Source organism: Apus apus, chromosome 5 (genome assembly GCF_020740795.1).
Source record: "Apus apus isolate bApuApu2 chromosome 5, bApuApu2.pri.cur, whole genome shotgun sequence".
NCBI classification, from domain to species: Eukaryota; Metazoa; Chordata; class Aves; order Apodiformes; family Apodidae; genus Apus; species Apus apus.
The window spans coordinates 2,985,174-3,056,022 of record NC_067286.1 but is presented as its reverse complement, the minus strand read 5'-3'; the positions used below and the strand labels follow the sequence as shown (position 1 = coordinate 3,056,022).

The 70,849-nt window shown below is 44.2% G+C and overlaps 3 protein-coding genes across 4 annotated transcripts; 1 reads left to right on the top strand and 2 right to left on the bottom strand.

Moving 5' to 3' along the window:
* The first annotated feature begins 13,246 nt into the window (after nt 1-13,246).
* On the top strand, nt 13,247-35,754 carry CCND1 (cyclin D1). Of its 2 annotated transcripts, none has more exons than XM_051622589.1 (5): nt 13,247-13,729; nt 15,633-15,848; nt 16,471-16,630; nt 22,230-22,378; nt 35,690-35,754. In XM_051622589.1, the coding sequence occupies exons 1-5, from the start codon at nt 13,532-13,534 to the stop codon at nt 35,708-35,710; spliced, it is 744 nt and encodes a 247-aa protein (XP_051478549.1). In that variant the 5' UTR covers nt 13,247-13,531; the 3' UTR covers nt 35,711-35,754. The 2 variants fall into 2 exon arrangements, with proteins under 2 accessions (XP_051478549.1, XP_051478548.1); XM_051622588.1 differs by lacking the exon at nt 35,690-35,754 and adding an exon at nt 27,809-29,922.
* Nucleotides 35,755-41,467: 5,713 nt separating this feature from the next.
* On the bottom strand, nt 41,468-48,866 carry LTO1 (LTO1 maturation factor of ABCE1). The gene is made up of 5 exons (XM_051622590.1): nt 48,777-48,866; nt 48,080-48,185; nt 45,427-45,497; nt 44,312-44,429; nt 41,468-43,955 (listed from the first exon to the last, which is right to left on the bottom strand). The coding sequence occupies exons 1-5, from the start codon at nt 48,857-48,859 to the stop codon at nt 43,887-43,889; spliced, it is 447 nt and encodes a 148-aa protein (XP_051478550.1). The 5' UTR covers nt 48,860-48,866; the 3' UTR covers nt 41,468-43,886.
* Nucleotides 48,867-54,699: 5,833 nt separating this feature from the next.
* Nucleotides 54,700-58,959, bottom strand: FGF19 (fibroblast growth factor 19). The gene is made up of 3 exons (XM_051620969.1): nt 58,572-58,959; nt 58,356-58,459; nt 54,700-55,032 (listed from the first exon to the last, which is right to left on the bottom strand). The coding sequence occupies exons 1-3, from the start codon at nt 58,957-58,959 to the stop codon at nt 54,700-54,702; spliced, it is 825 nt and encodes a 274-aa protein (XP_051476929.1).
* Between the last annotated feature and the right edge of the window lie 11,890 nt (nt 58,960-70,849).

Here is a 70,849-nt window from a genome sequence, read left to right as displayed (position 1 = left end):
CCATCTGATAGTACTGTCGTTTGGAATGGGCTCTGTGGGAGCCTGTAGTTCCTATCAGCCTGAGCTGATGGTTCATTCCACATTTCTCATGCAGATTACCTGGTCCCCCAGATATAACCCGTAGGCTAGAAAAGACTCAGAGGATGGAGTGAAAATGAGTGAAGTAACTTCTCCCTCTTGAATACGTAACACTGCATTGTACTGCTTGTCAGGTTCATTTGGAGACAATGGTTTATTTTTCTCACCTATAGTGTAAGATACTATCATCGTTATCATTATCATTACCATTATTACATGATATCATTTAAACTAGTCCAAAATTGCATACCTGTGTGCAATTCCACCTCATTCTCAATCAGCTGAGCCAGAGGGATGAGATAACTATGCCATGAGTGAAGCCAGGGCCTGGAGCTGGTTGGGCTCCCTCAGCCTGGAAGTGAAGGCAACAGAAAGGGCTTCTAAAGAAGAGGCAGGTTTGTGAATAAGTGCTCAATAACTGTGTTAACTTCCCTGGTCAGAAGAGCAGGAAAGAGGATCCAACCTGAGTTAAGGGTGTGTCTGTCCTAGCAAGAAGCTGCATGGGAGCAAAAGTGAAGTGTGTCTGACCAGCCTTCCCAGCCAGCTCCACTGGAGTGAGGACTGGAAGTGACAGCAGTGTCTGAAACAGCCCAGCAGTGGTCACTGCCAGCAACAGAAGGACCTCAACAGCTCGGTGTAACAGATCTGTGGCCTCACCCTCTCCCAACCCCTGCCTGCACCTTCTAGTAAGTAAATCTTAAAGAGTGACTTTTCCGGACCATGACTTGTGAAAGGATGGATGGCTGATGGGCTGCCTGCTAGGCATGCAACAAAAGCCAGCATCTGGCTTGGCAAGTCTCCTCCTTATCTTCAGACTGATACTATCTAAGGTCTCAGCCTACTCTGGTTTGGGGCTGATTCCTGCTAGACAGTGAATAACTTGTGAACATGGCTAAAGCTTGGATTTTTAGGTGAGTTTAGACACTGACACACTCACTGCTGTAGGATCGAAGTGACTAAGGACCAGAGTCAAGGTAGGGCTCAGATGTTTGAACTGGTGCCTCAATATCTAGCCCTGTGGTGTGTGGTCCCTTAAGTGGGCTGATAACCTGGAGCAAACTGGCTAAACTGCAAGGGGGCAGTCCAGTAAAGGTGATGGCACCTAGAGTGGCCAGCCACTCTCCTGAAGGAATGTGGTCCCTACCAAATCCTCCTCAGAGCAAAAGGAGCTGAGGTTTCCTGCAGATCTGCAAGACAGCCCTCCCAAAGCAACGCGCTCTGCCCTTCCCCTTGGCTGTTGATATTTCAAATAAGACTTTGTTGCTGCTACATTTCTGCTGCAAGGATAACAACCCCTAGTCCAACAATATTTTCACAGCACCGAGGGTGGGCTCCCCCGGTGGAACAAGGGAAGCTCCACTTGCAAATTCCACACGTCGCACTTGAATTTTCACCTCTCGGTGCAGGAAGTGTGCACGCACAGAGGCCTGCTGGGGTTTCTGCCAAGGCTGTTTCTCCTTGTGCTGATGGTGCCCTGGGAATGGGGGAGATCTCCAGGGACTACTCTACTACACCACAATTAGCAAAAGGGCTGCTTAGCACAAAGGCCCCCGGGGATGATCCAGTGAAAAGCATTTTTAAAAAATGCAATAAAGTAAAATAGAAGCAAAGTAGTTAAAATGGCTCAACGTGAGCAAGAGATCCAAGACCTCAGTGAGCCCATCATCAAAAGCCCCTCAGCCTGCCAGGCATCATCAGCACCCTTTATTCCTCCTGGGAAACCATGCTGAAATTGGGAATGTTTTCTTCTCCCAGATAGTATGTTCAAACTAAAGTTCTCCTTTTTCATTCTGGCCCTTGCTCATCCCAAGACACTTCTCAGCAGAGACGGAATTGGCTCCTGTGGCTTTGGATGAAACTCTCCTGATCCATGTACTCTGTGCTGAACAGCTGCCACGCTCTGCCCCAGCCCTCGCTGCACGTCAGTGGTGCTGCATTTGATTAGTCTGTGCAGTGCAGTGGGATCCTGTGTGAGGAAGGTTACCAGAAACTGCTGGTAACAGCTGCCTGTGCTGTAGATCCGTGGTTAGCATCAGCAGTTTTCGGTGGAAGAAAATCCCAGGGATGTCTGTGTGGGTTCCTGAGAGCTCCAGGGAAAGCTGAGAAATGAATCCAAGGTAGAAGAAGATGGTAACTCTGTGATATAAGTGAAACCAACACATATTTTCACTGATGTTTCTGCTTTCCACTGAAATGGTTCCAAGTGTGGAAGCATCAGCAAGGAAGAATATGACCTTAACTCCCCTCTGAGTGGTGGGAACATTTGTAGTAATGGGAAATTTATGCAAGACCTTTTATAATAAAATCATACCAGCAGAGCCATGGTCAGGAGATAACGAAGAAAAAACACACCAAAGTCCCTGTTCTTGGCACTTACAAGCTTATTTAAAGGTAATGTAATCACGGCAGTGATTAATCATAAACTTTTTATCAATGGAGAATGATAGATTTTCCTGCCAAAGACTCCAGCTCCCATTTTGCTATCACTCTGACTTCATCAAGTACCCGCACTCAGTCTTTCCCCACTAGCCCAACATGAGTCCACAACAGCCTCATGGGAGCCCATGGAATTATACCAGGGTGAAATCAGCCTGAGGAGATAATCACAAGGCAATAGGATCCTTCTTTAAGCCCTCATACCCACACAGAGTCAAATAAATGGATCTGAATCCCTATTCCTACTGGTCGATGAGAAATTTTTATGGCACAAGTAGTGCACTGCCTTGTAGATAAACTCCATGTTCCTTAAAGGAATTAAATTTATCATCCCCAAAGCAAAGGGGTGATTCATCCTTGCTCCCAACAGGGTGGCATGAAAGACATCAGTGAGGCAAAGCCATACCTCATCCTGCTGGATAATGCTGTTCCTGTAAAAGGGGGAAACAGAGGGGTGACAGTTTGCCACAGCCAGCAAGGATATCATGGCCAAGAGTTCACACACACAGATTCCCCTGAAAGGAAAATAATATCCTTGATCCCTTCCTATGGGATTCCTTGCATTACTGCAACAATCCCACTGCAATGCTAAGCCAGGCTATATACAAACATAAACTAAGGCAGAGCAGCAAATCAAGCCAGGAGGAGGGAAATACCTCTTGACTTAAAGTATTTGATGATGCAAGAGTGTACAACGTCTCAGGGTCCCTTTGTAACTCCCACGCTGTAGCCTTAAACCTTAATGGTCTGTGAAAGTTATTATGCCATGTTTTTAGCACTCAGTTTCATTCTGACAGGACTTCATGATGTGTATTACAGAAGAATACTGTTAAGCTAATCATATTAATACCAAATCTTTGTAATATAATAGCTTCAAACATTTCAAGCAAGGCACAACTTGACTTCTCATAAATACAGAAAGACAAAATGTTAATGATATTATTTTCCTACTGCTTCCCCAAGTCCATCTGCTAGAGTTGCTAAAGATCAAGGATCATCATTTCTTTTTTCTGCAGACTGAATGGTGGAAAAGATACTTGGCTTCCCAGGGCCTAATTCTGCACTTTTCTATTCCCATGGACAGTCTCTTCAGGCATCATCAATTTGTCTTTTCCTTTTTAAGACATGCCTGGTATAAGTCCTGTCTGAAATATAATTCCTTATTTCTGCTACTGAAGACAGCTTGAATGATTAAAAGGAATTTTAAAGTTTTTAGGTTTCTCATTTCACATTATTAATATTTTCCTTTCTTAATTTCATTCAGTTTTGGTAGCACAAGCAGCCTTATTGGAGTCACTTTTTCCTCCTATTTATTAAAACTTACACTACTGTTTATATTTGCTGAGCAGTTAAATCCAAATAGAATCAAATTTAAAAATAGTGGCAGTAAATCCTTTGAAACACTCACCTACACAGAACTGCATATACTTAAACTGAATTTGCATCCTCAAACTGTCGAGAAGGGCCCTTTAAGCTTGAAACAGGGGCAGATTCTTTTCAGCTTTCCCAGAGAATAGCAGTGACCTTGCAGATCAGATAACCCATGGTCTACAAGAGTTCAAATATGTCATCGAGACTTTATTTTACTGCTTGATGTTCCTTGGCCTAGTTGCTCCAACCAGGCTAATTGCATCCCCCCAAAACCAAAAAAAAAACAACAACCAAGAGTCCACACCAGGACTGTACAACCAGGACCAACGTCAGCAAAGCAGAGCTGGGTGCATGGTAGGAACAAGGATAAATGAGGCTTTGTGTCGAAGTCTGGATTTTTGCTAAGTGACTGTAATCTGGTGGGTACAATATATTAAAAACATTTGATTAAAAATATGCTAGATCTTTGCACAGAGTCTTATCACAAAGCTGTCACAGGCAGGCAGCCAAGTGCTTAGCTGCAGCACTAATGACCATGATAGAAATCCACAGGTTTTCAGTCTTCCTTCTTCCATGGAAAGCTTGCTAGAAGGATACCTGGGACAGGTCCTCAGACTTCTGCTGCATTTAAATCTTTGCACTGAGATCTGCTCTGACCATCCTTAAAAACACTGAAAACTCTGCAAGCATCATCACCCCAAACTCATGACTTCCTGGTGTATGTCCAGGAAACCTTCACCTTCCCACGGGATCACCTGCCTTTGGGTCTACTCCTCTTGACAGCCTTCAATCTCTGCTTTTATTCCAGAAAAATACCAATCAGTTTGCCAGGAGACAGCATGGTCCTCCTGCTTGGTAGCAAAACCTTCACAGAGGGTCAAGCAGAAGTGATGAAGCCCTCATCTCCCTGTGGCTGGTTTCAGCAAGGCTGAGAGGCCAACAGTGATGATGGTGTGCCTGGAATATCTTCTGCATCCCACTGTGAAGGGTGAGCATCTCAAAACACCTTGTCTCCTCTCACTGGCTTTGCAGACAGGTTGGTTTTGGTGATATATTTGTTTTTTCTTACCTTTAGATATTGTGAGGAGGATGTAGGAGCCCACAAGAAAAAGAAACAAATGCATCTCAGTCCGTGTGAGAACTGCTCCCTTTGATTCCTTTTCTAACAGGCTGTAGGTTGTGGAATCAAATGGGGATTACATGGTAGTAGACAAACTGGCTCCAGTACATCCCTGCTGATTTTTACTCACTGGCATTATGATGACAAATGAATATTTTTCAAAGTTGTTGAGGGAGCAGCAGTTATTGTCAATAAATGGCATTTGGTTTACTCCAGCGTGGCCTATTTCAGGGAGGTAAACCAGGAGGAACCTAATCATCTTCAGCAACAGCTACAGTCTAGATGAGTGTAGTTTTCACTTCAAACTGTACCCTTAGGCTCCAGTTCAGCAATGTATTTAAGCATATATTTAATTTTTAAGCATATGAGTAATTTCAGTGTACTTACTTATTTAAATTTAAGCACGTGTTTCAGGGTTTCCTGAATCAGCTTCTAAATAATTCACAATCTGGCCTCATTTCCATCAAAGCAAATCATTGTGCTATATCATTTGATTAATCCAGAAGCAGGAAAAACTGTTTTTGGTATTTTTTCCAAAAGTTTTCCTGTTTTCATACTAACATTTTGCTGAGATTTGGCTTCTTTAACCAGTTCCAGCCCCAGTGTGAATTCAAACCTAAAGCTGGGATGTGATTAAATAGTTTGGTTGTGGACAAAACATGCTCAAACCTTACAGATTTTAAAGATAAGAGATAAGGTGGGGGCATAGCTTTATCATGCACTTCAAGAAAATATGCAGCCATTCCCCTTTTCTAGATCCTCCCTTTCCCAGCACAATATTCTGGGAAATTACCTGTGTGTTTCAAGACAAGCTGCAATTAGTGCTCATGCCATGATACGGATGCATGTGACACAAGCTTGTGCTTGGCAGAGACCTCTGGATGTATTTGGGGTTGGAAATGTATATTAAGGTTTACCTTGGGATTTTTTCTTCAGGTGTTTGAAGTCTTGGATCTGTGTGCAGCAGACTCAGCACTTGGATAAAGCCACTGAAGTCCCACGGTGGGAATCCAGAAAACGTAAAGGATGAAGGGAAGTTGGAATTGAATGACATCACATTTTTAATGTTGATTGTTCTTTTCTTTGAAAGTGGACACTGACACTGCTACAAACTCTAGGCTCTTCCTAGACCAAGGTAACCATAGAAGCATGGAATGGTTTGGGTTGGAAGGGATGTTAAAGACCATCTAGTTCCAACCCCCCTGCACGGGCAGGGACACCTCCCACCTGCTCAGGTTGCTCCCAGTCCCATCCAACCTGCCCTTCAAGACTACCAGGGATGGGGCAGCGACAGTTTCTCTGGGCAACCTGTTCCAGTGTCCCACCACCCTCATGGTGAATAACTTCTTCCTAATGTCTTACCCAGATCTACCCTCTCCCAGTTTAAAGCCATTACTCCTTGTCCTATTGCTACGTGCAACAAAAAGTCCACAGAAAATTCCATACTTTGGAAACAAAGCATCTCTGCTGTAGCCATTAATCAAAACTGACATTCACATTTTTACTTTTTGTCTTTAATCCCTCTGAAAAGCAACACATAGTCAGAAAGATTATTCCTCCTTTCCCTGCCCCCCTCCAAGAAGCAGCATCCACAGTTTAAGGTGGTAAATCTGAGCAGTTTAGAAAACAATGTAAACACAAATGAAAATTAGCCAACAAAAGATATTCAATTGGGTTAAATGAGAGGCTATTATCATACCTTGCATTCTCTTCTGTCACTAGCTGTAGCTCTGTGGAGAGCCAGTCAGGTAAGAACCAACCAGAGGGGACAAAACAGCAACTACCGACCTTGTTCACTATTCCAAACACAGCAAAAAGAAACAATAAATATGAAATAGTATACAAAGATGCAACCCTGGGATTATGTGTTTCCACAGAGATATGCTATTCCATATTAATTTTTAATCAAATTGAACTGTACCACCAGTAAGTAAAAAAACCAGAAGTTGCCACAAACAGTCCAAGTTAGTGCATATATTTCTGACTTCACTAAGACCATAATCTCATCTTTATAGATTTGCAGTTCTTCACTTCCTTTACTAACTTACAGAAACAAGTAGAACATCGTGCATCGTTATTTATATTTCTACCAAGCTGCTATAACTGCCCCAGACTCAAGATGGTAGCAGCTGGGATCCACTCATTTGGCACACACATGAAAGTGCACACACATACTTCCACACACACAAGGCAAAAGGTGGTAGAAAGCCCAGGCAATATAAATGTATTAGATTGTAGTCATTAGTGCTATACATTACACGTCCAATCCTGCTCCCTTTGATGTTGAGGGTAATACTCCCATTGAATTCATGTGTTCTGAAAAATGCCTGAGTTTTGCAAATTTATCATTTTGTCATCTATGCTTCAGGTCAAAATTATGATCCAGTGTTTTCGACTTGGTTTTGAGCCAGATGATTTTTACTAAAAGTTCAAAGAATGCATACTTGTCCTGCAGAGAAGTGCCAATCCACTTCACAACCAAGGAGTAAAATGGCTGAGGATTTCAAAATGGTCTGAGGGATGCACACATCTTGCAGGTGACTACAGCACTCCCAGCTTCCAGGGTCTCACTGCAGCAAATGTCCTCTTTTTTGGGAACATGACAGTGCCCATCTGCTTAGAAAGAGTTGGGAAGGTCATTTGAAGAACAGAAGCAAAGGAGACCTTCTCAGATTGTCTGTGTTATTGAACTGCAGTGCTTTCAGTGAAATATCCTAAGCCCTAATAGTTTACATTCTCCACATTCTCCAGTCCATCCCTCCTAAGAGAAGCAAGTTTCTTTCTCACCTCATCCTCACTTCCTTTCAGCCCCTGGTGGAGAACATTGCATGGTGAGAAATGTTAGGTATTAAGAGGTAAGTTCCTCTGGTCATAGCAGTCGTCCAACCAAACGTGTTAAAAACAGCAGTATTAAAAGGGTTCTGAAACAAGGCAGATGAGCTTCCCAAACATGGGACTTCAAGTGAACAGAAAAAATGAGAACATGAAAACAATTAAGTGGGTGTCAGATGTTGACAGGACTTGGATTTTGAAAGCCTCTCCCTCTGTCCCACGTTAATGTACTAAGAACTTTACCAGAGGACTTGTGAACTGCCATGGGCAGTAATTAAAGAGGGTGAGGAGATTACAGGGGAGCCAAGTGTCTGATGTACAGAAGAACTGACCTGTAAACTAAGGCTGGCTTAAAAGGGAGTTAACAGCACCCCAGAAAATCTGTTAACACTTTCAGGTAGGTGGAGAAAGAGGGGACAGGGCAGCAGACTGAAGTGAAAGGTGCAGCATGTGGCTGGATGGGCTCAGCTCTGGGCTCTGGGCGAGCTGAAGAACTGGTGGTGGAGATGGTGACAAAAAAGTGCCACCTGTCATAGGAATTTATGAAAAGCTTCTATCATCACATCTTTTTTTCCTGCACAGAAAAGTGCACAGGGACGTGTGGTGATCTCTGCAGCTACCTCTCTCCAGAGCCAACTTATGCAGCCAGGAAGCAAATCTCCTTGGTTCCATGGAGCTACCCTACCAGCCCAGCCTACCTGACAGTCTGGATCAGGAGTACTGATACATCTTTTATGGCAGAAGCAGACAAACAAAATGTAAGAAGATGACACCTCAGGCATTCCTGAAATAGCTTTCCTGCAGTGTATGCGATACATACAGATTTACTGGCACTTATCAGGAATTATGCAAGGCACCCTGCACAATTTGGTTAGAGCTTTGCCACTAATCAATAACACAGCTTAGGGACCATTCCCGTAAACTCTCTGTCCCCCCACCCCATGCAAGTAATCACATCAGCAGTCTGCCCGATTACAGCAACTCTACAACTCCCGACTTCAGTGGGAACAGAAATGAACCTGTAATTGACTCAAAACACCTTCCTGTGCTTTTTCTTTTGTGATACTGTTGTCCTGAAACTGACCCCAATATGGGTGAAAAGAGAGATGAAAACAACAACACTGTGCTTCCACAAGCTACTACCAACAACCAACTCAACAACAAACTTTTAGTGGTATCAATAACGTGCCTTTCACTTGCCTTGCAACACCCCACGGAGGAAGCGTCAGTTTGGGGAATGAAGACCTAATTTATTTGCTTTACGTGGCTAAGATGTTTTTTTTTTCACAGCTCACCAACCCGTATCACACACCAGCATTTACGTCGGTCACTTGAATGTACTAACAAAACTTACTGCCTGCTGAGGGCTCTGGGTTAACAGTGCCCTGCAAAACAGAAACTGTAACTGCTGGGTTTAAAATCATAACGTTTTCCACTGAAACGTTTTCACTTCGAGGATGTTGGTGCATAAAGACATTTTCTATTCACCTTGCTGCTGTGTGCCAGGCTTCCTCTGGTGCCTCTCCTTCCACCATCTCATTTCTGGCATGGCCAAACATCAGGCTTCCCTTGCTGAAGAAACAAAACCAGCCCTTGCTTCCTTCCTTTTTCTTCCCCTCTCCACATTATGCCCATTCTCCACTTTCTCACCTCCACGGCTCAGGCTGAACCTGGGCTAATGTCCCTCAACTCTGGAAGGTGGCTATGGTCCATCCCTGCCTGGCTGCTCCCACCACTGATGTCTCCTCACCTCAGGACAGCCTGACCAGCCACCCCTCTGTTCTGTGCTGGGCTCATTATCCCTCCCAATCCATGCTCATGCCTCTCCCCAGCTTGGTGGTGGATCTCCCACAGAAATCCTCTGTGAGCTTTACTCCTTCAAACCCCTCTTTCTTCAGGCCCCAGAGAGCAGCCCTACGTTCTGACCGCGGACTCCATCAGATGGGAAAAAACCAACGCTCATCACCTCCTTCTTCAGCCACAGAGCATCTTCTCCAGAAACACTAGGGAGAGATGGTTTGGGGAACCTCCTGGATCCATCCAGAAGACGTGCAGCTCTGCCCCAGGTCCTGAGCGGGGGGTGTCTCAGGGGGAAAACACGGCAGGATGCTGTGCCCCCCGGGTCTCTCCCCTCCCCACAGCCCTACCAGAACCCCCGGCAGGCCGAAGAATCCATCACCTCTCCCTTACCGAGGTCCTGGGCACCTCCTGCCTCATTAGCGGGACATAATTAGAACAATTAGAGGCAGCGGGGGCACCGAACGCCCCAAAGAACGGGACCCCGTGTGTGTGTGTGGTTGGGAGGGGGGGGGTATCACGGAGGGGGGTATCGGGGGGGGGGGGGGGGGGGGGGGGGGGGGTGTCTCCTCCCCACCGGTGCCCCCACCCCCCCCATCCCGCAACTTCCCCGCGCGCCTCTTCGGGAAACTACGGCGCGCGGCGGCACGCCAGGAATGCGCGCTCCCGCGGCGGGGCCGCGCAGGCGCGAGCGCCCGGCGGGGCGGGCCCGGCGGCCCTTTTGTCAGCGGGGGGGGGGGGGGGGGGGGGGGGGGGGCGGCGGTGCGGGGCGGGGCGGCGGCGGTGCGGGGCGGGGTGACATCATGAGAAAGTGCCGGCCGGGGAGCGGCGTCCCCGGCAGCGGGCGCCGCGGGGCGAGGAGGGGAAGGAGGGAGGGAGGGAAGGAAGGAGGGAGGGGAGGAAGGAAGCGCCGTCGGAAGTCCCCGGGGCGATGAGCGGCGGCGGCGGCAGGAGCAGCAGCGCGGGGCAGGAGGTGGCACGCCCGTTCCGGCGGGCACCCCGGGGCGGGCGCCGTCCCGAGGAGCCGCCGGCTCGGTGGCCCTTTGGGAGAGGCGGTCGCGCAGGCTGGAAAGCGGCTGCGTGGGGAGCCCGGCGCTGCCGCAGCCCCGTCCCGCTGCCAGGCAAAGCGGGCAGGTAGCGGCGGGGGCGGGACCCGGGCGGTACCGCCTCCCGGCCCGGGCAGGTGCGGAGCCGCTCGGTGCGGGAGGCGGAGCCCGGAGCTACCACCGGGGCGAGTTGTCGGGGGCCGGGCTGGTGTGACCGCGGCTTATGGTACTTTCGACCAGTCCCCCTTTGTCTCGGCGGGACCGGGCGAGCCCCGCTCCCAGATCTGCCCGATCCGCCTGGTAACAGCCCGGCTCCCCCATTGGCTCCCGCTAATGGCCGCTTCCTGCGGCCGCCCCGCACCGCCCCGCACCGCCCGCCGGGGCTCCCCCGGGCCCGCGGCCAATCCCGCTCCCTGCCGCCGGCACCGCCCGCCCCGCCGAGCCGAGTTTGTGAATGAAACGCCCGGCCTCGTGCTGAACGGGGGTGGTTTGGAGGGGGAGGGGGAAAAAAAACACCCACCCCTCAGCGAACCCACCCCTACCGGGAGGCACCGGCAGGGCGAGGATGCCGGAGGCGTGGGCGCTGCGCCGGGCTGGGAAAGAATCCGTGCTCCTGGGCAGGGCCGGGCCGCTCCGGCGACGTGGCCGGGAGCAAATGTTCGGAGGCGAAGTGCTGGCACCGTGCTGGGGAGGAGAAGGGGCAGGGACCGGCTCCCCCGAGTGCCTTCCCTGCACCCCCAAAGCAGCTGCTCCCTTATAAAGGTGTTGGGGGGTGCGGGGAAAAAAAAAAATAATAAAAAAATCTCTTCCATCGGACCCCCCCGGTGTTGCGAGCAGGCGGGATTCCAGCCTGGGAGCGCGGGGTCGTGGCGTGTTTCTTCATTTAAAAAAAATTAAAAGCCTTCCTGGCCAACCCAAGCTGTGAAAACAGAAGCGTGCGGTCCCGTGCGTGAAGCGCGACAGGACGGTTTAGGGGGGACAGCTTCTTCCTCGCCCAGAATAACCCTCCCAAGGTTGGCCCCACGGGCTGCGGCGCGCGAGGGGAACCGAGATCCTGGGCCTCCGACGTCCGCCTTGAGCAGGCGAAGGCAACGTGGAGATAAATGGTCGGACAAACCGGTGAACTAGGCAAGGCGGGCAGCTGTTTCCACGCAGGGCGATTACGTAAACACGCAACCGTGCAACAACATGCCCTGTGATCTTTTGGCACCGCTTTCCCCGCAGGTCGTGCAAGGAGGGGATGCTGGATGGCTCCACGGCCGGGAGACCCTGGCAGCCCTGCTGGCGATGCCGCCGGGCGCGCGGTGCCGCCGGGAGGTGTTCCTACTCTTGGTGCCTCACCCAGGTGATGCTGAAGCGCCCAGGGCGTGAGGTTCACCCCAGGTTTTGAGGCCCCCCACCCCCAGTTGATGGCCTTCCTGCTTTTTCCCATCCTGGTGCAGGACCAGTCGTTCCTCCCGCCGCGGCGCGTCGGCTTCACCGCCGGTATTCTCCGGCAGGCCCCAAGCTCCCCTGTTCGTCCCTCAAAACAGCTGAGAAAGATAGGCTGATTTTATTTTATTTTTATGGGAAAACACAGCAAAGTGTTCTCAGGTACAGGGCAGCTCGGCCAGGGAACGGGGAGTTATTTACGGTGGGGCCCCGTCGTTGCACGTCACGCGTGGACAGGCCGTCCTGGCAGCGCGGGCCCCGTCGGATGAGGCCCCAGCAGGCCTCCGGCACCACCTCCCTTCCCACCCCCTTTCCACCCCCCCCCCCTTTCTGTCCCGATTCATCTCCCTTTAGGTGCTAGAGGAAGCTCTGGCCACCATTTTGCTGCTCTGCTGGGATATTTTTTTTCTGGGTGGCAGTGAGAAGAGGGGGTGGGGTGCAGGAGTGTGGCCTGCCCCCAGCTGCGGCTCGGGTTGAGCCATCACCCTCTTCCCCTGCCACCTCTGTGCCCCCTTTCTTATTATTTTTTTGGGGGGGGTAAAACCTTTGAAGTGAAAGGAAAAAATGTAAAAAAAAAAAAAAAGCAATAGGAAAAGCACCATGTTGGCAGAGGAAGGGGAGACCCCAATTCCTTTCAAAAGGTTTCTGGCATGTAGCAAAACCGCCTCGTCTGGGAAAAAGAAAATGGGACTGAGGAAACGGGGGAAAAAAGCTTTTCCCTTGGGATCAGCTACAAAGAGCAGGAGTTCAAGTTGGGAGCGCACCTTTTGAAATGACAGATATTGCAGGTACGCATCGGCGACAGCGATAATAATAGCAGTAATAATAATAATTGATCACGAACAGCGACACTCTGGTGCTGCCCTGCTCCCCCTCCCCGGAGCCCCCAGTAAAATAATACCAAGGAAGGCTCCTTGTATTTATATCCCTGCGTGTCTGTGTGTGGCCTAGCCCCATTCATCATTTGGCTCCCACTGCAGAACTCGCTCCATTTTTAAAATTATGCATGATACACTGAAGAGACAATTTGGGTTTCCCCCACCTCTCCCTTGCCCTTGAAGAAAGCAAGCCCTTGTCTCATTTGCATTTGCATTAAAACCCTGCTCTCTATAAGCTAAGCAAAGGGGAAGGACTCGAAGCCTATGGGATGGCTTTAGGGCTCTGCCCCTTGCTTTTGGCTCTCTCTCTCTCTCTTTCTCATTCTCTCTCGTGCTTTGATCTCTGCTTAACAACAGTAACGTCACAGGGACTATACAGGAGAGTTTTGTTGGAAGTTAGAAAGTTTTGCAGCCTCCAGAGGGCTGTAGCGGCAGTAGCAGAAGCAGCATCCAAGGGACTCCTGGAAGGGGAAGAGAGAGAGCGAGCGAGCGACTGACTCAGTCCTGCTGCAGAAAACTGACTCGAGACGACGGAGGCAGACATGGAACATCAGCTGCTGTGCTGCGAGGTGGAGACCATTCGACGAGGCTACCTGGATGCCAACCTCCTCAATGACAGGGTGCTGCAGACAATGCTGAAGGCGGAGGAGACCTGCTCGCCCTCCGTCTCCTACTTCAAGTGCGTGCAGAAAGAAATCTTGCCATATATGAGGAAAATAGTTGCCACTTGGATGTTGGAGGTTTGTATCTTTCGGGGGATTTTCTTTGCAAAGCTGCGGCGCCGAAATGAATTAAGCCGGAGAGCTGCTCCCCCATCTCCTCTGCTCCCCCCCCACCCCAACCCCCAACTCCTACACCCCCCCCCCCACCTCCCCACACCGAAATAAGCTCCCCCGGCGCGGAACACGTTGCTCTGGCTTCGGAGACGCCCGCGTGTAACGAGGGGACGCGGCCCCGGGGCTGGCATCGCCGCCGCCGGGCTTCCCCCTCCTTTATCCCCGCTGCAGCAGTCGGGTCCCTCGGCGGAGGGGCGGCGGAGGAACCCCCCCCCACACACCCCTAACACCCCTACACCACCCCCCCCCCTTCGCCACCCCCTCAATTCCCCGCCTCGGGGAGCGGGGGGTACCCCGGCACCTTTTCCGGCCGTCGGGGCAAGGCGGTAGCGGCGGAACGGAGCCCGGCTGCTTGTTCCCCCCCCCGTCCACCTCCTGGTCTGCCGAGCCCTCGGGCTGTAAGTTGCGGGGCCGCCGGCAAACCCTGCCAGTTCCATATATATTTTTTTTTAAATTATTTTTTTAATTATTTTTTTTTTTCCTCTCTGAGGATTTAATTTTAAAATTAATATCCTTGTACACGTATGCAAGTGGCTGCCCGTGCCAGTATTACGCGCCATCTTTGTTCGTTTTATTTGCAAAGAAAGAAAGAAAGAGGGGGGGAAAAAAAAAAAAAAAGTGTTTATTAATCGAGAGAAAAAATTAAGAAAGTCCCGGGGAGCAAGCCAAGGGTGTGTGTTGCGGGGGGGAGCGGGGGGAAGAGGCCCCGGGGAAGAAGGTCGGAGGCCGGGGGACCCCGCTGGGGCTGCGGGCAGGGGGGACCGGCCGGAGGGGCTCCGGCATTTCTTGGGGGAGTTGCAGGGTGAAAGTTTCTTTGTTCAGCGCGAAGAGAGGCTCGAGCTGTGGTCACCCCTCAAAGGCATGCTTGTGCTGCGGCCGCGATCTGCAAGGTCGCCTGGGAAAAGAGAGTTGGAAAAGGCCTCGTCTCCTGGCGGGACACGTCTAGGGGGGCTCCCAGCGGGAACCCCAAGAGCTGGGCTACATTTTCATGCCTTTTCGGAAGCTCTGGGAGCCCGCGATCTATTTTTAATTAATTTTTGAAAGCGCAGCGCCCTGCCTTGCGCTGGGAAATGTCGCGCCCGGCTGTGCTGCAGGGCGAGAGAGGGAGGTGGTGAATTTCACTTCGGGGGGCCTTTCCGGAGCCCCCCAGCAGGACCATCGACCCGGGGCTCGGTAAAGGACCCCCGCCGCTTCATTTTCAACCTTTTTCCAGAGCTCGAATAATTTTTTAAATATTTTTAAATATTTTTTGAAAAGATGACGTCTGGGGAAATGAGGCTGGACGCCACCTTTGTGTCTCGACCAGAGAAGGGAATCGGCAGCAACAAACGGCGAATTAGATGAAAAAATAAAAGCGAAATAAAGAAATCCGTGGGCAAACCCAGCTCTGCACCCCCTTCCCAGACACGGGAGCTTGCATTTTTCTCCGCTTCCATTTTTCTGTTAATTTTAAAAAATTTGTTCTAGGGGCTGGAAAGATGGGGACAGACCTCTTCGATTTTCCTCCCCCCACACACACACAACCCCCCCCCCTCCACTTTTAACCATGAATCGCCTGCGGATTTCTAATGCCACATTTCTCCCCTACTTTGTCACTCGTGACTTTCTCTTTCATTTTCTTTGATTGCTCTGTTTTCCCCTTATTTATCCGTTTCCTTCAGCTGCGTTTCCCCCCCTCGTCTCCTTCAACCTTGCCCTGCAAAGCCTGGGGGTGAGGAAGGGGGGGAGGGAAGACGAGGGCGGCGGGACAAGCCCGTTTTTTGCTTTATATTAAATTATTCGTCAACGATTTCTCTCCTTCTTTCAGGTTTGCGAGGAGCAGAAGTGCGAAGAGGAAGTTTTCCCCTTGGCTATGAATTATTTGGACAGATTTTTGTCGTTTGAACCTCTCAAGAAAAGCCGATTGCAATTGCTGGGAGCTACCTGCATGTTTGTGGCTTCAAAAATGAAGGAAACTATTCCTCTGACCGCAGAAAAACTGTGCATTTATACAGATAACTCCATTAGACCCGACGAATTACTGGTAATTTCACGTTTAATCACCTCAGGAAAAAAATATAATGATAATAAAAACCGAACCAAAACCCAACCCCGCTGATGATCAAACCCTCCGACACCGGGGTAGGCGGGGAGGGGGCTGCCGGCAGCAGGCGGGAGGCTGCAGGAGCTGTAGCCACAACGGCAGCGGAGACCCAGGAGGGGAAAGGAGGGGAGCGGAGCCGTGTCGGTGGGCTCTGTCCGTCTCTCTACCCGTGTCCGTGTCCGTCCCGGGCCGCCCCCCGCTCCCCCTGCCGCGGCCCTCGGGCTGCCCCGGCCGGACCCGCCGGCACCGCGGGGCTGAGCGCGGCGCGGGCTCCCCCTGGCGGCCCCGCGGGGTAGTGCGGAGGGTGCCTGCTTGGGGGGGGGGGGGCGGGGTGCTGCCCGGTGCCCCCCGGTGCCCCCCACTACCTCCCTGGCTCCACCGCCGGAGGAAACACCCTCCCCCGGCGCCCCTTCCCCGCTCGGCTGGGGGCTGGCACGGCCAGCTGCGGATAGTGCTCGTCCGGAGCCGTGTGCGAGCGGAGCTAACCACATTTTCCCTCTTCTCCTTCCTCTTCTCTTCTTCCCCTTTCACCCCCCCCCCCCCCCCCTTCTTGTCTTTGCAGCAAATGGAGCTGCTTCTGGTGAATAAGCTGAAATGGAATCTGGCTGCAATGACCCCCCACGATTTCATTGAACATTTCCTTACTAAAATGCCTCTGGCAGAGGACACCAAGCAGATCATCCGTAAACATGCTCAGACTTTTGTGGCTCTGTGCGCTACAGGTATGAGCCCTGCACGTTAAGCAAAGCGTCTCGCTCCCCTACACGCACCTACCCCCGGCTTGTAAAGCTTCCCATAGCTGTGCTCTAAAGCGACCTCACAGAGCTGTGGGGAGGTAGTTTAAGCCCCGATTATTGCCCCTTGTTGTTTGCAGAAGGTGGATTACTTTGCAGAGGTAAGGCTTTTTTTTTTTTTTTTTTGCCTTTTTTTTTTTCTTCTTCCCCCCCCCGCCAGGGGATATTTTGCTGCTGAGTTGAGTATGTGTTCTTCTCAGGGAGAGGGAGGTACCTCCCTGCTTTGTAGCTTAGCTATGGAGTGGCAGCTCAGCGTGGCAGGATTTCTTCACCTCCATGTGCCAGGTTTTATGTGGGGGCTGCAAAAGGCTCCCAGCCCGGCTGGGGAATCCCTCCCTCCTTCCCTCCCCGTGTGGGTTCATTCTTGAGACCGTTTCTGAAAAGCAGAGGGAGATATCTATCTATCTATTTATTTATTTATTTATTTATTTATTTATTGAGCTTATGAATAGCTCTGCGCGGGGGGTTTTAAAACTTCCCTCTTCAAGTTGCCTCTTTCCCCCCCTTCTCCCTCCCTCCCCTCCTCGGTGGCTGGTGGATTGGAGGAGGGCCACGCGGCGCGGAGGCTTTCCTGGCACAGGACCCAGCCGCTGCCATCTGCACCCTTCGGACCACGTGCTGCTGGGAAGCCATGTGCAGGGCAGCCTCCAGAGAGACTGCTGGCTGGGCCAGGTTTGCAGAGGCCTGATCTTTGGTTTCAAGGGCACCCTGCGTGCGCTGGCTCTTTGAAGTTCCCATGTTTGCGTGTGGACCGTGTGTGTATGCCTTGGTACATGTGCCGGCTTTACCCGCTGAACCCTAGCAAGTGGGAAGGAGAAAAAACTTTAGAAGAGTCTTTCTTCTTCTCCAGATCTCGCTGTTCCCACAGGACAGAGTGGAGGAGCAGGGACAAAAGAAGTTCTAGAGGGAAGATACACTGTCTTAACAAAACGTGCTCGGCACGTTTTCTCTTAGCGTGGCGAGACCAACCCAGGGATGGCAAAAGAATAAGGAAGAAAAAGCAGCCAAAGCAAATGTTCTTTTTGCAGTAGCACGTAAAGAGGAATGCCAGGCACTCATGTTGACACTGATAAAAACTTAGTGTAAAGGAGATACAGTGCGTTAGTAAATGCTAATATCCAGTAGCAGTTGTGCTAAAAAAAAAAGAAAAAAGAGACCAAGCCTGCATTTGGACTCGTGAAGAAGTGTCCACATTTGAAAACCTCGGTGGGATGTGTGTGGTCAGTGGCACAAATTAATGGTGTGTAGTTTATTTTCCAGAGATGGATTTGGTAAAAAGATTGAAGAAAGATTGCAGGCACTCGGAAGAAAAAAATTATGTCACAGAATTGGCCCTGCTGCAAAGGCCTGAAGGTAGAAGGACCGAGCCATAAAAGAGAAATTCATAAACCCTGGCATTGCTCTTCTCCTTGGGCCTAACATCAGCATAAGGGGCAGTTTGTAAATTAAGATTGCCTGGAATGATGCTCAGTGTTCGGAGTGCTCCAACCTTCCAACTGCCTTCAGACTACCTGCAGCAACATTTTGGGAAAATCAGATATAACTCTCCATGCCAGATGCTACCAGATAAGGCTGCTGCGACTCTGAATACATGGTTTGCTAAGTTTGAAGCTTCCTCTGCTGTTGGCTAAAAAGAACAGCTACCCGGCCTCCCCTTTGGATGTGGGGATGTTTAACCTAGGCTGTTGTGTTGGCAATGACAGGGATGAAAACAAGAGTAGTTCAAAGGTTGGAGACTTGCTAAGAGTCCAGTACTTTGATCTACTGTCGGTGTTGTTATGTTTCTTTTAGGAAGCACATCCAGAGCTTTTATTTAACACTGCTACACACCACAGCTGGAGAATGGATCAGAAAATGAGAACCATGTTCTGGGAGTTTTACTTAGCTTTTAAAAAAACAGTACTGAGCTCACCAGAATTGGGGCCCTCTTCAGCTCCCTACTGAAGTTGGGAATATTGCCTGGGGAAAGAGCACTCAGGAAGGCTGCCACTAGGCTCTCTCTTTTTATTGTTATTTTTGGATGTCAGGATTTTCTCTACCTCTTGCTTTCCCCATGACTTCTTTGTTGGCTAGTGAAGATCACATGTGGCTTAAGTAGCATCTGGACTTTGCTTTGCTGTTGCTGGGTTGTGTTGTATTTCCCCTTGCCAAAATGAACCTAGATGGACTGCGAATGCGTTGTGCTGCCTGGATGCTGCGGGGCCCAATCCAAAGTCCACTGGAAACACTGACACCCATTTAAGTGGCCTCAAGGGCAAGTGCAGGATATTCTTTGCTTGGAAGTACAGCCTGTGGCTTCTACTGTAAAAAGAGGGTCTCCTAAGAAGAGGCAGCAAAATAATGCTTGCTTAGAAAATAAAATCTCCGCCAGTTGGCTTAACAAGGTGAAGGCCGTGGAAGTGTTTGTAGATGAGCGTGTGGTGTGTTTGCTCCAGAAAGAGAAGGTTACACTGCAAGGTGAAGCTCAGGGGAATTCCTTCTAAGCTCCCTCTTCAGTTGTCTGGCGAGTAGAAGTGGAGTTGTTTGATTTGGTTTAGTTTTGAAAAATCTATTTTCACCAAAGGATGTCTTTGTGCTGTGGTAGGTTTGGGAGAAAAAAAAAAAAATAAAAAAAAATTACCAGGGGTTGTTTGAAGTTAACACATAATTGAGCTTAATGAATGGGGCTTTGGCATGGCCGAGCAAGGCAGGGAGAGCTCAAAAGGGAGCAGGCCTCTTTTGGCCCAAGTTAAGACCAGTGTTGAGGGAGAACTGCAGCTCTATACACGTGTAACAATGAATAGCAACAAATATTGGAGCTTCAGCATTTCATTGTGTTCCTCTGGTTATCAAAACATACCAGGCCCCTTTTATATTATTACTATTCCTATTATGATTGTTGTCCCTCTCCTCCTCTGGGGTGGAGAAAGAACGATCCCCCTTTGAAACAAGCACGTTACAATTCTCCTATTCTCCGGCCTTTATAAAATCGGGAGTCTCAAGGTATGTGACCAGTTGGAACCTGTTGCATCTTGCAGCAAGTGATTTATGTTCGCAGTTTTGATTTGCCTCAATGAAAAGATTTTCATTCATAGCCCCCAGCTCTCCAGACGGATGGAATTGCTGCTCCATTTAAAAAGGAAAAGGGGTGACTCGCCTTGTTAGGAATTTTTTTTAAAGCGCTGCAGCGCCTATATGCCTGCTTTGTCCTCCCTTCAGGGTGGCTGGCATTCTTCTCTCTCCTCCCCCTCCTCTCTCTCTCTCTCTCTCTCTTTTTAACAACGCTGAAGTTGTTTATTCTTTTTGGATGAAGTCTCAGATAGGCTACTGGGGATGTGTGCTTCAATTGATGGGGCCCCCTACCCCATTGTGGCTGTGTCAGGTCTAATTCATCTCACCGAAGCCCCCTTGTTCCTGAGCGCTCAATAGCGCAAGATGAGGCGATGGAGGCTGACAATGATGCCACACTCTTCACTTGGGGGCATCCAATTACAGGCGAGAGGGGCCCCCTGATTAATATGCTGAAATTAGTGGCCTCTGCCACAAATAATTCCTTGTTGAGTTGCAACAAAAAGGCAGTCCATGCTGCTTGTCTGGAGTGGTTATAGGGACAGACACAAACTGGTCATTTAAACTTCATTATCACTTTTCCACCTTGGAAAGAATGAGGGTGTGACTATGAATTCATGTTCTTGTTTACTGCTTCATTTAAAAGAAGAACGCAAATATGAAAGGCAAACGTGATCCTGTCAGGATGGACTCATGAAACGGACACATTTTGGTCATGTTCTGTTTGGGGAGCTCAGTAAACAGTGGCACAAACGTGTTGCCACCATACCCCTCTGAGCAACCTAATCCTGGTGGAATTCATGCTTGCCTAGCAAAATCCCTCATTTCTGAAGTCTGTGTAGCCATGTTCTAGTTAGGGACTGGCTTTGGAATGTGTGCAGTGTCAGTAATCTGGACTACTTTTGATTTTTGGGAAGGACAGAAGCTTGCTAGAAGGTTGGTGGTGTATTCATACCTACTTGGAAATGGACAGGTTAGGAGAAGGGGATAAACAAAATTTATTTTAAGAATGGTGCCATAAATAAGATGACTTTAGATCAAGCTTGCCTTTTCATTGGCAGTGCATCACAAACATTTGACCACAGCTGATTGTATCAGTTGAATTTTGAAGGTTCATAAAATGCTGGGCAGAATGCCCCTTTGAAGGTGGGTATTGGTCAGGGCTTCAATGGAGTGTCAGAGGTACATGAATAGGTTCAGAGAGAGGAATTTGATGGAGTCCTGAAGGCTTTGGTTTCACTGGTAAAACATTTACACCAAAGTTATTTTATCATCATAAAGGAGAGGCATGATTTAATCCTTAAACTGTTCCACTGAGCCCTCTAAGCTGTCCGTTCCTTTGATTTCATTCAAGGGCTTGACAGATGGTTTGTATTTTTTCAACCCAGAGGAAGTTGTCTTCTGATAAAAGCTGAAGGAATGTATCTCAGGTTCTGGTGTATAATGTGGCATTTCCCTTTCTTCCTCCCAAAATCAGCCGTTTTACTTGTGCCACTTCCTTTGTGCCTGATTCTCCTGCAAGGTGTACACTGCCAGGGATCAAACGCATTCCTGTTCAGCAGAAGGAGTCTCAGCATTAAAATGCGGATTATTCTTATGAAGAAAACCCGAACAACAACAAACAAAACAACAAACCAAACCAAAACCCAAACCAAACCCAGGCTAAATGGCAGAGATAGCCCCTTAAGGAATCAAGGGAGTGGCTTTGTGGAGAGACCTACAGCAATGCATTCTGGAAGGGGGCCCAGCCTCTTGTCAGCATGGTGTCACATCAGAATGTAACTGATTGTCCGCCAATTCTTGGGACCCCCGTCACTTAGTTATGCCACATTTACATTAAATCCCTGTTGCCAGGATGGATGGCAGCCACTGACAAGAGACTAGGTTGAGACAAAGCATTTTGAAGATGAAACCTTAATTTAAATATGGATTATCTGCCTCCTGACAGGGTTAAGCAGTCTTTTGCTTGCTTTTTTTTGTTGATGTTTTTCATGAAAGCGATATTCCTTGGAATGTCAGTGCAAAGGTTTGTGCTTTCAAGGGCCCGAGGACTCCTTCCTAGAGTGCACCTAAGGATCTGATCATGTGAAACACTTCAGAATGCCAGCAGGTTTTCTCAGATGTATACTGCTGTTGACCTCAGTGGTGTTATTCAAGTAAGCAAAGTATCTTTGGGTTTGAAGGATGGGGGCCCTGCTTATGATAAAAATACCTGGAGGTGATGAATGGCCTCCCAGGCGTAGTGCTAGGAAGGGCTACTCACTGAAGTTCAGTTGCTCGTGTGGATAAGTGTTCACAGGTTTGGACCTGTAACAGTTTAGAGCAGGAGGCACCTTTCTGCTCACAAATTTTCCCTGCCTTTTCGGATGCAACAGTTGGCAGCTGAAGCCATGCTGGTAGAAGAGTGTATGTGTATGGGCAGGCTTCTAAAGCAATCATTTCAGTCTTCTTTTTTTTTTTTTCTTCTTTCTTCATACAGATATTAAATTTATTTCAAACCCACCTTCCATGATTGCAGCTGGCAGTGTGGTAGCAGCTGTGCAAGGCCTGCATCTGGGGAACACTAACACTTTCCTCTCCTATCAATGCCTCACACATTTCCTATCACAAGTTATCAAATGTGATCCGGTAAGTGACTCTTTTGGTTGATCTCCTGCCTTAGAGTTTAAGAATGAACGCCTGCTCGCTGCAGAGGGGCTAATCTGACAGTGAATCTTGACAAAAGTCAAACCTCAGAGTGCGGTTTTTGAACGTGTTCTCTTGTGTCCATCCTAGTTACTCAGCTGTGTTATATCCACGAATAATGAATGGGTGGCTACTCCTCTGCTGTAGTTCCCTGATAGGAACGCCCCATCCAGCTCTAATGTTTGTCAGAGGCACATCTGACAGAGCAAAGGAAACCCTGCATGTGTCAGAGGCTGTGTTTGGTTGTAGGTCATTAAACCAGGAGCCTGTGTAAAACAAAACTTTGAAAATAAGATGAGGAAATAGCTACTGAGACCTCGTGGTATCTCTGACCTTATCTTTGACCATTCTTGAGGCCTTTTATTGTGCCAAGTGGTGTGAAAAAGGCCTTCTTAAAAGAGTTCTAATGATCTAATTTGGTTTATTACGTGCTAGACCTGCACAGTAGCTGGTATTGAATTCCTTTTTGGAACAAATGCTTGTCCCACAACTTTCTGACAAGGTAGATGGTCCTCACAGGACTCTCATTTTGCCCTGCAGCTTCCAGGAGATGCACATCAGTAACTAGTGAGCAATAAACCTTTCATGAGTGAATGGGCCAGGAAGGGAGCCTACAAGGAAGACCTAAAGTCAATGATCCATGTCATAATGGTGTGTGAAGTTGGGACAGAGTTGAGCTTTGTTTTGTAACAATGTGGAAGACCAATAAATAGATGCTTTAAAAAGGTTCTTGTGAGGTCTCCAAGCGCTGGACAATGAGTCAAATAAAGACAACTCTGTGGATAGGGGCAGAATCTTTGAGATGCCATTAAATTATTTTACATGTTAATCATAAAAACACGTTGAGAACTGTACCAGTCCAGACACTGCAAAACTAGGTTTGCAGAATTGGACTTTGTTGACAGGATTGAGTGATTTCTGGAAAGATGAATGCATTGTCATAATTCACAAAAGAGTATTTTACTTTTGATAGACTCTGTGAAACAACTGCTGACAAGTACTTCAGCTTATTATTTTGCTCACCTTACCAATACCTCAGTTTTGAGCACATTATCTTTGCCATGTATATTACTGCAGCTAAAGTAATATGGATCCAGTGCTGAAATCTTAAATACTGTAAGAACTTCAAATGCTGAAATAAAATGCTGCTCAGTTTGGTATGTACATGTAATGCTTTTAGTCAGTTTGTGAACAATGCAGATATTTCATTGTATGGTTGGCCACCATCCAGTGTGAGATATTTGAAGCAGGTACTGAGGAAAAGTACTAGGCTTGCTATCTGTTCTGGCAGTGTCTGATTCAAACAAAAACGTGATTTAATCATTCCTGATACAAAGCTCTGAAGTTGATTCACATCTTGGATAACAGCAGTATGTGAGTTGACTTAGTTGACGCCAGAGCTCTTTTAAAAGAATAGAAAGTAGCAAGAAGGAGGATCCTTGCTTATTTTGTTTTTATTGTCCAGAGTCATTGCAAGTCCACAATCTGTATGACCTGAACTTAAGAGCTTTAAAAGGAGTAACTCCCCTCCTGCTTTCATTGCTAAACATATTCACGTGTTAGAACAGCAGGAGTTAGAAGTAAGGTTTTTGTAGAGGTTGCTACAGAAAATAAGAATCATACAATGATACCCATGTATGTGTATACTCTTGTGTTTGTAATGGAATGATAGGATGAGGGAACAGCATTTTTCACTGCCGTTGCTTTGAGTAGAGAGAAGTGCTTGGTTTCATACATAGCAGGATCCCCCTGCATGGAGAATTTCCCGTAAGACCTGCCTGTGTAATCCAGGGTATCAGATGCTATTCCTGTTATCTTATTTCACTAGCATGTAGATGAAGCTTGTTAATCCCCAGTGATGGTTCCCCCTGTTAGGTGGAACAAATGAATATGCTTTATATGGGATTGTCTTGAAATATTACGAGTACTCATTATAACATGGCTAACCTTCTCCCTGATTATCTATTAGCTAGAGCAGCTGGACTGTTGGATTTCAGGTTATATCATTATACTTTTTTACCTTTAGTCTCAAAGAAAGCTGAATCTAAAGTAAAATGAATATCACCTGATTGGAATTCCTCTATGGTTCATGTTTACGTTGGTTGGTAGGAGTCCAATTTCCCATTTTGCCTTTGATCAGGGGTAATTAGAAGTCAGATAATCATAATTAGAAGTCTTGGGCTGTCTTCCATCATTCTATTCTTGACCCCATCATCCAAACGGATTGAATTTTACCTGACATTCATTTCCAGGCCAGAAATTTGCTAAACTAGATTAGATTGGGTTTCCATGCTGTCTGTTAGTACACTGGAATTTGTCTCCCACCTGCCCCTACTCAGAGGCACCTTCAAACATGTGCTTGTTACCCAGAACGGGTCAGGCAGTAACAAAGGATTTCCAAGCAGTTTCTTTTTTGTTGTTGTTTGTTTCCTTTAGTATCTGACCCTGAAGTCTGATCATGTCTACTGTGTGTGTTAAAGGTATTTGACCACATCAGTTAAGCTAGCAAGTCTTTTTTTTTTTTTTTTTTTTTTTTCCACTGAGGAGCTTAATTAATCCAGGAAGGGTTTATGACCTTGAACAAACTGTGGGCATTGAAAATTTGGGTAGTGAAGCAGAAAAGTTGTTGGGAGAAGTTATCAGAGTAATGCACAAGTTTTGTATTTGCTTTTCAGTGTTGAGAAGTACTGAAAATGCAACAAGCTTTGTTGAGGTTGTTCACAGTGAATGTTACATTTTTGCAGTCACTTTTGCTAGCTCTAGTACTCTCCTGCAGACAAACTCTTCTAGCAGTCATCTGAATAAGAGGTGATTTGAACATTAAAAACATAAAAAAAAATTATTCATTCCACCATAGCTTAAGACATAAGTCTGTTCATAATCAATTATAAAGATTATGTTTTTAAAAAATACAGTGTGCTGTACTCTGAGAATCTCATGGGGAAAAAAATTTCTGTGGTCAAAAATTACCTTTAAATTACATAGTCCTATGTAATTATTCATGACTGGACTCCAGAGGGAGAAGAATAGGTATTTATAGAAATTCTTTTGAATGGTTTTAGTTTTCAGTGCTCAAACATGCTTTATGCAAATGACAGGATTAAAAAAAAACAACCACCACAAAAACCCCACCAAACAATCCTTCCCCACCCCCAAAAAAGAAAGCAAAAAGGGTTCGTTTTGCTGTGAAAATGAACTGGCTTTCAGTTTGGAACACTGAACATGCTACCTTGTTAAAAGGGAATTATCCTCCAGAGTGCCTGGACCAAAAATACCTACAGCTGTATTCATGTACTGCTCTTTGATACACCTCATTCCAAGTGGGACTGAGGTACATGGTTCAGGACATGCAAGCAGGAGCCTTCCAGTCAGGATTGATCCGTCCTATCTTGGGAAGAGTTGAAAGGACTTCATAGAGATCTTATTGTGAAGGCCAGAGGTATGTAGGAGCCAAAGGCATGATGACTTTAGGATATGAGGCGTTTCTTTTTGTCATTTAAAACGCTGTGTGTCTCTGTCAAGAGGAAATATTACACTAGGGTTTAAACCAGAAAAGGTCATAGGTTATGTGTTTTCAGTGAGCTGTAACTGATGGTCTGATCTGCTTAGAGGTAGGATTAACCTCCCTCTCTCTCAGAAAGGACTTGCAGAGAATTGTTTGCTTGGGTTTCTAATCTTATTTTACCCCAAATGCCATGTGCCCTTATTGGTGGCAGAGGAGATTCTTGTGGTAGTGGAATCACTGAAAAGCTGGTAGATCACACAAGAAGCCTCTGAATGAAGGCAGAATTGAAACTGGGAAATAAAGAAAACAGCAGGCAGGTCACCCTCTCAGGAAAACAACATTCATTCTCAGTCATGCACATCCTAACACTTTTGACGGCAATTTATCATGGAAGACTGGGTTCACCGCAAGGGCTAACACATGTCATAGGTTAAATCAGAAAAGGCAATGCTGAAAGGAGACTTCAAAGTCCTTAATGCACAGAGTTAAATATGCTGGGGAAAAGCTTAGGATGTTTGTTATAAAGATATCAGTAAACAGCATGCTGGAGGAATTTTGGCAGAACGCAGCGTGGTTGTTCTGTCCGTGTAAGGCACCGGTTGTGTCGCTGCGGTGGCTCAAGAGCACAGCTGGAACTTGCAGGAAGTTGAACAGGTTGAGCTAATGGGCCTTCTCCAACTTTTAACTGCTGTGGATTGCTAAGTAGAATGGGATATATCTACTCATGGTATAGTTTAATGCCTGAGGGAAGCTACCTTTCCCCACAGGAGACATGATTGATCCTGCCTGATGCTTTAAATTCACACCAAAGTCTGTGCCAGCGGCGAGACCCTCCCCACCCTCCTGAACACTCATCTGTGAACACTGTGTATTCAGCTCTGAGGAAATGCTTTTGAAGCAAGGGAAAGAGATCTCACCCTGACTGAGGTTTCAGGGTGAATGTGGTAGCAGACTGAAAGCTTGATTACAAAGATGCTTAGTGGTGCTTCTGAAAGATCTCTCCATTTTGGGGTCATACAGTCTGGTACATTTTGATGTTCAGATGCTTTCTGAGTTAGAAATCAGTCAGCTAACTTGACCTGCCCACTGCTGGATGTAGCAGCAGTTGGCAGGCAACTTTGGGCATGTATATCTAAATATATACGTGGTACTTTTACCTAAGAACTTTGTATTACTGGAACTCAGCCTAGGAAGATCACTGCTTATGACCATCACTTCTACTGGACTATTGCTGAAGTGTTTCTGTGGTAAAAGCAGAAACCATTACAGCATCAGCAATCCTTGGACCAACTCTGACTCCAGCCCAGTTTCATGTCTTTGGAACACATTGAATTTTGATTGATTTACTTTGCTGTCCAGTCAGACTGTTCTGTTTTTCAAAAGGTATAGAAAGGACAGCAGTGAGGTAAAAGATGGTAGGAATGGACTTTTACAGAACTGCTGAAGTGCAGAAAATAGTACAAGCTGCAACATCTCTGCTGCGTCCAGGTCCTGCCGGGTTAGTTACTACATGTGTCAACTGTAGTGGAGTGTCCACCACATTCAGCTGTAGACCTGTGGGCTGAGACTAACAATAAGACCTCGGTCATGGTTTGTCCAGAGGACCATGGATGGAGATGCTAAATAGCAGATGGTGAGAGCCAAAGTCTGGATCCAGGCTAGCATCCTGCAGAAAATGAGGTAGCTCATCCAATCCATTCACTGTCCAGGGATTCTCTTGCTCTTCCCACACTCCTTTCAATCTGCTGCCCTCTCAGATAACTTGATTACATATTTCTCTTGCTTTTTCAAGACATTGTATTTGCTCTGTGATCTTCCTGTTTTTCTAAAGGACCCTGGGTCTTTTTCTCCTTCCGTTTAATCTCTAGGATTGTTTACGAGCCTGCCAAGAACAGATTGAATCCCTCCTTGAATCCAGTCTACGCCAGGCACAGCAGCACAACGTATCTTCAGAAACAAAGACTGTAGAGGATGAAGCAGACCTTTCCTGCACACCTACTGATGTGCGAGATGTGAACATTTAAGAGGACTTCTTCTAATGGGTTTGCTTGGCGAGAAAAGCAAAGAAAGGGCATCTGAGAAGGAATCAGCATCAGGATCTTCCCCCCAGAAACCCTTTTCTCCAGGACATTTTTATACCAGAAGGGAAAACCAGTCTTGCTATATTTTTTCTTGCTCTGTCTCCCTTCCATCTGTGACTTCAAACAAACAAATAAACAACAACAAAAAAAAACACACCCCAAAAACTGTCTTAAAAAAAGAAAAAAATAGTATTTGCATTACCCCCAGGGGTTTGTGCTACAAAAATAGAGGATTTTATACAATAATAATCAACTAGTTTTTATATTAAAGTGTTCTTGTCTGTATGTTGTAAAAATAGGCATTAACACACAAAATGTCTCCAGGGGAGGTATTAGATTTGATTTCTTACATATAAAACCAACCAACCATTTTTAAAGTAGAAGAGGGTTTTTTTTTTTTTAGATAGTAAATGAAATATTCTTTTGGTTTTTGTTTTTCCTTTAAAAAGCATAGCTTTAATGCAGTTCTAGGCTTTTCTGTATCTTGCTTGCTTGTGCATTTAGTCACTTTATAATTCATCTGTAAATGTTTATTTTATTTCCTTAGTTGGTTTTTTTTTTTATCCTCTTCACCTTATAAATGGTTAACGTAACCCGTAAGTTAGTGTATGTTAGTATGCAGCATTATTATATGTTAACCTTTTTTTTTTTTTTTTTGTGCCTGTGGATTGCCTGTGCATAAGGCATTTGTAGGGATCCAGCTTAGCATTGTTGGGAAAGGCCAATGTACTACTCATACGATACTCTATTATAAAGAGAAACTGCAATAGTGACATAATATATTCTATTTTTGTAATCTTCATATTTTTGTAGTTACCTGTGTAAAATGCTGGTCTGACCCCACAGATACACAGCCTAATTATGGTCAGGTTCAATCCACAGTTTTAGTCTTTTGTTTGTTTGTAATATTCTAAAACCATTCCATTCAAAGCACTTTCAGTCCATTAGATATAGGAAATACATTCTTTTATTGTGTGGGAATTTATTTTGGTTTTTTTTTTTTTTGTTTCGTTTTGTTTTTTAATGGAATGGTTTGGAAATATATAAGTGCTTGTTGGCAAACTTGGAATTGCAAAGCAAGTGCATTTAACTATGGTGTTAGAGGAGAGGTGATTTTTTTTTTGTTTCTTTCCGAAGGTTGCGTTCCAGTGAGAGAAATTGCATCCACAAATTGCCAGGATATCTGCCTATCCTTTTCTATAGAAAAGTTGAAGTTTAGAAATCCTTTGGTGCCAACTCATCTTTATAAAATTAGGGGGCCTTAAAGGTTCACATGATAGGACACGTAGTTTTTAAGGATTGTCGCTAGATGTTTTACAGCTGAAGGTTTTTAAACACTAAAATATATAATTTATAGTTAAGGCTAAAAAGAATATTTATTGCAGAGGATGTTCGTAAGGCCAGTATGATTTGTAAAAATAATGCAATCGCCCCTTCTTTTTTGAAAAAAATGATCTTTCTACCCTTGATGTTGCAGTTTTAACACAGCTTACTGATGAAAAAAAGACACTCTTCAAAGAACAAACCCAAAAACAAAGCAGTTTGTTTGGCCCCTTCCTGTACATTTCTCAAAAAGCAGGCTGACCATGAGAACGCCATAGTTAAGAAGATAAGAAAATTGGAGTACTTGAAAGAAGTTCTTATTCCAGTATATGCCCCATTTTTCTTTATTTAGCTACCAATAGAAAATTTGCACATCTTGGCTATGTATCTTTTTTATTATTATTATTTTAGAAAGTAGCTGAAGGGACGTGGACATAGCTGTTGAAGTTGATGCTCGAGGAGAATGTGATGGTGAAACGTATGTGAGAAAACTGCCGCTGAGGTGTTGATTGTAAAAAAAACAACCCAACAACAAACAAACACAAAACAGCAAAAAAAAAAAAAGAGAAAAAAACAACCCAACAACAAAAAAAAAAAACGAAAAAAAAACAGTTAAAATATAAAAAAAAAAAAAAAAGAAAAAGAAAAAAGGAGTGGATGCTCCATTTTTATTGAGCTGCTATGGATAAATTCCCAGCATGGTTTGAAAAAGAAAAAAAAATTAACATTGCTTTTCTGTATCTTTGTCATTGTGTTTTGCTGCTATTTTGTGGATCAGTTTTGTTTTTTTTTTTTGGTTTGTTTCTTTTTTTTTTTTTGTTATACAATGTCATATACTGCCATGTTATAGGTTTTAATTTTCTCATAGAAAATTATATTATTGACATCATTTTTTTTTTTTGTTGGTAGATTCTTTTTTTTTGATGTGATTTTTACTTCATGTGATTACTGCTCTATTCCAAAAAAAAAAAAAAAAAAAAAGAGAAAAAAAAAAAGAAGAAGAAAAAAAAAAAAAGGTTCCTGTTTCACAATACCTCATACTTCAGTTACCCTTGTCTAGACCAGGTGTTGATGTTTGTACACAGTGCCTCATAGTTCTACTGCAAACAGAAATGCATCGAACGTTGCTCTGAATGGGTCTCGCGATTCGCAACTAGGTTGCATTAATTTAAAACCAGCAGACATTTCAGAAGATCAAGTCATGTCCATTTTTATTTTATTTTTTTTTTTTTTGGTTTTGTTTGTTGTCGTCGTTCCGCATTTTATAAAGCTGGATTCTTTGTCTGATCTGGGGTTTATTATCATAGTAGTTTTAAGCTGTGTTATTAGCCACACTTGATATATGAAAGGTGCATTATAATATAACTCTTGTGTGCCACCTGATGTGGTTTCCCATCAGTTGGGACACATCATTTGGTATGATAGGTTATCTTCTGGAACTCTAAGTATTTTGTGTGTTTAATCTGTTATGATATACTAGGGATTTTTTTGTTTGTTTGTTTTGTTTTTATTTTGTTTTTTTTTTTTTTAATTATAGCATAATGCTAATTTAAGAAGCCTGTAAATCTCATAAATAAGCCAGCTAACAGAGTTGTATGCTGAAGAATAATCTAGCTGTTGCCTGTATGCTGCTAAACCAAAACAGAATTAGAACTCATTTTGAGGCAAATGCAGTTAAGATCCTACATAGTGCATATAAATGAAGCATTGCAATGCTACTAGCAGTCGCAGGACCCAGGAGGACTGGATACATTCTGTCCAAATTTCAGGAACATTTCTTACTGCTTACCTCATAAAACACTTCTGTTCGTGGCATCTCTGTGTCTCTGAACCAAACATGATTATTGAGTTAGTGCTTGTTGGTTATATTATGTGTTACACTGAGTGGCAGTGTGTACTGCAAATTTCTTTTAAAATATTGTATGTACTAAAAGGCCAAATCCAGATTAAGTGGGTTCATGTGCCAACAGAGATGCTTTATTTGTCACATTATTATAACAATCTGTAGTAAGCAAGCAATTCAGATTTGTACATTTTTATATTGTACTTATTGGCATCACTGGTCTGAAATGCACATTTTCACCAACAGACCTGTAACAGACAAGTTTCCAGCAAAAAAAAACAAACAACCTAAAGTCTAGAAATAAAATTGGTAAAACCCAGTGTCTGCCTGTTGTTGTCTTTATTAAAACAAATACTTATTTCTTTTACTGCCTTCGTGCATGCTGAATGGTAGTAGTGACCTGATGCCATGAGGAAACCACATGCCATTTTCTGGTTTTGACTCTCCATGCTTCAGTAGCTGCAATGCTGAAAACCTTGTGTTGTTATTTTGGGAAACTGTAGGTGTTTTTTGGGCATGAGTAGGTGACTGCCTGTCACAGCAATGTGTCTTTTTTTAAAAAAAAAAACAAACAAGCAAAATAGGTTTTTTGCTGAAGGCTTTCTTTTAAACATCGAAGGTAATGACTCAGTGAAACACCATTTGGTGGTTCTTTTCAATAAAAGGGAAAATAAAGCAGGTGTTGGATGGTACAGGATGCTTGTTTGTATTTATTTATCAAAGGTTTTGTGTCTTTGAATACCTTTACAGCAGATAGGGCTTTTTGAAAGCAGTAAGGTTAACCTGACTTCCTTCTCCTGACACACAGCTTTTGCATCTCACTGTTGTATTGCTAGGATAATGAGGAGTAAACCAGAAAAATGTAAAAGCCCACCAAAAAGATGTAAAAAACCCGGACCTAGAAGGACAGAAATTGTATATGGTTCTAAAGGGAGAAAAAAATTACAACCCATGTCCCAGTTCACATTCCAAAATATCTGAAAATTGGGGATAGAGATGATAAATTACTACAAAAGCTGAACGTGGCAGAAACAGCTTATTCTTAGTGGAGAATGGTCAAGCTTCTAACCTATGTATTTGACTATTTACCCTGTGAAAATATTTCTGACTCAAAACAAATCCTTCTATGTAAAACATCAAGTGCTTGTCTCTCCTGTCACAAATCAGAAGTCTAGTATTTGCCTGCTCAGTTTCTCCTTGACTAAAATTCACATTACGACTGATTCTCTGCAGTAAGTACAGCAAAGGAAATGAAAAATGAAACTCCAAGTTAACACCCAACGTGCTAATTACTGTCTAGTGCAAGGTTTGTCTTAGTGCAGCTACCAATAGATGGGAAACCTGCATCACAAGAATTCCAGTCAAGCTTGTCAAGTTTCCCAGTCATGTCAGACAGAAACCTGACCCACGTGGCTTACTGTAAAATCAGAGATCAGGTAGGAAAGTAACACCAGCATAGTGTGATCTGTCATTTTTTCCATTCAAAATGGAGAGCTCCTCAATATGGTCAAGTTACACTGGTGCAGGCCAGTACAGCAGTTAAAGACCTAAACTTGAGGCACAGTGACTTTAAATACCCATCCAGCCAAAGCATCCATTTGACTCAGGCAAAAAAGACTTAATTTTTTTTTTCTTGACACAGATCTTCTACCAGTTTTCTGCAAAATTTCAGCATATTTTAAAGAATGCTTTTCCATCACTGCTGACTAACCCTTCAGATTCTATATGTTTGAAAGTGGAGTGAACATCTACTTAAGAAATCTTGATTTGGGACAAAAACCTTTTTGCTGATAGAAAAACGATTCAGTGAGAAATCTAAACCTGCATTTTGTTGAACATGTTAAGTGTGTTTTGCCTTCCCTATCTGTTTTATAAACTCTATTAAACTGACTGAAGCATTCAGTGACTTAAGTAGGTTTAAACACACACAGTCAGCTCTGTTATTTACATTTTCCTTCTCTCAAACATCATCTCTAAACGCAGACTACTCAATTTGAATGTTGGGTGAACTATGCCAGTATTACTCACATTGCAAAGGGCAGAAAGACAAGAATGTAGCAAGAAAAACAATTTACTATAGGCTGCAAAAAATATGCATGTTCAGCTAGGCTATGCTGTAGCTTAGTAAAGGGAAAAATACTGTATTTTCTTACATCAGACTGAGATGTGTACACAGCAAAACCTCCAGAAGACCTCCACAAAACCTTCTCAACTCCACTGCTGAATTCAGGCTGATTGACAGGCTTGGACCTTTTATGAACACTTAAATTCATATACTCTTTATTAAAAGATAAACGAGATCTGTTAAATGTAAAAGCACTTACATTCAAGTGTGTCTGGTATTTTAAGTGATAGAGAACTCCAGAAGACAGAGGAGAAAGTAAAGCTTGGAGCTATTATTTCAAGGAGTCATAGGAATGACCCAGGTGTGTGGGCTAGATACTCTGATAAAGATTCCTGGCAACATCACTGAAAAGCTCCAATGGGACATAGGCAGTAAAGCTATAAATGATGGCATTTTAATGAATTCCTGCCAGCATCATTTTAGGGGAAATGTATCTCTTCAGACAAACACCATATTTTTATGATCCCACAAATATAATTGATAATAGTAATTGCATTGGCATGGCAAACATAGATTCCCATCTGGCTTTTAACTGAGTTCCACACAATATTACAATCAAATTAATGAGAAAGGGATTGCAAGTGAGTCAACAGGATTGCACTGATCACATGAGACTTGCCAGACTTCTGATCCTGTTCTTTAGGGTCCAGGAGTACAAACTCAGGAGCAAGGCAGAAGTTACCCTTCTGTTTCTTGAACGTGATAGACATTAAGGAAGGAAACCAGAAGCAGTTTCTTTGTGATCTCATTAGCATCTGCAGAGCCCCACTTAGATCTGTCCTACTTTTTGCCCATGTGAAGACTATGTATTAAGAAGTATTATACTTCAGGGAAGTCACTAAAGTATTTGCAGCCACTATTTTCCTGAGGGCTCTGACCTGAAGAGGGAACTACTGGCAGAAAGCCTGTGAGCACGTGGCACATGGGGAATCAGGCACACAGGCAGCATCTTCACCCCACATGGGCCCTGTGCTTCTTTTTTTATAGTTTATTTCAGATGTAAAAAATCCACGTAGTGATGCATCCTAAAAACAGAGTATCAGCCTGTTCACTCACTTGAAAATTGCATTAGAAAATTATATTCCCATCATATTCAATATACATGCTAATGGACAGCTGCAGTACAATCTTTCCTGCTGACGTCAGGGGGTGACCCTGTCAAGGGGTGAAGCCTACCTGAAAGCCAAAGACTGCCCGGTCAAATGAGACTTTGACTACATCTGCTCAGCTCTGACTAATCTGGCATGAACTGGAAAACAAAGAAGCAACAGAAGAACTTCATTAGGCAACTGTTGCTAAATTCACACCTAGTAACACATTCCGGGTGGGTGACCAGAGAGGGTGACAGCGACCTCTTCCCCATCAGTAACTGGTCTTAGATCAGGAAAAAGTCAGAGAGAGTGGCCCAGGGCTGCTTGCGCTGAGAAATACATAGAGCAGTAATTGGTTAAGAGGGCAACCCCTCAGGGTTGCAGGGAGCTTCTGGTACAGCTAATACCATCAAGAAAGCTGAACCAAAGGAGGAATCACTACATGCACAGGCCAAGCTCCAGGCCAGGACCTAACATGTCGACTGGTTGCAGCAAAAGCCCTCTTCTCCTGGGTCTACGTGGTGAAGATCTAGGGCTTTGATTTGTGTGTGCACCCCAGAATGGAAACTCCTACCCACTCACCATTCCCAACCTGCTCAGTAAATCAATTTTAGATGCCATGTTGCTGACTGGTGGGGTTTGTTATTCCATCCACTTGCCTGGCTGCCCCGTGACACTTGCATTCAACCCACCTGCAAGCTACACCCCGTTAAATGCTTGGTCTCCTACACCAGCCAACACATCACCCACCACAAGGATCTTCTTTGTAACATTAGCACCAGTCTTCAAGGAGCTGGGCTGAGATGGGCAAATCATTTAACAGAGACCACTCAACCACCACCAGAGCATTACGACAACTCGCTGAGCCAGCAGCCAACGAGTGACCCAGTGTCCCAAGTCACTACTCTGATGGCAAACTGTCTGAAACGGACAATTGAGCTTTTTGATGTTTTATTTCTCCTTTTATTAGATTTTATCACCAGAGACTGTTTGAATACAGGGTATTCTTTCTGAACAGCTTTTTTGCTCCTTGAACACCCGCAGGCCACAGTTCTTCACATTTAATGTTACGTTAAACATGAAGTCCAGACCTTCAGCAAATGCACACTGTTAAATATAGATCTGTTCTTTTTTTATGCATGGTTTATATATCCCAAGATTTCCAGAAGGCATTAACAATTATTTACTCAAAAGGAAGCATTATTGCTTACAATATATTTCAGTACTTTACTCAGTATTTCTTTAGCTGTTCCAGCCATTCACTATGACCATTTTGTTTCTTTCAGACAAAACAGCCAAGTATGTAACTCAGGTTTCTCTTCTCATGGAGACCCTTGGACTGCAAAGAGTAAGTTAAGGTTCCTCCTTTATGACCACTATCTTTCCAATACAAATGAAAGAGTTCACCTGCCTTCACTCCTGCATGATAGTGCTCAGTAGAGTCGAATAAGTATATGCAAATGTTTGTGGAAAACACAAGTGTTTGTGGAAACACAAGTGTTCTTTCATCTATGCACAACTTTCCAATCACCTAAATGTAGCTCTCCATGTTTTTAAAACCCTTTGTAAATCTACTTAAGGTGTTTTCAGGGATCTCTTCCCACTTCTCCCATGCTTCTACTGAAAGATAATTTAAAGCAAATCACAAGCCAAAGCTTCCTGAAGAAGTCTCTCCACGTTGTTCTCTAAGACAATTTGTTTCTTTCTCATTAGTTTGAGAAAAAAATGATGCTACTGGATTTTTGTGAAGCTTCTCCTCATCTAAGACAATCTAGAAGAGGAGCAAGACATGCAACTATAATGGGCTAGATCCTCAACACATAGTTCTAACAATGTACCTACCTAACTGTGCTGAAATTGTTCTCCATCTTAATCAGATGTTCTGAATATGACACAGAAAATTATGCCAGAAGTCCATGTCATTTTAGGCTTGCAGTGCACTTGACTAACTGCACCACAACCCAGGTCTCCTCAATAAGGAGGCATAACTGCAGACATAACCTCTAGGTCTGCTTTAAAGTGACATACTATTATACCAAGCCTTAGTTGCAAATAGTCATTTGGTTTTACTTGTATTTCACAAACTGTCAAGTGCTTATTAACAATAACTTCTGTATGTGTGTTTTTGAAAGGGGTCTCGAAAAAATTCCATGTCTGCACATACATTGCAGGGGAAAAAAAAAAAAGCCAAGTTTGGAGAACAATGTAGGCATGTGTTTTTAAACTACTGTTCGTGCAGTCTGGTCAGGACTGTGTGACACAGTATACAGTGTTTTGTCATCCAAGGAATGTCTTTGATCAAGAGTTTATGCAAGAAGGAAAAAAAAGCCATGAAACCCTAATCCGTTCCCACAGTCCAGTAAACGTGAGCTGGACAAACAGTGGACAATAGCAGTAAAGCTTGCTGCTGGAACAATAGCTGCAACTAAAAAAATTAAAGGGTTGCTGACTCACAGTTCCTACAATCAAGAAAGATTCCATGCGGTGTTGATTATTCCCCAGAATCCTGAAGATGCTGAGGATTAAAAAATGTCATTATTGTTACATTGAACTCAAGCAGCAAAATGTGCTGCTAAACAATCAGAAAGACACTGACAAATACTGATGTTGGTTCTGTCTAGAGCAGAGTTGGGATGCACAGACTGAATAATCAATCTTCTTGCTGCCTAAACATTTTACTAAAAATAAACTCTGCAATTTTTCTATCAAAAAATACCACTTTAATTCTGCCAGTCAGTATGCCACTATGTCAGATGCCATCCATACAAATTCTGCACAACTACAACCAGTTCCTCAAATTGATTTCTCAAACAAAACAATTTGTTTGAGAAACAAAAATGTCTCTAACAATTTCTCAAAACAAAAGCTATGTGCTGTTTCTGACACCTATTCAGAATTCTTCTGCAGGCAGTTTTGCCATGCCAAAAAGAGATACACAGAAGGATATATTATTGGTGAATTATATATGAAATACAAGAGAACAATTAAAACCACCACAGAGCAAGCCACTTCTGAATCAAGTGGCACTATAGGTTGTTTTTTTTTACTTTCATATACTTCATGAGAATGAACAGGTAAAACTTCATGTTAATGAAGATTTCCAAAGTTGCCTATGTTGGATTTGTTTCTGAGAAGTTTACTGACCATGTTTCCCTTCTGCATAGCATTACCTCATTTGGTACAGCTCTATGTATGTTCAGGAGCTGCAAACTACTGCAAGAATCCTAGGATGAAAACTGCTGCAAGAATGTAATTATTCCACTTAGGGAATAGACACCCCTGTGATTAAGGCAGGAATATTCATGGTGTGATGCCAAAGAGATATTCAAGTTGGCTACTAAAGAACTAATTCTATAAGCAGTGTTAAAACAAAGCTTATTTGGGTATTTAACAGCACTGTACATCAGCTAGATCAGTGCCTTGTTCTAACACAGGGATGCTCTGCCTGCTGTGTTAAGCTGGCTTTCATTTCAGCCCAGGTATCACCCCATTGCACAGTGCAGCCTAGACAATCCCCAAGAATCCAAGGGCTCCCAGATCCCTCCTTGTCTCTGCTAAGGAAACCATTATTTTCAAGTCTGAGTGCATGAGTTCTAGACTCAGAAGACTGGTTTTTGTTATTAACATCAATAGAGGCTGAGCTGGTTCTGCAGTTCCAAACAGTGGGACACACTGAAGCACTTCTGTACCAGATTGCTCTGTTGGGCCTTTGTATGTCAATCCTAGACACCAAAACTTGAAATGGGAAACTTGCCACGGAACTCATTTCACACCCCCCAAATCTCCATTTTCTCTGGAGATACATACATTTCTGTGGTAATGTGTACTGTCATAACTTTATCCATTAAATAAACAACTCTGGCAGACTGTAAAATGAGAATCTTCATGGTTACTTGCCAAACAGTGGAAGCTGAAGTTTTAGGCTGTAATTAGACCAGAGCCCATTGCCATAAGAAGTTGCAACTGGCAATATTCAAAAGGCACTAACATTCATACTGAGCAACATCAAGAATATGAAGAACCATAACATCAGTAGAAGTATTAAACCTTTTATTTCAAACCAAAGCCTTTCTCTTGAAGAAGATCAGGATGAGACACAGTATCACATACACATTTCTCTATCTGCCTGATCCAGCTTTGTCATAACCTTCTCTGAAGTGCCGTGAACAAACTCCCCTCAGAAATAGAGATTCTAATCCAGAGGAACTTCAGATAATTCTAATATTCCAGCAGATGTCAAACTATACCCTTAAGATCATTAGGCACACCAGCACTCTGTCAAAAATGCTGCTACCATCACAGAACCTGTTTAAGAAACTACCCTGACAGGGAGTCTTATCCTTGCCTTGCTTTCCCACACCTTTATCTCCAGAAAATGTCATGTTAGTATCATCAATATTCTCTTTCAAGCACACAACACTACCAAGTAATTACAGGACACTACAGAAAAACCCCACAAGCATTCAAACAAGCCACCCAGGAAGAAAGCACCCACTTTTATTTGAGAATAAACTGAATAGAACTAGAAAAGAATCACAGATTATTGAATCAGAACTTGAAACAGAAGGTTGCATCTAATAAAATATACAGCTTTGGCACCTTGTGAGTAAAGAAATGAATAAATGTAAGATCCAGGTCTGTAGCTGCATGATTTTTATACATAAAAATACCAAGCTTAATGTTATTTTCTTGTGTACCTTAATATGGAGATAGGTATTAAAACTCTACACTGAAAAAGGACTCCAAAATGGATGTAGAAGCATGCTGAACAAGAAGATGTCAACAGAATAGGTTTTATGGATTTAAAACTTTGATAATTTGGATTATTTTATCTCCTTCTGGGGGGTAAGTCCTATCTTAAAAGGGTATCAGTTCTTACTCTACAGCACAGTAGAGTAGTAGGGTGCAGACTGACTTTGGACAGACAGATCTCCCTTTGTTCCAATCAAGGAAGCTGTGTTTACAGCCAAAGTGTAAATCAGCATCCATTGATACATCACAGGGCTCAAACTCTCTCTTGCACCTCTTCAAAAATCAAAACCTATATATTTATAAACTTTGGAATTGATCTACTGAAAAACTGAACCTAAACTTTATCTCAATGTAATCTATTTTAAAGTAATCAATGAAAATGTGCTACCGTTGTAGAAACCCAAAGACATAGACCAGAAGGTGTACTCACCAAAAATAATCCTACAAAAATACAGTGTTTAACCCAGTCTTTGTTCTTCTTCTTCTAAATTATATATATACAGCTAACAACATGAGTTTATGCAGGTTCTATGTGCACACTAGAACACACTATTGCTTCTGGATTTCATACCTCAATAGCAATTTAGAACAAAACCTCACATAACCAAACAAGCATGGCAAAATGAGAAGTCAGACTTTCCTTACACATCCACAGGTAAAATATCATAACCTTGTTTCAGAAAAACATAACAGGATTTGAATGAGCCAGATGGCTCCTACAGGGTTGATTTTTAAACACACCCAGATCTTTTTTCTAATTTATTTCACTCATTTCTCTTGGCTACACATGCTCATTCAAAGCTGAGACTGGTCCCCTTCACATTACAATTTAGAACAAAAAAAAAAAGATGCTGTTTAATGAAGCTAGAACAAGTGCTTTATTTATGGATTTTACTAGAAAGCTTTAACCAACTCCATCCTATTTATTTTTTTTTTACTGTACTGACCTAGTACAATGACACAGTTAACCTCCCAAGTCAGATTTACATGTTCTAGAGATGGCTGATTTGCTATTAGCAGCTGATTATCCAGATGGCAGTGGATCAGCATGCAGCTCTGCAGGGAATGAATGCACTGTTGGCAGAGTGTACTTTTTTCTGCTGATGCCTCAAAACTCACTATTTCTTGTATTCATCATGTATCATAGAAAGAAAAATTACAAGTCTCCTGGACTGCAGTGACTCCAGAACACTAGCAGTAATTAGCTTTCTATCCACCTTTTAATAAAACTCTGTAGTCTACGACTTCAACTGAGATGATCATGAAGATTCAAAACAAGCTAGAACGCAGCCCAGGCAAGTCAGACATTTATAAGTTAAATGTTTCAAGCATTCCTCCCTATCTACTGTGCAATAACTAGAGGTGGTGAATACAGACATGTATTTTTAAGTCTTAGCAACTTGATTAATTCTGGCAAAAAAAAATCCTATCTCAACTGTTCTTCCCAGGTCAAATACTTCTGCAAAATTTCAAACCTGTTTGATGATACAGCACAGAGCCACAATCTCTATGTCCCACTTTATTAATGGCCAATATTATAATCTGCAAGATTGTGGGGTTTTTCCCCCCATATCTTTTTCACCCAGTCTTTAAGGCAATACTTAAGTTGCACAGTCAAGCATTCAAAGCAGGCAATGTCTGAATGACCGTGCTCCATCAAAGCTTTATTCAGCCTCTCTGTGGACAGATCTTCTGATAGAGTCTTTAATTACAGTGCAACACTTGCTGCCACCAGAGTCCTGACCATTCAAGACACAGGATGAATAAAGCAGGGTTTGAAACTAATGAAGCCATTTATATGAACTTGTCTTCATTTGTTACCATTACAGGAAAGGTGCTGAGAGAACCCATATGCTTCTATCTCACCAAATCCAATACTGGTTTTCAAAATTTTGATAGACTTTTTTTTTTTCCCCAGTAGCATTCTAGTTGGCCTAAGCACACTCCTTTCACAGGTGTTTGCTAACTGCAATGTTCCTCATTTTCTAGGTGACTGATCTGAGAAACAGGCAAAAAAATAAACATGCAAAAAAGCCAGGTACTTGTAGCCACTCCTGACGTTGACAAGAAGAATATTCTGATGTCTTCAAGTACTCAAAATTATTTGTAATGAGTCACATTAAACATCTCACATGGTTAAGGCAAATCAGTATTCTTGGGGTTTAACTCCTTCGCTGTAAATAAAGTATAAAAAACCTGCTGTGGAGATTCCCCAGTTACAGCCCCCAACATCACAGAAAACCCCACAACTCAGTTCAGAAAACAGGTTAGAACGTTGGCACCAAAGGAAGTACATGACTACAAAGCCAACAGAATTTTAAACTGTACCTCATTTAATAAACACCATCAGGACACGAGACAGAAGATATTCAGAAAAATACAGACTCCAGGAAAAAGAGACTCCATTGGTACATATGGAGCTAAATGAAAGACCTAACAGGCAACCCTGAATTTGGCATATCCCAGCTGGAATACAATCTTTAGGGTTAAATATGTACATATATACATATATAAAGAATATAGTCTAATAATGTACATTTGTTATAAAGGAAATTAAAAGTAATACAAGAAAATCAGCCACCAAACCAGTTTTCAAAATAACAGTCATTAAATGCTTGATCTGCTAAGATCCTTTCTCTCTTTGGTAGAACAAAAAGAATTTGGTTTTGGATACAATCTCCAGAGCAGCACTTTGCACATTCTACACAGATCTTACACATTCTAGTAATCAAATGCTTCACAGATACTTTGATGCCTTCCCTTGCTTTTACATACATTTTTGTAAATCACATACAAAGATTCCAAAAAAGGCCACACTTTAAAACATGAATACTTAAACCTCCAGCAATTGTATCTTCGTCCTATCATTCAGAAGAACAACAAACCTGCCTTTTTTAGACCAAGATCCAGGGGGAGTTTATTTAAAGCATTATTTGTGGGTTAAAAAGAGAGGGTCAATCACAGATGAACACGTAGTACCTTTCATTACTTTGAAGTAAACAGGTAAAATACTTTGATTTGCAAAACCAAACTGGTTTGTGGATGCAGAGACAACTTTTTCAAGTTGGGATTTCTCTGAAGTGATGATGGAGTTTAATCAGCTTTTTCTTTTCCCTAGCATGTAATCTTTCTGGTTTGTGCCTATCTATGTACTGAGATTACAGGATACACTATTTTGTTTTGCTTCTATTTTCAGGTACTTGCATTTTGGTGCTTGTTCTGGTTCCCAGTGGTTTAGCTGCCTAACAATTAGAATCCAACTGCACTCAAACTGCCCTAAACGAAGAGATCATCAACGCTGTCATGTCCCTTCCAAGGTCTCCCAGTGAGGAAACAACTACAAATGAAGCCTACCTCAGTATTCCTTTATTTCAGAGAAATACACACCATTTGTTGAGCTGTCTCATGTGTACAGATGTTCTGTACTGTTTTAACAACTTTTAACTATAAATATTTGTGAACTCTTATGATCTGTTTCTTACCCGATACAACGACCTCCTCCACTAGATGGCCCTGACACTCACTATGTGTGTCAAAGCTGTTTGAACACTTAAACCATTTAAGATCATTAAAGAAACACAAAAACGTGCACCAGCAACCAAAAAAACAAAGCCTCTGATATTGGCATACTCAGGAAACACAGATTATTTTGAAATAAATGGATACCTATGGTCTAGATGGCACGAAGCAGTGCTGGTGAAGGGTCTGGCAGTATTAAAACATGTCCTTCCCCTAAGCTGGCTTGCTCTGCACAGTGGCCAAATCTCTCCTCATGTCATGTAGACTTAGCCAGACATGCATGTGCTACAACTGAGGAAAGGTCTTCTAGAATTCAGTATATAACTGTATTACAAATGGTGGGCAAAGCCACCTAGCAGCCCAGCCAAAAAACATGCTCCAGGTAAAATAACTGACTGTATTTCTCTTGAACTAGCCCAGCTGAATCCATCCAGCTGTCTGCATCCATTCTTTGGAATGAGAATAAAGAGTGTATTTTCAAGACTGGAAAATAAAGAGCTATTCCTTGATAAAAAGCTCTAATAAATACAGTACATCAGTATCACAGCTCTTCTGGTAGTCATGTTTTTATCACCAATCACTTAAATTTGGTTTTTGGGGGGTTGTTGGGTTTTTCCCCCCACACTGGATCAGTCTGCAGAACTAGTGGAAAGTGCAAATTCCATGTTCTGAGTTGCAGCTGCTTTCTGAGCAGGTCTCTTAACCCTTCTCCTTCACATTCTGACACCATTTGTCAGGCTACTCTCTACCCACAAAAATGTTTCTCACTGCAAAGTCTGCAGGCAATTCATTATGTTTTACTTTCCTTCACCTACAGTATCTACACATTGTGTAAACTGAATGATCTGCACTCACAGATTTTTAAATAACATACACCCTTTCAATAGGGAGACTTTGCAAATGCCTATGTTTTCATTGTGAGGAATTCATCTATCAGTGCAAGGCTAGTGAGGGATTAAAGCAACTATTTCCCAAGTTTACACACTGGTATTTCAGTGATCCTAAATAAAATCTGGAGATAATAAAAGTTAAATTACATTTGAGAAGTACTATTGCAAGGTCAGTGCTCATTTCCCTTTCCCCTTTGAAATTTAGCACCTCTCCACTATTTTGGTTTTGTTTAAGTTAAGAGTAGATAAACACTCTTCCAGTTATCTGGGGATTTTAAATGTTTCTTCCTTGGTCATCCATGCTTATCTTCATCTGTTACATTCAAAATGTTAGTGAAGATCTTTCAGTACCAATTCTAAAACCAGACTGAACATTTAGCATTGAACAAACCTAAAAAAGAATACACAAAAGTGTTTCAAAGTGTCTTTTTTTCCAAGAAGACTGTTCAACAAAACTCCTCAATCCTCCATTTCTCTTCTTCTGGAACCACCTTTAATTCATTGTCAAATAATATTTTCAATTTTCCTTTTAAAAGATATTTGGCTTTCATTTTGCATTCACTACTGGTTGGAGAATTTTCAACTATCAAGTACTTTCACTTAACTCACTTCAAGTATTTTTTACCATTATAAAAAGAGCACAACAGTTGCTCTGCACAAATACTGTAGTTTGAGTGGGTTTAGAGACTAAATATTTCCAGAAACTAATATTCTTTTGTGCTAAAGTAACAACTTAATCCTACAAACCTGTTTAAATTTTCCTCTGATTTTTTCCAGATCTTCTTGCAGCTTATCATAAGTGGGGTCCTCATATGGGAATTTCTGAATCATCCCTATTAATGAATCCAGAGCCCTCATCTTTTTGCTAAAAAAATAAAGTAAAATAAAAAATAAATAATTTTTTAAAATCAAATCAAAACTGAAAGACCAATGAGCCTAGTACATTTTTTTCAATCTGTCAGTAGGACAATTATACTAATACACATAATTATTCAGAGCATAGACCCAGCCCTCCATCCCTCTTTAATTCAACTTCTCCCATCGAGCAAACTGAGAGTGAGCATTTGATACTTATTCAAGCCATAATCAGAAATCAAGCTGTAGCACAATTGACAAAGTCAAGGTTTCCCTTTTAACCTCCTTGCCAAAAGTTGAGAAATACTCAAGAATCTTCAGAAATATTGATTAGATGACTGAGCAAAATAAAGACATGCAATAAAAAAGCTCAGCAGAACACGTATCAGAATGGCTGACAATGTGGTGGCAATTATGTCAGATTAATTAATCAGAACTAGACAGGAAAAAAAAATTACAGAGAAAGTAAGTCATGGAAACATGTAGATTGGAAGGGACAGCAGGAGGTAGGTCCAGTCCACCTTCTGTGGAAGCTGGACTAGCTGCAAAGCTACACAAGGTTGCTCAGGGCTATCTCCAAAGAGGTTTTTAAAATCTGCTAAGACAGAGGTTCCAGAGTCTCTCTGGACAACTTGTCCCAGCCCTTTGCTGCCTGCACTGGAAAGGACCTTCTCCTTATGCTCCATTAGACCTTGTTTCAAGTTGTGAAAGTTGCCTATTTCCCTTTCACTGTGCACTTCTGCAAGGAACATGACTCCATCTTTTCTAGAACTTCCCCCTTATGTGGTACAACAAGGTATCTTCCTTTTCTTCTGCAGGCTGAAGACACCAAGTTCCACTGTCCTCTTTGCAGTATCATATGGTCCAGCAGGATACCCTCCTGGTGGTCCCCTGCTCACCTTTTTTCTGTCTTTCACCATTTCTTTATAGTGGGAAAGAGGCAAAACTGGGCAGCATAATTTGAAACAGGATTAGAAGTAAATATACCTTTTTTTTTTTCACCTTACCTGCTCTTTTCATCTGTGCATTTCTGGAGCAGACAGTGCCATGTCAGTGCAAAGCCCAGGTAGCAGCCAATCTGGGAATGTAGCAGAATGTCACCAGGGGAAAAAATATCCATGTAGTATATATATAGTCAAACAAAAATAAAGCACTACATTGTATCTCTTTCTTCAGGAAACAAGTATGTTTCTATGCTGGGAAGTCCAATGCATTACAGTAGGATAAATGAGGGCTGAGTTCCACAGTACAAGAGTCAGGAAACTTGTTAGAAAACAAAGTATTTAAGACCTTTGGGTATTTGTTTTTACAGCTCTACGTCAGTTTAAGCAGCCCACACACAGCCCTACAAAAAGGTGCATCAGGTGGGCTCAGGGAGCTCCCAAGTCACCCAAAAAAGGAAAACACTCTTTTTTCTGAGTTAATACACAAACAAGTTTACCAGTTTAATTTAAAAGGGGTGCATGGAATCAGAAAGAAGCACGTGGAGCTGACTAAGCCAGCCTTACTGCCAGAACTTCTCACGACAACTTTGGACACCAAATGAAACAGGAATGTAGGTAAGTTCTTGAATGCACCAACTGGGTAAGTCAGCTGGAGTCTCCCTTTCAGAAGTGACTCAGCATTCACAGAAAAACAACACAGACATCTGGAACAAAAGTTATCTGACTTGGAAAACTAAGTCCAAAGTTACAGCCTAATCCCACTCTGGTCCATAAACTGCACGTGCATACTCCTGTCACCTAAACTTACACAACACTGTTGGATGTGTAGGCTCCTGTAGCCTGCAAACCACTTCAGAGTGGGAGTGTTTGATATTTCCAGTCTTTTGTTGGCTATAATTGTTAAAGTACATGGTGGAGCTTCTTCTTAAGGGTGAAACATGGGTTTGGGACTTAACAACCCACCAAGTGCTCAAGCACATTTGAAGTGAGGCTTCCAGTTAATTTTTCACTGGCAGATACTCAATCTGCAGGGCCCCAAACTGCTTAAGGACTAAAAGTAAATGGACATAACTGAGAGATGCAGCAGTTGCCACTGTGGTGAACACAAGCTGCTATGGTAAAACACACCTGGCCCCTGCACACTTAGCCACTGACTTGCTCAGCTTAAGTAGGACTGTTCCACCACAGGAGTGCAGTGCCAGTCTCCTGCTGGAGCCCAAGCAGATGCTGCATCTAAGCCTGACTGAGGGACGTGCCCCAAACCAGATACACTTTAATTATAACGTATTTAATTGGCTATCAAAGGCCAATACCAGATCAGCACCATAATTTTGCCCAAGACACAAAAAAGACTGACAGCTCCAAGATTACCCAAGTCACTCTTTCTCTCACTTAAGATGACTCACTGCCTGCAATCCTCCTGTCCTCTGCAGCTTCCCAAAGAGAAACAGGTGGTGGGACCCTGGCCCAGGTTGCCCAGGGAAGCTGTGGCTGCCCCATCCCTGGAAGTGTTGAAGGGCAGGTTGGATGGGGCTTGGAGCAACCTGGGCTGGTGGGAGGTGTCCCTGCCCATGTAGAGGGTTGGAACTAATGACCTTTAAGTCACTTCCAACCCAAACTATTCTATAATTCTATTATTATGGTCTGTCTAGGATCATTGGTACAAAACTGTCCAGCTTCGGAGGCTGCTGTTTAACATTCTCACCTTGGAACTACACAGTTGTAGCTTAAGTTGGAAAACATTCCATCACTGCACATCTCTCCATCACACCCAAATGCAGACCAGAATTTTAAAATCATCATCCTTTCAGAATTTAACAGTTTACCTTCTCCATTTCAAAATGGCTTCATGCCATTGCTACTGTTCTTTCTGAAGGCAGTTCACTTTCTGACACCTGATAACACCAAAAGGGCAAATTGCCAAATTACCCAAAGGCTTCAACAAATCAAACAGACTTAAGATTTGTGGTGCTGGACTTGAAGTAAGGCCTGCCATGAATCCTGGAACACAGCTTCCCATCAAAGCTGAAAAAAATCCAGTCCAGGTCCAAAAATACTGTAACTACATTGTACAGCACTGAACACACACTGAGCTGAAGTCAGACACGTGAGACACCTCAAGTCACCACACCACCTTTTCACTTCCAGTCCTTTCATTTCTAGAAGGCTTTTTGATCCAGGCATGCACAGAAGTGCCTCCATGAGCCAAAAGAATAACAGTGCCTCAAACCTCAACCTCGACTGTTATTAGCAACAACAAAGAGTGCAACAGACTCACTCAGAATTGTCCCTTCATGGTTCTCCACCCAAAGTGTCTCAATGTTCTGTGTTTTTCCCTAGTGCTGAGCCACAGAAAATGGCACAGGGGAGCTTTTCACCACCATTTTGGGTTCCAAAAATAAATGCACAGGCCATCTTTTTTTTTTCTCTGAGCAAGCTTGTCTGATTTTTGTCTCTTACTGTCCTCTCTTTCAGAAAAAACAAGTAATTGAAAGCTCGTAGAGGAAATAAGCTCAGAAGCACCAAACCATCTATTTAACTTTTCAAATAAAAATACCACCTCTAAGCCAGTTTCAAGGGCCCTCTTAGACACACACAAAGCAGTGTAACACAGCAAGCCTCAGATCAATATATCAGACCTTGCCCAACAGCTTCTGTGTTACAATAATTTCCTAGTGACAAAAACATTGTGATTCTGAATCATTTTCCCATTTACCTCAGAGCCAATCTTGGCACCATGGAGTGATCCATACCTCCTTCCCTCAACAACTCCAGCTTGACTGCCTTCAGCATACCCCTCCTGATACCCCTCACCATGAAACCTGGGAAGAGAGAACAACTACTTTTACCATTATTTTCATTCCACACCAAGCTCACGCTGCACACCAGCAGCTCACAGCAACAAAACCAGTCTGTATCTTCTCTGAAATGCAACTGTATTTAGAGATATCACATAACACTGATGTGAAAAAAGATGCCGTTATGAACAGTGCCCTCTACAAGAACAGCTTACAATCACTTGCCAACAACCCGCTCTGCAAAACAGCTCAGCACTTCCACAAGAACAAGGCAGAGAACTCCCAAGCTCCCAACTCCCGGTCCAGTTTCCAGACGGTGGAAGAGCTGAGATGAAACGGTCGCTCAGTAAGAGCAAAGAGGAGACATTTTCCTCGCCCTTCTCCGTCCTCGCCCCTTCCCAGGGCTCACAACGCGCCTTTTTACCCCTCACTTCTCCCGCCTCAGACCCTCCTGCCGGCTGTGAAAGCCCAGGCCCAAGCCCAGGCCCAAGCCCGGGCCTCCCCTCCCACCCCGCGGGCGGACACCTACCCACAGCTCGCCAAGAGCCCCGCCCGACACCCCTAGCCCCGCCAGGTCCCCGAGCGCCCACCAAGGCTCCTCTCACCAGCCCCCACCTCTCCTCGGCCATCACGATCTCGTCGAACAGATCCGGGCTGGGAGACGCGGCCGCCGCCGCCATCGCGCGGCCGCGGGGCATGCCGGGAAAGGACGGCAAGCCAGAGGAGCCGCGGCCGCCGCCGCTCAGTGCGCATGCGCATAAGTACCCTCCCGGGCTCTAGTGGAGGGGGCGTGGCCTCACAGAACAGAGCCACGCCCCCTAAGTGAGGCCACGCCCCCAGCGGGGGAGGGGGGGCTCGGGGTTGCGCGGCGCATGCGCAGCAGGGGGCGCCCAAGTGCCATGGGGGACAGCGCTGGGGGGGGGGGGCGGGAATAGAGGGGAAAACGGGTCAGTTCGGGTGTTTTCCCCAGGAAAGCGCCAGGAGGTGCAACGGCGGGGAGCGGAGTTACGGACGAGGAGTTCTTCCCCAGCCTCTCTCCCTGGGCGCTGCTCCCCTTCCAGCCCGGGAGCTGGAATCGGGGAATTGCTGTGGTTGGAAAAGACCTTCTGGGATCATCGGGTCCCGGCACTTAACCCAGCACTGCCGAGTCCACACAACCGTGTCCCCCAGCACCACACATCTGCACGGCTTTTCAGCCCCCCCCACCGCCTGGGCCAGGGCCTGGCAGCCCTCGTGGGGAAGAAATTATTCCCAATATCCAGTCTGGACCTCTCCTTGAGGCCCTTTTTCCCTTGTTCTCTCTCTTGTTAACCCGGGAAAAAGAAACCCGGGGAGCAAGGAGGTCTCCCCTCAGCCTCCTGGTCTCTGAACACCCCCCTGGCTCGGCTGCTCCTGGTGAGGTGCAAAGGACAGGCTGTCAGAGGCTCCTTTCCAGCCCCACGAGTCCTGGGCTCTGACCCCAGGCAGCCTTGGGGCTCAACCTGAGACATCCCTGGTTTTCAGTCTCTGTGTTTTTGTTGCACCTCCCCAAAGCCTAAACATCTTCTGCTGCAAACACCCAAGCCAAAAACTTCAGCGAGCCGTTCCAGGCTGCTTTATTAAAACCCCTCTTTGTTGTTACAGATGCACCCTGGTAAAAGAAAATATTATGCTTATTTACAAGCATCTGCTTTCACGTTCATGCACAACTGTTGTTTTCTGGATGCTTCATGCAAACCTGGCTCTGGGCCTGTTATCCTCTGAATCAAACACAGGAGGGCAGATGACTGGAAAAGACAGCTTTAACATCCAGATACCGGTCTAAAGGAAAAAAAACAACAAACAAGCAACAACAAACTGCATTAGAATGAAAAGAAAGTCATGCTACCAAAGGTTTAGCTAACTGGATGCAGCAATCAACAGCTCATTTAAGATGCTCCATTACAGCAGGCTTTCCTGATTTATGCAGAGTGACTGCAGGCAGCTGGGCAGCTCGTTTTCAGCATTAATTAAAAGTGTAGCTATCACTGGATCTCACGTGGAAGCACTGAAGGTTTGCCAGGTGTGAAGAGCTGCCTGCTCTACAACCACACAGTCACAGGCAAACGCATCTTGTTCACCGATGGCAAGGGAAATACGAGGAGTCTTGGACGGTCTCCTCTAAGCTAATAGCTAGAATTGAAACCTTTGTAGGTTAATGAAAAACAAGGTGTTTTTTTTTTAATCTCAGTAGATGGTGGAATTGAGGAAAAATGCTGAAAATATAATAATGGCCTGGCCAGGAGACTACAAAACATTGGGCTCGTTCTGGCATATCTTCAACAATCAGGCTCGTCCAAGAGGGCTCCTGATAAACTTGCTGTGTGCCTAAACTGTCACAAATCCATCCCAAATTCAGAGTCCCGATGATGTCTTTTTTGCACTCCTATTTGCTTCCAAGGAAAATGCACCTCTGATCTCCTGGAGTCTGAAGCTTCCCACAGGGAGGGTTGGCTTCCCTCCATTTTTGAGGAGAGAAAGCACATTTATTTCATGGGTTGTGTCATTCTCCATTCCTACACTGGCAGAGAGTAGAAGGAGTGGTCTCAAGTTTTCCATGAACACAGGTTCTGTGCTTGAAGGAGAGATAACGTTTATATCACAGCTCTCAAATGAAGGATTTATAGCATTTTACACTTCCCCAAGGTGGAAAGGGAGATGATGCCCAGGATCTCCTCTTCTGCAGCCTTCCCACTGCTCTAACAGCTTCTATTTGCACATCATAGACTTCACAAGGAGACGTTTGACACCTGACCTTTAAGAACCTGGTAGGGCTGTAAAATGTCCTGTTGCATGAAAGCAGTGCCATTGTCCTGCAGTCTTTGAGAAGCTCTGGTCAGCTGGGACATAGGTGGGGAAAGGTGGTGGTGTTTACATTCCCACAGAACCAAAGGGAATGGTGTTCCCAGGTTCTGCACACCAAGTTCCTGACCGAGTCAGGTGTCTGATGGTAGGGAAAGAATTTCCCAGGAATCCTTCCACCTCAGGCTGTGATCTTGTCTCATTTTATAAGCAAAACAGCCAAGTCTGGTCAGAGCTGGGATGGGAAACCTCCAAGGAAAACTGAAGTGCTCCAGGAAGTGGTGATTCAGCTCCTGGCATTCTTCCCTCCGTCTGAGTAAATATTGAACCAACCTCTAACCATGCTGTTGCAGGAAGAAACATTGTGCTGCTGCTGGAAGATGCAAATCCAAAGGAGTCAGCAAAAAGGGTCGCTGAAGAGCTCAAGATGCAGTTGGCAAATGTGAGGCTGCTCATCACTGAGCCCCAGAGCAACATTAACGGGCAAAGATCTTGTTACACCTGCTTAAAAATACCTCTCACTGGTTAAATTGAACAGTGTCCCCTCTGAACTCTATTATTTGCTGTGTTTCCCATCAAAACAATGCCCTTTTGAAGCAGAGAAGTAAAAGTGGATTTCTAACCAAGCTTTAAAAGTTGACATTTATTTTATTTTGTTTGCTGTTGTTTTTTTTTATTTTTTCTGGGGGTTGGTTTTTGGTTGGTTGGTTGGGGTTTTTTTGTATTTTTTACAAAAGGCATTTTAAAGGTATCTAATGCTCCAAGCCAACAGAGATGTCTGCTCAGGACTGGAAATGAAAAACAGGAAAGCAGAATGCCCCAGGCCTGGAAACTTCTTTAATGAAACAACTTGAACATCAGGACTACATCTCCCAGCAGTGGCTGAGCACAAAGGAGAATGGGAAGCACCACGGGAGGTGTTTGCCAGCCAAGAAATCTGCAATTCCTGTGACTCACACTGTTTCCAAATGGAAATGTTCAGCCCCTTTTCCTGCCAGGGATGGACAGCTTTTCCAGGCACCAATCACCAGATTTCCCCCTGGCTGCTCTCTGGGTACAGTTCCCATTTGCAAAAGGCAGCAGCACCTTCCACCCCGAGGATTTTTTTGGCATTTTGCTGGTGAATTCTGCACAGCTGAAGAAAAATCTATGCCTGACACTGTTTTTTTTCCATCATCCCAAGGGACTGCCCGCTCCATGAGGAGGATTAGCACAGCTTTTGGTGTCCAGCACCTCCATGGCTGTGAGCAGTGAGAGCAGCAGGTTTTTAACAACATACATGGAATATGAAAGAGATGTTTTATTGAATAGATGCAAATCTGTGGCTGCTTTATCACAGATCAAGTGTAACTGCAGCACTCACCAGCCTAGATCTACAGCTACCTGAAAGGAGGTGGTAGTGAGGTGGGAGCTGGTCTCTCTTCCCAAGTATTAAGTGATAGGACAAGAGGAAACAGCCTCAAGTTGATCCAGAGGTTTAGATTGAATATTAGGAAAAAACTATTCACTGAAAGGGTTGTCAAGCATTGGAACAGGCTGCCCAGGGAAGTGGTTGTGTCACCATCCCTGGGGTTATTTAAAATACATGTAGACATGGCACTTAGGGACATAGTTCAGTGGTGGGCTTGGCAGTGCTGGGTTAATGGTTGAACTTGGTGATCTTAAAGGTCTTTTCCAACCAAAACAACTCTATGAATCTGTTCTAGGATTGAATGCTGCAGAGAACATCAGGACACACTCACAGAGCTTAAAGCTGAGCTTCACTCATTTGTTGTACCAAACAAATAATGTGGGACTGGATGGAGTGAGCTTCACATATCCCAAGGTCAGCATTTCATGGGCTGTTTCCAGAGCCCTTCTGTAACACTGACAGTTTTCTTAGACTTGCTCTTTCTTATGGAGCTCACCAGCAACTGGCAGCAGAGAGAGTCAAATTCCAGCCTTGGCATTCACTGCCTAGCTTTGGGAAAACCCCTTTGGCTCTCCATGACCTTGTCTATTGTACCTGAACTACAGCACCTTCACAGGGGACTTCACCTTCACTCAGCTGCCACAGAGCCAGAAGCCACAGTTTGCTAAAGTGAAGTCTCTGGACCAAAGGAGTGACAAAAGTTTCTGCTTGATTTCTGTGTTGAAGATGATTTTCTTCTTTTTTTTTTTTTTTTTTATTGCAAATGTACACAATTACACTACTGATAATGCACAGGAATTTCAAAAGCTATTGTTTGCTAAGATTTCCTGATTACAAAACTTCACAAAATTTGTTACAACTAAAAAAAAACCCACCTTCAAGAGTATATAAATATAATTTGGAGCATAAATAACAGTAACAAAATAAACAGTTGCACGTATTAAATAAATTAATTATAAATATTGCATTGGCAATGAAGTGCTAGGTCAGAAGAACACCAGTATTTCCAGTTGAGCTTTCTTTTGGTATAGAAATCTCTATTATAAATGGACTTTTGGAAACTAGTAGAATCCCTGGAACCCTTTTCTCACACGTTCTTTTTGTTTGGTTTGGTTTGGGTTTTTTGTTTTGTTTTGTTTTCCTTTGGTTTCACCTGGGTTATTCCTTCCTCAAATTGTTACAACGGGAGAGCAGAACTGAAGACATCAAACATCCACGTTTTGGCCAGGAGATGCAGATCATCCCTTCCTGCAAGAAGAACACCACGGCTGACCCAGCTCTGGGGCACTGAAGTCATGAAATTGTCTCTCCACTGATTCCCTGGGGTGCAGAATCAAGCCTGGAAGGGACTTGAAAGAGTTACTGGCGGTTAAAGGGTTAAACACAAAAAAAACCTGTTTTGCAATTGATTTGACCTATACATCATCCATCTTCAGTCTTTCTCTCTGTATGCTAACAACATGCATCCTTATATACAACAGCACCTTAATTTAAAGACTAATTTGAGCTGCTCATTCCCAACATGATGCCCATAATTGCTAATTCTGTGCACTCTTCCAACCACACACTGAATTCTGACTCATGGTAATGAGAGCTCTGCTGGATGATGCTGATCCCACAGTGAACATAAATTACCCTTTAAAAGAAACCAAAGATCCAGTTTTCCAAAGTACCCTTTAGTAATAAGGGAAGGAAGAAATTTTTCCCTTTGTTCCCTCGTTTCCTAAGGGAAGAAGAAGCACAATATACAAGCAGAATTGTTTCTTCAGTGGTCGTTTCCATCAGAAAATTTTCCCAGAATGCTGTCAGCAGCTCTTCAAGGAACTGCATCAACTCTAGTTTGTGTAACCATATTTTCTAGGTTTCCCTTCATCGTGTTGTCCTACAAATGTTTGTCTTTCAGGCCCCTGAAGCCAAGAGATCATTAACCTCCCTGTGACTCGAAAAAAAAAAAAAAGGTTTTCTGCATCTGCTGCTATGAGCAAAATTAACAGGTAATGAATATGTGGTAATGAAGTTGATGTAGACAATTTAGCATTATTTTCTCATCACCACGGAAATGGAGGAACTCTGATGAAGCCATTCAGCTTTTCTCATTTAATCCTTTTCCAAATAAAACTCTAGATAGGCAATTCCTTAGACTACAGAATAGCCTCTCATCCCTTACAGGTACAACACATGGCAAGAAAAAGGCTGGCTCGGCACCAAAACATACAAAACCAGTTTGAAGTATCCCTACACGAGGAGCTAAAAACCCCTCCAGTATTCTGCAATATTTCTTTCAAAACAAGTTGTGTCTGATCACAGTCATTTCTGAAAGCTGGGGCTCTTCACTGGCGAGAGCTTGGAGGTGATGCCAAAGGGGTCCATGCTGTCCGTTTCCAGAGGGGAGGAGTAGACCTCTGGCTCAAAGGCCTGGCTGTAATCACCATATTCACCAAAGTCTGTTGACTCCACGGGCACAGTGTTGATCATAGGCAAGAAGTGAGACAGTGGGAGAAAATCTTTTCCTTTGAACTGTTGTCTTTGCTTGGCGCTACTCAAAGACACTGATATCCCGTATTTTTTTGATTTATAGACATTGTAGCCATCTGGACGAATCTCCTCTTCAAAGGAACAATCCTCAGTGGAATACCTGAGCTGAGGAGGAAGGAGTAGCAAGAATTACAAATACACCCACCAGGCTCATTGCCTTCAACCACGACATAAAGCTTTGATGCAACCAGCCCTTTTCCCCTCTGCTGTCACTGCGGGTGGCCCTCTGGCTTCTCACTGGTGCCCCAGTTTGTTGCACCTTCCAGACCCCACTGCCAGATCCATGCTGGTGAGCCTCCTGCTGCCTCTCTACCTGGCTGCTGCAGGTAGATGCAGGTGGGACCTGTTGCTCTGGTGATGGCTCTTTCAGTGGTGGACAACAAGCATCAAGATGAAGTACCCTGAAATGGTCAGGCAGTTGGACGAGATGATTGTTGTAGGTCCATTCCAACTGAAATATTATTACTATTCTATTCTATTCTATTCTATTCTATTCCATTCCATTCCATTCCATTCCATTCCATTCCACCAGAGCTCCCCACACTGCACATAGTATGCATTTTGGGTGATGAGGCCCCTAAAAGACCTAATCCAGAACTCCTAAAGTTAATGCACATCCATCACATTAAATAAGCTTTGAATCCTGGGTGTGTCCTTCTCCACAGCTACCACGCTCATCCTGTCCTCAGCACAGGGAAAAAGAATCTCAGATGACAGTGCTCATTTAGATAAAACATCCCTAATTGCTGACAGTACTTTGCTGTGGTCAGGAGACCTAATCCAAGAGTCCTAAGGTATAAAATCCTAGCTCTGTTAGAGGTTTGCCTGCATAAGGTCTTCAGGATCTGATCTGTAGAAAGGCAGCACTGTCAAAGACAGTGGCTCTGCAAGCATGGCCAGTCAGTAAAGCAGCACTAAAAAGGTAATTGCCTTGTTGTTGTGTTTTTTTACTCAGCATTTGCTGAAATTACAAAAGACCAGTTAACACAGTATTATTTACTCATGAGTTGTTATTTAGAACTGGCAAATTAATAACAACACAAGTTAAGATTTGGTATAGAAGAAGGTATTTTCCTAGGAACGAACTGGCAGAATTACATTTGTGATGTACTGTACAGATAGTACATGAGGAGTTTGCATCACCAGCTCAGACCTTTCCAGATCCTTACACAAACACTGACATTTCTTACAACTCTGGTGCTATTTCAGGCTCAGCCACTACAGGTGATTGAACTTGAGGTCAATAAAAGACAATTGCTAATTATGTTTCAGTCTGCAGTAATAAAAGTGTCCTTACATGAATGCTCTGCCTGTCTGAGTAGAGAGCATGTTTGGTACTTTTCAGTCCTTTTTCAAACACCCTCAGTAAGACTGAGTACAATCAAGCACATCCATTTGGTTGTCATTTAAAAGCCCTTTTTTAACCAATCAAGTAATTTTAAGAAAGGCGTTTTCTCCAAATAAACGTACACAATATTTATCATTCTACACACCTTGTATCTCTGAAAAATATATGTCTATGATACAAATTTATGGCTGAATTACAAGCTCTCTTTATTTCCAGGCGTGTTTAGCCTCACTAACAAGGATGATGAAATAAGAAAGCTTCTTGAGCAAGTGCACATTACAAATAACAGTTATTGATTGAGCCCTGCGTGTCTCAGCTATGTCATTCCCTCCTCGTTTTATTTGGACTGTCTCTAGTGTAATTTTTTAAACAAGTACCAAACACACTTGAAGTATTTTCAGATTATTATTTTCACAGGAGGATTTTTACACTGTGTCAGTATATTCAGCAGTTACGTGACTTCCCCCTAAACCACTGGCTCTGCCACGCTGCACATTGAAAAATCAACCTTAGTCATCGGTTTTCCAGTGTTCAAAAAATGCATGTTTCAGGAGAGCAAGTGGTTGCCCAGTTCAGTTCCCAGACACTGCATTTGCCCTTTTGTTCTTCCACTCCTCAGCGTTGTGCTGATAAGGCAGAGAATTGCCTTGCAGAGCTGCCTGCCCAGGCTGTAGGGGGAGGTGGTGCCAGGTGTCCGTAACACAGAGATGGGGCAGCATGGGGACGTGCCATGGGGCTTTCAAAAACAACACCACCTGCAATTACTCCTATACATGAACAAACTCAGTCTCAGCCAAGGCATGGCTTTAAAATGGTGCTCCACAAAAGCTGTCCCAAAATTCTGTGACTGCTAAAGTCCAGCCAGCAGCTCCGATGGGAGCAGGACCCAGGGTCTGCTTTGGATCTCCATGAAAACATCAAGCTAACAACTGACCTGCTGCATCATCTGAGCCTACACACCTTATCATGGCATCAGCTGGTTCTAACTGAGAAAAGCAAGGCAATTCAGAAAGAAAGGCTTGACCCTATGCTATATATGCATTCAAAAACATCACTTCATCAGTCTTGCTCTTACTAAAGATACTGGGAGTTTTGAGAACAGGCCAAATCCTTGCCTGACTGAAACCAGCAGAAACGTTGCCGGTGCAATCAAAGCAGAATCGAGCTGTATCTCTACGGGGCCACAATAAAAAAGTCATTTGCTCTGTGAAACTCGGGCTCCTGTAAAGCAGGTACACACAGACTGCATCCGAATCCTGCCCTTCGTGGGCCGACGTTGAGAATTCATGCAGCTTAAAAAGCAAGTTGTATCACCCAGAGCAACCAGCTGGTGCGCTGACACGCCGAGGGAACGAGCATGACCTGACCAAGCGGTGTCAGCAGGTCACACAGCTCCCCAGCTCCTGGAGTCCCCCAGGTGCGCTGCTGTCACAGGTCAGCGAGGCAGGGGAGAAGGGTCCTTCTTCCCCCAAAAATCTCCCTTGATCCTACCTCAGACACAGCAACCCCGTGATCCTGGGATGTGTGTACCCCTGGCTGCCACCTGCCTACATCTCCTTTCCAAAGGAATTACCTTGTTGTTGGTTTTGGTCGGGGTTTTTGTTCCTTTATTTGTTTTCTTTTCTTTTTGGTTGTGTTGGTTTGGTTTTTCAGAATACCTGCCCTGAACAGCGAGAAATTATTCCGATTATATGGCGTGATTTAACCTATTCCTGCCCCAGAAACAGCCACCCACTGATGAAGCTTTTCAAATAGAAATGCAGTTTTGCTCTGGGCTGTATTTCGGCGGGGGACACGCAGCGTATACTTTGCATCCTAAATGAAGTTCCTTGATGAATTCTAATAAACCTGGCGGCCTTGCAGGCAGTAACAGTGACAAGAATCACCGAGGGGGGCGGGGGGGGACCCGAGAGCTTTGTTAACTCGTTCGCAAAATAAATAAATATGTGTATATATACGGTTTTGTCTGCCCTTTGGTCTCGGCTGCCGTTCTAGCGCGGCGGCCGGGCTGGGAATCTCCCTGGGGAAAGGCGAGCCCGGGGGCAGGGCCGCCGGGGAGCGGGGGGGCATCGCAGCTCACCTGCCCGTGCAGCCGCCCCGCCTCGTCCATGCAGAGGTACCGGGAGCTCCGCACGCCCTTGATGGCCACGGTCCGCACGGAGACGGCGCGGATCTCCAGCAGACCTGCGAGAACAGAGCGGCCACACAAACGGCGTGAGCTCCGCGGTTCCGCCACCTCCCATCCCATCTCATCCCGTCCCGTCCCGCTCCGGTACCGCCACCCTCGGGAACTCACTCTGCGGGCTCTGGCTACCGGCAGCGTCCACTCGGCCGTCGCCGCCGATCCTCAGGAAGCAGCTGAAGAGCCCGTGCTTGCTGGCGGTGTAGAGGTGCCGCAACCGGATCGGTTCCCCCCAGCCGTAGTTAACGTGCGGACCGGCGTCGGGCAAGGGCAGCGGCACGACGGCAGCGGCGAGAGCCAGCAGGGCCAGGGCGGCGGGGGAGGAGCCCATGCCGCGGAAAGGGCGCGGAAAGGGCGCGGAGGAGAGAGCGGAGACCGGGCGCTGGCTGCCCTGGCTGCGCCTCGGGGATGGAGCGCGGGAGAAGCCAAACCCCCTCGGCCTTTTATAGCTCTCCCTTATCAGCCCGATCTGCATCCAGCGCCGATACCGAGCCCGTTTCATAGCGGGAATTGGTCGGATCGGTCACTCCCCCCGAAAACATTGATCGGGTGACATCATTTCGCAGAGGGACACCCTGAAGTCCCTTCCTCCCCGTTCGCATCTCCCAGGTTTTGGTGTGTTTTGGTTTGGTTTTTCCCCTCTCCGAGGCCCCGTTCGTGCCCGTCCCCGCCCGGCCGGACCCCCGCGCTCCTGGGCTGCCCCGAGGGGCGGCACTGCCGGTCCCGCAGCCCCTGCCCTGACGGGAGCACCGGGAGGGGGCCCAGGGATGGGCGTGTAGAAATCAAACCCCCTCCAGGGGCTGTGAGGAGCCCCGGCGGGGGCTCAGCTCCTGCCTCGGGGCTCGCCCATCCTTTATTTTCCCTTTCGGCACCGAGGGAGCCGCGCCCTCGGGGAACGCTTTTTACACCTGGCTAAGGGAAATCGGCCTCTGCCGCGGCCGCTGCAGCTCCGCTGCGGGGGTTGTCAAGGCCAGGTCACGTCCCAAGGCTGGGGGTGCTGGGGGAGCGGTGCCGCCGTTCCCGGTTACCGGCACAGCCTCCCGTACTGCGCTGCGACGGGGCGGCCCGGTACGGCCCGGTACGGCCCGGTACAGACAGGTACGGCGCCTCGGGGAGGGCTGGCGCTGGTCCCGGGCTTTATTGCCGCCCGGCCATCCCCGGCTGTGTCACTAGATGGAGCCTGGCACCTGGGCTGAGGGCTGGGCTGTCCTCTGGGGACCTGGGGGGCTCTCCTGCTCGTCCCCTTTCCTACCGACGCTGGGAGGTGGGGGAGAAGCGTGTGTAAGGAAACCTGCCTCGTTCCCAGCCGGCGACCCGACCGAGGCATCGAACGGCATTGTTTTATTTCGTCTGTGCGTGGACTTTTTCCACGTAGGCTCCTCCTCAGCGAGTGCACCAGGAGAGCCGGCAGGAAGAAGGCAGACACGGCTTGGCTTGGTTTTGCCCTTTTGTCGCCTCAGGGGCATTTCAGGGGACTGCTGCTGACCTTTCTGCTGTCCACCCAAAACGAGCATTAAAGGGATCTTCTCCGATCTCAAGAGAGAAAATGGATGATTTCATAAAGAAAAAAAAAAAACCCTTCTCCCGCGGGTCAAATTAAATAACAATTACTTGAAATATAATCCCCTGCCCTCAGCAACTTCTCTGAGACAATAAAGTTCCCATCTCCTTCAAACAATGCTTCTATATTTTGTTACCTGTTTGCCTCCATCTGTCTGGACCCTTGCCTGCCATCCTGTCAGTGCTGACACAGGTCACTTTTCTTGAGGAGCACTCTTAGCTGGGTGCATAGACAAGATCATAGCAAAATACAGAGGTAGGATGGTGGTCTGCACTTGCATGAATGCTTACACCTACCATCACCTGTAGCTTATGGTCCTGAGGTTAATCACATGGATGAATCAATGATCGAATGATCAGGGTCTTGCATCATATAAACTGCCTGGAGCAAGGGATTATATGCCACCCACCTCTTGAGAAGCAACTACTGATTGTGGTGGCTACCTTTGGGTTCCTTTGGTGGTCACCTTGAGACACCAGTTTTCTCAGCAGGACTGATGAATAATTAATAAAAATCAGGACCACTTCACTTTCAGGTGTATCCTGCTGCATCCTCCAAATCACAGGCTGATTTGAGAAATTCTGGCCTTTCAAACACTGCACAAGTTCTCAGGATTACAAACCAGTAAATAATACTAAGGCATCTGAGATCCTATGTTGGTGTGTTTTTTTTTTTTTCCCTCCACAGAATTCTGCAATGTTATTACATGACTGCTACAAAGGCAGTTCACTGCCCTGCAACCCTGGGCCCCACAGCAGTTGTGCATGTAACTCATCCTGGCTGCATATACATTCTTCAAGGTATTGAGCACCCACCACGCACACAGAGGTTATGGTCTGAAATGAATCTGAAAGGCGTTTGTAATTCATTTTGTTGTGCATCTCAGTGAACAGAAGCCATTTTAGGATGTATTAGAGTGTGAACAAGATTCATGAGCATAAATACTTGGTTTCTTCATTGAGAAGTCAAACTTCCTGCAGGTAGTAAGGAGGCTTGCAACTTGTTTCTTCATTTTTGACAGCATTGTTATTATTATTCCCTTGTGAAGAACAAAAATTGAAGCAAAAAAAGCAAATAATTTGCACTAAACGATATTCCAAATCAGTGAAAAAACTGGCTGGAACTTAGAAGTTCCTAATCATTGATGGAGAGCATTTAAAAATTATTTTAATTGTTACTGTTGCTGATGTTCTGTGGACTGATGTTTAAAGGTTCGTATCTAAGAATTAAAATGAAAATGAAGCTCTTAATTAATTTTTTGAATGCTCTTAATTAATTTTTTGAATGATTTCTCTTGTTATGAGAAAATTTCAATAGAAATAATTTATCTAAGTTCCTCTGTAGTCAGTGACAGAGGTAAGTGTCTCCAAGTAGTTATCTGGAATGGGTAGTACCAGACCTATCTCAACACAGTTGTTTAAGAGATATGAGATAAAGAATCTCTGCAAGTGCCTATTTCTTTATTGGCTCTGTAAAAAAAAAAAAAAAAAAAGCCTTGATTATTAACCCAGATTAAGTATTATATTTTTAGTAGAGCCAAATGAGCTAATGAATTTCACTGTTTTCAAAATATGAGTTGCAACATGTCGTTTTCATTTCAATTCCTGTGTCATTGAACTTTATCATTTGCTGCCATCTTTCTACCAAAGTTCAATAGAAAAACATGTCTTTACATGCTTTTACAAATGTATTGCAGAGAATAAATTATTTGCAGAACAAAGATATTGCAGGGTGAATCACACCATCACTTCCAGGACTGGACCTGCTCCCTACATCAACAGAGCCTTCAATAAGGAAACCTGGTAGTGTAGGACTTTTTGCTTCTGTGGGGCTGGGAAAAGAAAACCAGTCTTGGAGAATAAAAATACCTCCTGAGCAAATAGTACACAACTGCAAAAGCATTTTCACCTGTTGTAATGAATCATTTATTTCCACTGCACTTTTCCATGTCCCTATGTGATTTCTGCAGAACAAGAGCTGCAGCTTCCCGTAAGGTTAAAGCTGAGCTGATTGTCTTCTGGAAGAAAGTATCAACCTAAATTTAAAAATCAAACATCCAGAGATCCTGGAACATGCCAAAAAGTTAACTGAGGGATTGTGCTTAACTGGGCAATAACATCATTGGAAGCAAGTGAAACGAGAGCAAGGGAGTTTGCCACAAATAATGAGCAGAAATAAGGTGTGAAGCCTCCCACGAGCCGTAGGTGGTCATGGCAGGCTACCTTGTGGTGAAGATCAAATGAAAAATTATATAGGTGAGTCACTCAAGGTTGAGTGGTGGTCAAAATGTGATGAACTAGATGTATCTAAGATGAAGAGATGTGTTCAAAAGTAGAATAACTTCAGAATATCAAGTGAACATAATGGAGAAAAGTTTGCAGAAAGAAGAAAACCGTATAGAATCTTTAAGGACTTTTTACTTCCTTTGGGATCTCCCACAGATTTAGGAGTAGGCATTCCATGTATGTGATTCAATATTACTTTTGAGAAGAGGTTTGTTGGTCTATTCCCTTTTTCTCTGAAACTGGAAGTGGGAGAATTACAGAGGCTGTAAATTCTCTCAAGGAAGGAAGGTCCCAAAAGCAGAGCTCGAGGTGTCAGTGCTAATTCCTTGGGTTTCTGATTTCTGCTGTAGTCCCTGCGTGTCATCCCAGAAGTGACAGCAAAAAGAAAGCCTTTATTTCCCCTGTGGCAGAGAGCCAGCAGAACAGTCCCATCCTTTCTCTTGCTGCTGGTAGAGAAGAATCTGTCAGGAAAAAGAGGGAAGGCAGAAGTGAAGACACAGTGCACTGCGATACGCGGTTATTCGAGCACGGGGTTGTTCTATAAAGAGCCTTATCAGCACAGTGCAAGTTAAAAAAGCTGCCTAAGAAGGAGAGGTTACTCCACCATATGTCAAGGACTGCTCTGCTTCCCAGCTGCTTCTGCAATCCAAGAGGCATAAAGGTGACAATATTTCTCCCTGGGCTGTGAATGAGCGCAGAATTGAGATTCCACAGCTCCCGCTGCCTGCGCCCACTGACAGGATGTCATCCGACAGGACGAGCATTCACAGAGGCTCTCCCCAGATAATAATACAGTATAACAGTCCCCAGTGAATTAGGAGGATCCAAATGCATCAGATACTTCAGGATTTTTCGAGTGCTCAGCTTCCTCAGGGGTTCCTCTTCTAAAACTGCTCTGCTAAAGAAAGTCAACGCGTTGGAGAAATCCTCGCTACTCTAATTCGTAGTTGCATGTGCTGGTTCTTTCCAACGAATACAGCCAAACAACTAATTTAAAATACCTCTCACCATTCTGTTATCTAATGCTTTCTTAACTATTGCTATCAGTCAATGCATTCCTGAGAGCAATACTCAGCCTGGAACTGACTTGAAGCTTTCATGGTCAAATGATACCTTCTGATTAAGTCTACTCTAAAGCTCTCAGGGTCCCGTTGGCTTCAAATGGCCTAAATGCGTCTTTTACTCACTGCAAGTTGTTATTTCATACTTTGGAAATACTTAATCCACCCTATCTTTCTGTGTGCTATGGAACCCGTTGTAATTCTGGTGTAGAAGAAGCCTTACTGATTTTCTGGGAAGGTGTTTTCTGGGAAACAGTAGCTCACCAGCACCATCTTAACACTAAATCAACAGAAGACTGAAAAAACAGGCACACGACCTAAACATCTAATTTAATTAAAATATTTCAGTATCCAAGGCAATTGTGATCTCTTTATGACACCTGAGATCCTAGTTTTTTCTTACTTTAGTTCTGGACTCGCCTTAACACAGGAATGTACAATGTTGCTGGATTATTATGGATGATGATTTCTTCTTTAAAATAATCTTGCACTACTATTATTTTTTGAGCAAACCTGCACATCACAGCAGAAATTAATAACTGCAAGTTTATTTCCCAGTAGGTTACAATTTCATTTCTGGCTTGACCTAGGGAGCAATGCCCCTGGTCTTTGTTGAGGCAATGTCTTTGGGAAAACCATGAGGAAAGCTTTTTCATAAAAGAATTATTCTAGATCACCAGCTTCTCAGTCAGAAGTGGTATCCATAGAGCATTTAGCTGCACTCTTGTATTGTCAGTGGCTAAATATTCTTGCCTTTATGTCTAATCTATTTGGAAGTATTTTTCCTTTAGTAGGCAGAGAATGTGCCTGTAGAAGAGGAACCTACAGTACAAAAAAAGGAGGAAACAGATTTGACACCAGAGTTTTTTCATTACACTGAATTTGCAGAATTGGTTCATTTGTTAACAAGGGCATGGAGCTCTCAGGTGGTGATTTTTTGGAAATCAGAAGGAAGAAGGAAGGGGATGAAAGAGGTTTGGCTGTGCCTGGCTGTGTGGTGAGGCACTGAATCCCCTCCTTCTCTCAAAGTCAGGCCTCCTATACATCAGGGAATGTGATTATAACTCTCTTTAAGACAGGCATTTTCTCTATGCCTGAAAAGCACTGATTATAATAATCCTAGTTTGTTGTAAAATTGATACCACAAAGGCTTTGAGTTGTGAAACTGATGATAAATGATATCACTAATACTGTTTGGTGGGCTTATGTTCCTTCCAGTGGTATTTTAGCTGGAATCTGTTAGGTTTGACTGAGAACCTGTGGGACAATTGTTACAGCTTGTGTGATGCTGAGGATCAGACTACCTGTAGTTGTCCCTGGTGAAGGCATCATTTAAGGCTGTTAAGAATATTTCTAACACAGCTTGGAAAGCAAAGTGATTCACCTGAATTAGTAGGAGTCTGCCTTTCACTCCAGCCCCTATCCTGGGCCTAAAACCAAGGAGAAATATCTTAGAAAAAAAAAAATAAAATTGTGCAACTCCACCAAAATCTGTTTAGTAAGTGAAGTCACTTCACTTAGATGCTAGAAAGTGTGAGGATATCTTGCCTCCCCCTTCACAAGACACCCAGACTCAATCCTTAACACAGGTGACAGTCACCTAGAAAGTTTTTTCAGTGGCTCTGCTCAATAGGCAAGAGAAAAAGATGATTAATAACTTTTTTTTTTTCCCCACTTGGAGGTCAGAGGAAGTAATTTTCTGCTGAAAGGAAGCCTGTGCTGCAGCCGTGGAGTAGCTGCATGATTTGTCACAAATCAGGAAGCTGAGAAACTTTCTCTGATGTTCCTTATTGCAGCTTCTTAACTAGTCACGTTTCCTACCACTGAACATGGCTGGGGGACATTTGGGGTCAAGAACTGAAGGGCAAAGGTTACTGAAGCATCCTACCAATGTGGCTAAAAGTGACCTTTACTTGACAAAGCAGAAGTAACAGGGGATCTAAAAGAAGGGTGTTCAAATAGCCAGTCCATCCAAAACACTGCATTTGGATTGATCCTAATCAGCCATAATTTCCTAGTTTAATGGCCAATTAAAAGGCCATTTGAAAGTAAGAGAAGCAGAACAAATCAGCATGGAAAAAGCCTGGATGGTCTTTAGGAAGTAATTCAAGTTTACTTAAGTTTTACACATCTGGCTAGTGATAAAACGAGTAGGTAATGGATGTCTTACTTCAAAAGTAATTCAGATTCATTAAAGAATTTGTTTCAGCATGAGATAAAATCTGAAGCATGGCTGAAAAGTGATGTGAAATACCTGCATTAAAACAAGGGGTTTATCTATCTGAAAATGGCAGCAAATATCAAATGGAGTGTAAAATCCCCCACTGTCTGGCTATTGTGTATTTTCTGGACTTTGATGTGTGTGTTACGTACCTTGGTAGGATATAAGAAGCAGAATTAAACTCAATATTTGTTTTATGTGTATTTACAACTCTGGCCAGACATATAATAGTCAGAAGGATTCTAATCTGCTGTCTTTAACCCCCAAAGTTTTATGTTAAACATATCATCAATTATTTTTCATTTTCCTGGAAATGAAGTTCCTTAAACATTGCAGGCCAAAAGTGAGAGCCAAATTACCTCTGATTCTTTCATGGCTGGAGGTACCAGGAAGGTCCTTGCATGACAAGAGGCAGGGACACCTCAGTTCTTGAAGCAAGGAGCTGCTATTGCTGGGCAATAGGCTGCCCATCTTCTAGTCTCTTGACTCATACCTCACGTTGCCATCATTTGGATCCAGAGAGGTAGAGGTCTCATTGATTGTACAACATTGTAGAAGGAACTAGCCAATACTAATGAAATAAAGAGCAACAGAACTATAAATGGACTCTACACAAACCCTTCCTGTTCACGGCTCCAGTGGCAATGCCAGTGTCCCATTCTCAAAAGACAGCAATCCCCAAATTTACTTTTTCCTCCTACAAACAGCAACCATACCCTTTGCATCATATGGCAAAGAGCAGTGATATGAAAAAAAAAACAACAAACAAACAAAGAACCACTGATTATTCATTCTTTCTCACACTAACTGCCTGACTTACATTTCCTTTAGAGCTGCATTTCAGCTCTTGGTTTCCTGAGACAGTCACAGGGATATGTACCAGAGCTTTTGCTGGTCATTTATAACCCTTGCTACCTAAGTTCCCTCTGCTCTGGCATTAGGTAAGATTTTCCAGTTAGGATGTCTGGTCACTGCTTAACACTGAAACAAATCTCATGATTTGGTTAATGCAGGGGTTCATCATGGATGGTTTGTGTTTCAGTCTGAATTCAACATGTGGTACTGAATAATAATGGCAATAGCAGGAACAATGATGATCAGTTCATGTGCAGAACAACATTATTAATACTTAGCTAAGAAGAGGAGCAAAGGCCCAATTGTGCCTTCCATGGAAAACACTCATTTATCTCAGTGAGAACACTCAGATATTTGGCAACAATTCTTGCTGGGAAATTATGAGAGTGTTAACTAGTATTTGTAGTTTAGTCCTCTTAAGGCCTCACAAGAATTCTTATAATTCATAAGAATTTGTAAGAATAATTATTCACAGGAATAGTAAGAAGGCTCCATTTTGCCTCACATTTCATGTGCCCACAGAAACCAGCAATGTTGCCATGTTTTCCCTTCTGCTTCCCAGCATAAGGATGCACAGACAGTGAGTGGATTTTGTAGCCTCCCAGCCTGTCCATTTGCTCCTAGAGAGAGTTTTCCTGGCCTTACAGATGTGAACATACATGGCCACAGCTTTTCCAGTTTCAGATCAGTGAGCCACCCAGCGAAGAGCAGGTTGGCAACCCAGAGTTGGCAGGTCCTCTGCACTCATCTGGGTGAAATGAAAGGGAGCTCAGTCCTTGGCTCCAGTTTTCTGTCACTCCATTGTCATTCAGCAAAACAGGACCAAGGAGAAAAGCGATCCATCCATGAACTCCTGAAGCCTCAGTCTCCAGCTGTCATCAGCTTTGAGCTCCCTCCACTGATCTTATCTGTTGCAGAGTGATTGAAAGTAATTTGTTTTGGTTGAAAGTAATTTGTTTGGGAGAGTAATTAGATTATCTCTTGGGGGGCTTCCTACCTGGTGACCCAGTGTTTCTCCTTGGCTTGCTGCTCATTAACATCAATTACCATACAGACACTCATCAAAGGAAGGCTTGCACTGCCCAGGGTGGGGAACCTATTAAGAAATATGCTTCTCATTCCTGCTAGGAGATAATAAACCTTCTGATGTCAAACAATTATTTGTGGGTCAGACACATATGATCCCACTGGGGCTTAAGCCTTTCAGTTGCCATCCAGTGTGAAATGCTTAGTAATTGGGAAATGAGCTACATCTTTCTGCAAGGGTGTGTGTTAGTGGGAATATAATGGGCTCGAGCAAACAGCTGCATAATATTTGAGAGCATTTACTAACACTGCCAAGGCAGGAAGGTGGACTGGCAGCCAGGATGCTCTGGAAAAATACAAGGAGACATATTCCACACTTGGAGAGGTACTGGGACAGCAAACAGAACCACATCTCTGTAGGGGAAAGTGCAGAGAGGCTCAAAAGTTCATGCTCTGCCTCTTGTCCCCAGATTCAACTCTTTTATTTGAGACAATTAATACAGTTCAGTGTATGACACAGCACTGATAAGCAAGATAACACCAGTATCTATATTTTTCTCTAATCATGTGAGCTCTAAGGAAGTCATTGCCTGACTGTGACATTTACTGACAGTGATTACATCATTACTACTGTGCCATCCCACAGAACATCGCAAAATAAACAAGAACCAGAACGATCCACCTTTTGAACCACATCTCTTCTTCAGACACAGCAAATTTGAGCAATAAATCTCTCTGTTTCTGCGTTCATTTACGAACATTCGGTGTCAAATTTTCCCTTCTTGCATCTGGTCGTTGTGCTGCTTGAGAAGAGAAAAAGGTTGTGGAGGAAACCTTGAAATTAGAGGCAAGATGTGGTTGCTGTGGCTTCCCTGGGTGGAGGTCCTAGTGTTACCAGAAGCTCTTGGGCCAGCTCTGAGTGTGAAGGATGAACTGGGGTTGACCATGGGGAAGCTGGGGGGAAAAGAGGGTGAACATGTCCTCGTTCTGCAGCTGTTGATGGCTACCTGAAGGTGTTGATGGCTACCTGAAGGTGTCCTAGTCCCTAGGGAGAAAAGTATAAGCTGGGGCAGCCCTAGAGTCACACTGAAGGGAATCATCACCCCTACTTGTAGTGATCAAACCCCACCCTGATAGGTGATACTGGCTCTCACGTTTTAAATACCTGCTACAAGTCCTTTAAATCTCCTTTCTGAAGAGCTGCTAAATGCTAACCTCTGAAGTAAATAACTGCCATTTCTTTGTTCATTTGTCTTGTTTGAGTAATTAGGTCATTATATCTGAAAGTGATTGTTTTATGCATGCCAAGAGTGAATAATGAAGACCTTTGATGAATCCAGTGAGCAGAATGTAAATGTGGGGAAAGAATGTAGAGGCAGCTGAATGACCTTTCTGAAACAGATTTTCTCCCTTGTGCCACCATTTTTATCCACATTAAAGTCAGTAAATGCGTTTACTTTTTCCTGCTGTGTATATTCCAGTTGATTCCTCAGTGCTTCCTTTTCCTAATAAAATGCACATTGTCCAAAGTGTTTGCAATGTTCTTCAAACAGGCTACTGTGGGCATGTGTATGAGCCAGCTGGTGGCTGCTGCTACAGAGCTGAACATTTCCTCTTCCCATAGTTTTCAAGGAGTACTTAGAACTTATATATTTTATTAAACTGTGTTTATATGATTTTGATATTAATGCTCAGCTACGGATGGCCTTTCACCACCTCCCCAGACCCTAAAAATTAAGTTAAACGAAACTATATTAGTTTTATTACCCATTTTGGTGTTAAAAAATAGAAGAGACATAGGATTCTATGATTCTAAAAAAATAGAAGAGACAGACTGAACTAGCAGTGGAAAATAAATAACCTTTTGTTTCTCAGGACTGATGCTCACAGGAAAGGAGGGATTGACTGTTTCCATGTAGCTGCTTCTGTGAGCAAGGACCTGCTACTTTACAGCCCAGGGAAACCAGAGTGTCTCCATGGCACCCACATTATAAATCAAACTGAGGAAAGCAAAGAGAGGAAAAATCACAAGGAGACTGCCCATGGTTTTGGTTTGCAGGCCTTTCCTTTGGGTTTAGGGTGGGAGGAGAGCTGCTCGTGCTGGTGAGCATCTTCTCCAGGGTGCAAGGGATGCTGGTGCAAGGGTCCTTGGGGGAGGGAGGGTGCCCTGGCCTGGTGTGGCTGCTGACCTTATAATCCTGCCCCACATCTGCTGGCTGCCAGTGGGGAGTAAAATCCAGTCCTTCAGCAGCACGGCTGGTGGTGAGGGTGGCACAGGAAAATGAAGGTGTCTTGAAGTGGGAAGCAGATGTGCCTGCCTTAGTCTGGAAGGCTTCATGGTAGGGAGGAGGAACTGAATGAAGGTGGCTGAATGAGCTTACCTGAGCTGTGCACTCAGCAGGTGTACATACCTGTGCACTACTTCTCATGAACTGTCCACGGGGATTTAGAAGAAAATGAGCTCAAAACACGTGGTGGGTTTTTTTTTTCCCCCCACGTGCAGTGTGTTAGTGGAAAAAGGGGCTGTTTTCAGCAGCATTTTAGCTTAAGTCAGGATAAATTATTTGAAGGGAAATGGGTTTCCCTCCTTGCTGAGCTTCGTTTTGCTTTTTGGAGTAGATGTTATCAGAGCATGTGGGCTGGATTCTCTTTGGTTTAAACTAAACCTGAATATGTGCTCAGTGAAGGCCCCTGACATGCTGTTAATGGCTCTTTGGTCCATGGGACCAGATTAGACTTTGCCTGAAGCAACCCTCTTGAACAGTGTCCAGTGGGGATGCCAGGTCCTCAGCACCTAGGGACTACTATGGGACAATTCATGATATTCACAACAGCTTTTGTTTTCTTAAATTAACACCTTTTTTTTTCTTCTTTTTTTGGTTTTTTTTTCCCTGTTCTTGAGAGACAGCAGGTCCAGTAATTCCAAATCTTGTCATGGCATCTGATAAACTCTACTATAGTTTCTATTTCTTTGCTCAGCACAAAATATGGTTGTATTTTATTAGCTACTTTAGATGCTTTGACTCTCTCCTTCATATTCCAATTCCCTGCTCTGCCAACTTAAGCTAATGAAGTGAAGAGTGTGAACCAAAGTGTGGTGAATTCTCACACCTGAGCTTTTATATCAGTCTCCCTGCTCTTGGTGTGGGCTGAGCTCTGTTTACAAGGTGATTTCTGGCTCTTTGTTCTCAGGTTTCTGAAGTGTAGGTCTAAGGAACTGTGGAGGGGATTATCATCAACTTCTTATTTACTTCTGGGAAAGCTACCAAGGTAGCTATGCAAACCAGGCTGCTAGATAAAAAAAAACAAGATGTGATCAAAAAGGATGAGGTCTGTGGCAAAACCCTTGAATTTCCTCTTGGGAAAACACCACTTTTCCCAGC

Coding starts and splice junctions, on each gene's coding strand:
- LTO1 (XM_051622590.1), bottom strand. CDS start 48,859: ATGCCCCGCGGCCGCGCGATGGCGGCGGCGGCCGCGTCTCCCAGCCCG. Junction 48,186..48,776: donor ATCGTGATGGCCGAGGAGAG/GTGGGGGCTGGT, acceptor CTCTCTTCCCAG/GTTTCATGGTGAGGGGTATC. Junction 45,498..48,079: donor GTGCCAAGATTGGCTCTGAG/GTAAATGGGAAA, acceptor CTACATTCCCAG/ATTGGCTGCTACCTGGGCTT.
- CCND1 (XM_051622588.1), top strand. CDS start 13,532: ATGGAACATCAGCTGCTGTGCTGCGAGGTGGAGACCATTCGACGAGGC. Junction 16,631..22,229: donor TGTGGCTCTGTGCGCTACAG/GTATGAGCCCTG, acceptor TTCTTCATACAG/ATATTAAATTTATTTCAAAC. Junction 22,379..27,808: donor AAGTTATCAAATGTGATCCG/GTAAGTGACTCT, acceptor TTTAATCTCTAG/GATTGTTTACGAGCCTGCCA.
- FGF19 (XM_051620969.1), bottom strand. CDS start 58,959: ATGAAACGGGCTCGGTATCGGCGCTGGATGCAGATCGGGCTGATAAGG. Junction 58,460..58,571: donor CGGTAGCCAGAGCCCGCAGA/GTGAGTTCCCGA, acceptor CTGTTCTCGCAG/GTCTGCTGGAGATCCGCGCC. Junction 55,033..58,355: donor CGGGGCGGCTGCACGGGCAG/GTGAGCTGCGAT, acceptor CTTCCTCCTCAG/CTCAGGTATTCCACTGAGGA.